Source organism: Microchirus variegatus (genome assembly GCF_963457635.1).
Source record: "Microchirus variegatus genome assembly, chromosome: 12".
In the NCBI taxonomy this organism is placed as follows: Eukaryota; Metazoa; Chordata; class Actinopteri; order Pleuronectiformes; family Soleidae; genus Microchirus; species Microchirus variegatus.
This window is the reverse complement of record NC_139813.1, coordinates 14,787,810-14,848,757: the sequence shown is the minus strand read 5'-3', so window position 1 is coordinate 14,848,757 and position 60,948 is coordinate 14,787,810. Positions and strand designations below refer to the sequence as shown.

The 60,948-nt window shown below is 41.6% G+C and overlaps 4 protein-coding genes and 1 long non-coding RNA gene across 6 annotated transcripts; 1 reads left to right on the top strand and 4 right to left on the bottom strand.

The window, feature by feature from the left end:
• Positions 1-5,811: 5,811 nt before the first annotated feature.
• Positions 5,812-16,809, bottom strand: fez2b (fasciculation and elongation protein zeta 2b). 2 transcript variants are annotated; one of them, XM_083898436.1, is made up of 9 exons: positions 16,469-16,809; positions 14,015-14,123; positions 13,769-13,882; positions 12,217-12,358; positions 11,543-11,670; positions 11,026-11,175; positions 10,171-10,246; positions 9,991-10,056; positions 5,812-8,855 (listed from the first exon to the last, which is right to left on the bottom strand). In XM_083898436.1, exons 1-9 carry the CDS (start codon positions 16,774-16,776, stop codon positions 8,839-8,841), a joined length of 1,110 nt encoding a protein of 369 aa, XP_083754562.1. In that variant the 5' UTR covers positions 16,777-16,809; the 3' UTR covers positions 5,812-8,838. The 2 variants fall into 2 exon arrangements, with proteins under 2 accessions (XP_083754562.1, XP_083754561.1); XM_083898435.1 differs by lacking the exon at positions 5,812-8,855 and having other exon boundaries at positions 9,940-10,056.
• A 1,302-nt stretch (positions 16,810-18,111) lies between these two features.
• LOC310935160 (WD repeat-containing protein 26) lies at positions 18,112-30,618 on the bottom strand. Its single transcript, XM_083899003.1, has 14 exons — positions 29,930-30,618; positions 27,888-27,987; positions 27,106-27,162; positions 24,839-24,975; positions 23,960-24,057; positions 23,703-23,859; positions 23,441-23,579; positions 23,043-23,183; positions 22,555-22,674; positions 22,216-22,361; positions 21,870-21,948; positions 21,629-21,758; positions 21,219-21,413; positions 18,112-21,049 (listed from the first exon to the last, which is right to left on the bottom strand). The coding sequence occupies exons 1-14, from the start codon at positions 30,232-30,234 to the stop codon at positions 21,024-21,026; spliced, it is 1,830 nt and encodes a 609-aa protein (XP_083755129.1). The 5' UTR covers positions 30,235-30,618; the 3' UTR covers positions 18,112-21,023.
• Positions 30,619-31,934: 1,316 nt separating this feature from the next.
• On the bottom strand, positions 31,935-42,565 carry LOC310934942 (adenylate cyclase type 3-like; the record flags this gene model as incomplete). The annotated part of the gene is made up of 20 exons (XM_083898751.1): positions 31,935-32,114; positions 32,209-32,333; positions 32,435-32,561; positions 32,664-32,780; positions 32,879-33,025; positions 33,690-33,848; positions 34,516-34,597; positions 34,729-35,000; positions 36,072-36,188; positions 36,803-36,890; positions 36,999-37,160; positions 37,234-37,307; positions 37,497-37,604; positions 38,352-38,511; positions 38,589-38,747; positions 39,163-39,290; positions 39,411-39,522; positions 39,637-39,773; positions 41,054-41,203; positions 41,885-42,565. The coding sequence occupies 20 exons, from the start codon at positions 42,563-42,565 to the stop codon at positions 31,935-31,937; spliced, it is 3,285 nt and encodes a 1,094-aa protein (XP_083754877.1).
• A 5,654-nt stretch (positions 42,566-48,219) lies between these two features.
• On the top strand, positions 48,220-51,923 carry LOC310934908 (alpha-N-acetylgalactosaminidase-like; the record flags this gene model as incomplete). Its single annotated transcript, XM_083898708.1, has 8 exons — positions 48,220-48,374; positions 49,207-49,347; positions 50,125-50,336; positions 50,435-50,529; positions 50,603-50,764; positions 50,873-51,070; positions 51,172-51,312; positions 51,727-51,923. The coding sequence occupies 8 exons, from the start codon at positions 48,220-48,222 to the stop codon at positions 51,913-51,915; spliced, it is 1,293 nt and encodes a 430-aa protein (XP_083754834.1). The 3' UTR covers positions 51,916-51,923.
• On the bottom strand, positions 50,820-53,943 carry LOC310934909. Its single transcript, XR_014592968.1, has 3 exons — positions 53,818-53,943; positions 53,207-53,340; positions 50,820-51,001 (listed from the first exon to the last, which is right to left on the bottom strand). It is a non-coding gene; the product is annotated as an uncharacterized lncRNA (long non-coding RNA).
• Positions 53,944-60,948: the final 7,005 nt, after the last annotated feature.

Here is a 60,948-nt window from a genome sequence, read left to right as displayed (position 1 = left end):
TGTAGTATGACATTGAGGTCGACGACATAGTATACTATGACGTTTTGGTCACAATTAGGGGTAAAACTATTTTTTTTCCAATTTTGGACGACATAGTATAGTATGACTTTTTGCCAAATTTTGGACCAAAATATATTTTTTCAAAAAAATGGTCAGATATTTTGCGAAATAGTGTAGTATGACATTGAGGTCGACGACATAGTATAATATGACGTTTCGGTCACATTTTGGGGTAAAACATTTTTTTTTTCAATTTTGTACGACATAATATAGTATGATGTTTTTGTCAAAATCTGGACCAATATGTTTTTACAAAAAAATGGTCCGATTTTGGACGACATAGTATAATATGACGTTTTTGCCAAATTTTGGACCAAATAGTTTTTTTCAAACAAATGGTCAGATTTTGAGCAAAATAGTGTAGGTTGACATTGAGGTCGCGACATAGTATAGTATGACGTTTTGGTCACATTTTGGGGTAAAAAAAAAATATTTTTCCAATTTTGGACGACAGTATAGTATGACGTTATTGCCAAATTTTGGAGCAAAATATTTCTTTCAAAAAAATTGTCAGATTTTGGACGAAATAGTGTAGTATGACATTGAGGTCACGACATAGTATAGTATGACGTTTTTGTCAAATTTTGGACCAAAACTTTTTATGAAGCTGGAGGTTGCCTCGCAACAACACAACCAGCAGCTGAAGCAGCTGCCTGGCGCCATCATGTGGTTATACAGCATATGACAAGGAACGCCACAATATAGATAGATAGATAGATAGATAGATAGATAGATAGATAGATAGATAGATAGATAGATAGATAGATAGATAGATAGATAGATAGATAGATAGATAGATAGATAGATAGATAGATAGATAGATAGATAGATAGATAGACTTGTGAGGTTAGATTAGAAGACTAAGACCAAATTAAACACATAAACTCAGACAGATAAAGATGAAAATATTAATTTGGAACACCAAGTTCTAATACAGTTATTTATATCAAGAGACAGAAGTCCTGTGTTGCATTTATTACAATGACAGAATGTAAAAACCGTGACATCAAGAATAGAACACTTTAAATATGCAACTATCTTTAGCCTCCTGGAATAAGTATTGTTCTGATACTGAACAATAAAATGTAAAAAACTATCCTTGTAAATGTGAAATGACGGCACATATACTGTACATAAGAGGTACGTCATCTCATAAGAAAGGACAGACTCACACGGTGCACCTGAGGAGCAGTATGGTGACACATGCCTCTGCAGGCAAAACTGAAACCGGATACCTGGCTGTTTCCATGGCACTGCTGGAGAAGAAGAGCAAAGGTTGATGGGAGTTACAGATGATCAAGTGAGCAAACACACACTGTTAGTTAGTTAGTTTTACTAGACACTTGTTTTTCTTTGTCGTGGGACACAAATAGCCTCAGGGGCAGGAAAGAAGACACGGTGGATATACGTCATCCAGTCTCGTCTCACCTGTGCGGTGCTGAAGAGAGAGCAAGTAAAAGTATCAGGTGTAAAATATTGATGGGCTGACAGGTGTGATCCTAAATGCCTCTGCCTTTCTGATCGATGTATCTCACAGCGAGGGGCTGCCAGAACGCCCGCCACAGGCAGAACCACGGACCTCAGCACTGGTGAGTGTCTGGCCGGACATTCGTCCACGTCAGCGGTTTCTTTCTTTTCTAATATTCCTTTGACAAGTTTTTTTGCTTTCTGGAAATCTATAACAAGAATCTTGGACAGAACGTGGACAGTCTTTCCTGGAAAGAAGCATGAAATAGTCAGAGTTTTTGGCACCCTACTGGGCCTTCGGGGCCAAAAAATATACAGTTTTTATACCAATATATAATATTTACAGTCTTGACATATTTAAGACTACTTATTGATATGTATATATATATAAATAAATGATACAAGTGTTTTTTAAAGTGTTTTAATTAAGGTGTGTGGTGTTATCTGCAAGCTAGAATCTAGGCCATGCAAGCCAGTATGTCTCCAGTTACACTGTTATCTCCTCCACAGTGTACGTGTGATCATCTTTCTTTCTTTCTGTCTTTCTGTTACTTTGTTACTGTACAAAATTCACGTATCTGTACTTTACTTTGTTTTTTTATATTTCTAGCAACTTTTACTTTTTTACTCCAGTACATTTCCTCTAACTATCTTTGTTACTCATTACTGCCAAATAAAATCAGAAGAAGAAGAGTTGGTATTATGGTCTGTATTTATATAGAGTTTTTCTAGTCTTGATGAACTGCTTTACATTATAGTTTTGTCATTCACACGCTGCAACATGGGGTTAAGTGTCTTGCTCAAGAACACATAGACTAGCAAAGCCTGGAATTTAACCTAAATTGGGGGATTAAAAATGGTCAAATTTTCGACGACATACTATTCTATGACTTTTTTTTGTCAAATTTTGGACAAAAAAAGTTGTCTAAATATGGTCACATTTTGGACGACATAATAAAAGTATGACTTTTTTTGTAAAATTTTGGATTTAAAAAATTGTCCAAAAAATGTTCAAATTTTAGACGACATACTAAAGTATGACTTTTTTGTAAAATTTTGGATTTAAAATTTAAAAAAATAAAAATAAAAAAAAGTTCAAATTTTGGACGACATATAATATAATAACTTTTTTGTCAAATTTTGGACAAAAAAAGTGTCAAAAAATTGTCAAATTTTGGACGACATACTGTACTATGACTTTTTTTGTCAAATTTTGGACAAAAGTTTTAACTTGATTGACAAATTTCAGCACATAATTGCTCTATAAAGCATAAAGCAAAATAAAACTAAGATGTTTGAAAAAGATCTGTTTGCTCTGTTTACAAACTTGGGAAATACTTTAAACACAATTACATTTTCATAGGGGGGCTTTAACCATAGTATCTGATTAAAAAACAGCAAATTAAGAAAGAATAATGGAGAAACTTACAAGTTGTGTATGTGCTGCACACTCAAGATTCACAGAGCCTCACTCCTCCTGGAGGAGGAGGAGGAGGAGGAGGAGGAGGAGGAGGAAGTGGTGAGCGGGCCGAGGGAGGTCAGGGAGAGCGGCCGGTCGTTCAGGAGTTGTGGTTCATCGTTCTGATGGCGGCCATCGCCCTGGTGCTGCTGGCTGTTGTGTTGGGCGTCGTGCTTCATAAGGTGAGAGAGCCATCAGTGGAGTGGAATGAGACTTTTTGGAGATTTGGAACATAAATCTGCAAAAGTGTCTCACTTCCTTTAATCAAACCTCAGTTAAGTTCACTGTCATCCTGCACTAGGCCTTGAACAAACCCCCATTCGCCCGGGAGAGGCCCCCTCTAGTGGCCATGCCCATGCAGAAGAGGAGCCCCAGGGCTGTTTACCCACACAGCAACTCTGTTTTGGTGAGTGAATATTTACTAATCACTATTTGGTTTTAAAACTTGGTTTAACATGACATAATATTTGTAATTTAATACACAACATATGGTCCTACATGGATCATTTAAGTGTTTTTGCATACACACCAAATAGTGGCAGTGGATTTGACCTTCGCATTTAACCCATTCTTATTACACACCAGTAGTAAACACAGAGGACTTATCTGTTTATTTTTGCAAAGATTCGATTTCAAATATGAATTGAAGCATACAACATTTTCATTAAACTTTATTTATGCATTTATAAATAGAAAATAAAGCAAATAACTTTATATATTACTAGAAAAAAGCATTCAGAGGGTGCAAACTTCTGCAAAGACTACTGAAACTGGATCATCTTTGGGCCACAGACTACAGTTCATCCGTAGAAATTTCATCCAAATCCATTCTTTAGTTTTTGGATTAGAGTAAATGACTGTATATTGCATTTCACCCTCTCCCTCTTTCTCAGTTTGACACTGTCCCTGACACAACAGGCTTCTCCACCAGCGTAACACTCAAAGGCTTCACCATGAAGATTGAGGTACAACCCTACAACTCATAATCAAAGCACAGACATAGCTGTTAAAGTTGTGCTTGTGTCTAACACGGTTAGGTTTTTTCCCCATACTTACCAGGAAGTGCTGGAGGCTAAATGTGAGCCCTCTGATGAGGCTCTACCGCCGCAGGGTGAGCTGGGAATCCTCAGCGTGAACTCTCTGAGGCGCAGCGTCAGCCAGGTGATGGACGGCAAGTCGCTCACGGGAGACGACGAAGCATGGGACCCCAACATTTCAGGCCATGACAGTGGGATGGTGAGAGACCCCAAACATGTATGCTTACCCTGTTCAAACTACACTGAAAACCAAGCCATCACTACTCGTATTCAAATCTCACATCTGCAAAACATCCAGGTGGAAAAACTATGAATTGTGTGATGTCATCATGCCCTAACAGATCTCTGTTCTTCTCCTTTGCAGTTCATGGAGGATGAAGAGTTTGTGGACACCATTAAAGGATTCAGCACTGTGAGGAAGGAGCACACCATGTTCACCGACACCAACCTGTGACCTCAGGACGATCTTTGAACTTTGTCGGGATTTGCGGCCAAAACACTCACCAGATGAAAGTGTGTCATTGTACAATAGCTGGGTCCAGAGTCATGAAGGTCAACCACAGCTGAGCCGAGGAGAAGTTCCTGGAAGAATAACTGGTCTGACATTTAAACATTTAAAGAGACTTTTCTACTGAGTGGATGAAAGAAAGCATCTGGAGAAACTTTTTCATGAAAAACTGTGATATAAAAATATTGTGTGGTGATCCAGCGTAATTGAGTTTTTTTTACCCCTCTTGGGAATCGATAATTTTTTTATTATTATTCTGCAGACACATTACTTTTTTTTTTTATCAACTTGTGTGGTCTTTTTTCTTTTTGCATATTATGCTTTTTTGTTTTTGGAATAGCAGAACTTGTCCATCTATATTGTGGCTGCAGATTTCATCTACTTTAAAGCTCACATAGAGTGGTCCTGTTGCACATATATGTTAGTTATGGAGGTCTACTTACATACATTAACTTGTTTTTATGGTCAAAAACCTAACTAGGGCTGCAACTAATGATTATTTTCTTGATTAATCGAGTACTTGTTTGGTCCATTAAATGCCAGAAAATGTTGAAAAAAAGTTTATCCGTGTTTCCAAAACCTGGAATTGAGGATATTCCATTAATGTCTTATTTTTCCACAATCCAAAATTATTCCGTTTTAATGATTTCTTTGTCAAATGGATCAAAGAAAATGGAAAATATTCACGTATAACCAACACTACAACCATGTCATAACCTATAAACAAAGTGAGGACCAGCCAAAATGTACTTTAAAGGTGCATTATGTAATAAATCTAAAGCAACTGGCCGTAAAATCCTCCTAATATGTCACAGAGACTCAGGAATAATGTTCATATAACAAACTGAACTCACCAACAACAACAGTACAGACAAAATATTTGCATTAAAAAAAATATTTTGAAGACTGCAAATCATGTTTATGCTTTGAAATCATGTTTTGGCATGTGGCGCCACCTACCGCCGTCTACCAATCATTGCAGTGAGTAGAGTCTCAGCTGCCGAGCAACCACGGGTTGCCAGATACGTCAGAAAACGAAACCTAAAAGACCTCTGTATTTTTAATTTGAGTGTAGTGAGCGTTTTTGGCCACATTCTTACATATGGCACCTTTAAGTGTCCTTTCTACCTAGCGTTTATATGTTTTTCGGGCCTCACAAAGACACACAAACATATACTTTACGGAGACCAAGTTAAAATCTTCACATATTAATTTATTTGAAATGAATCACAAATGCAATGTGGGCACAGACACTTGTACCATTACAGTCATTAACATGGTTAAAAAAAATAAAAATAATGAATGAACGTTACATAATAAATTAATGAACTGCAGTACCACATGTGACAGTAAACATAAAACCCCATCCCGGGGAATTATACTGCATTAAACACATAAGAGTAACTAGTTTAAGTACAAAAAAAAAAGGTTTTCAGGCATTTTACAAAGGCAGCCTCCTTATCTATTGCTTGTTCTGTTGTACTTCTATATAAATATAAATCTCTAAGCTGTAGTTACACTGATATGTCTAAGAAGAGACCAGATCTGGGACGAGATCCTTCACTGACCTCCATGCTGACTGCCACGTTATTATAAAACAGGAGACAACTTCACACAGTCCATGTCAAAGATGATTTGAACTGAAACGTTTGATTTACAGATTAAGAGCTTCTGCATTTGCTATATTTAACTCTGTTCAAATTTAAATTAGTTTGTAGGTTTTTGATATTTCATTGCCACACGCAATTGAGATGTCAGTGTGGCATGACTATATCTGTAAACAACCAAACAAACAAACAAAAATATCGTTCATAAAAATGTGTTTTGCAGCGGTAAAGTGCATGCAGCGCATGCTAGGCTGTGAATGTCGATGTTTTCAAAAGCTGGCAACAGTACATATAAATAATAATTAAAATACGTGAGATTCTCTCAGCATTTGTGAAATCATAAATGGAGCCCTCGGATTTAAGCAACCCTTTGTGCAATCCTCGCCCAACATCCCTAATCTCCATCACGCCCCCTTTTTACTTCCTCTTACACCCGCATTCAAGTTATCGTCACTCTACTGCTGCACCTCCTACAAAACAATGTATAATCAAGATCTGTAATGCTACCCTGATTTAGTCAGGAGGCTACCATGATCACCTCCGTCTGCTCGTCCACGTATTTAGAGTGTGTCAAACAAAACAAAACAAAAAAGTGCAGTAACTCGACGTCTAGCTGTTGTCAGAAACACAGGAAACTCATTATTGCGCGCGTCAGTACCTTTCAAAACAAGATGTTAAACCTCGAACCCAAAAATGGATTGTACCTGAGAGCTGAACTAGACTAGTGTGGTTCATCTGTAGTAGCTGGTGATCTCTATGTGAGTTGAGATGACGAGTGTGGTTCTGGATCAGGACTGCACGAGACACGGTTTAAAAAGTTAGAGTGAAGAGAAGGAGCGGGATACGCACAACGACAACAACGTCATAGAACATGTATTCTGCATCCTACATTTCTACGCTTCATCTAACACTAATGTAATGCAGGTAGAACTACGCTTAAGTTACGACGTGACCCGATCACTGACAGACGAAAGTCCTAGCACGGAAATATTTAGTGCTGGGCACTAGGTTAACGCATGACGTGTTTCCATGACGACTGACCGGTAAAAGACGCGTGTGACGTCATGTTTACCTGCCGTGACACCAAAGTCCAGGCACCGTTAACCAGCACGCCTACAGTCGAACTGGAGCAGTCTGTTTATTAAACGAAAAGAGCAGCGCTATAAATAACCAGCGTACCCGTGTACTGCGTATGTGTGCCTCTGTTTTTAAAGCTTAGCGTTACTTTAGAGCACATTTGTCAAACTCAAGGCCCAGGGGCCAGATGTGGCCCGCCATGTCATTTTATGTGGCCCGCGAGTGATTAATTGGTCTTAAAAATGTGTTCTAAAATAGGTCTATGCTGCTTTAAGGCGTGCGTTGACCATAAACTACATTTCCCACAATGCATGGCAATTGCGTTACCCGCAAAGGGACGACATCACCATCGCGGTCCGGGTTACTATCTATAATGCATCATATTTGTAACTTGAATAAGTAATAAATACAGAAAGTTATTTAGCAAAATGTTACGGAGTAGCTACTTTTATTTTACATTATATTTGGTTACATTTATCCTGTATGACAGTTACATCTGGCCCTTTGAGGGTAACAATTATACTGATGTGGCCCTCAGTGAAAACGAGTTCAACACCCCTGCTTTAGAGACTCATCCGGAGCCACGTAAACACAACGTCACACACGTCTTTTCCCGGTCAGTCGTCATGGAAACGCGTGAACGTTGACGCCGTTAACCGCCGTTATCGCATTAACGCGCCCATCACTAGAAAAATTACGCGCACAATTTACAAACACAATTTTCTAATCTGACATAATCTTAACTAAACTATTAATGCAACAACATAAATCTGCAGTGACGATGATTGTGAAGGAAGTGATACAGTTGTTGGGGCTGGGGGTCACTCACTACCTGAGGGCTCAGAGGTCAATGGACAGCACTTACAAGTGGAAACTAGCAAGTCCCTAATAATCTCATTCAAAAAAAAAAAAAAAGACTCCTTATCCAAAAATATGCTTTACATGTTTGTTCATCTAGCTATTATTACTTAAGTCAATTCCCCTTTTTCCAAGAAGTAAAACATTCCCAAAACTGTGCAAATTCACTTAATCATATCCAAAATATTTTTTTTAATTCTAACATTCAACAAACCGCTAATATAGAGCGTAAAGTTAAAAACTAACATGCAGAGGACAGGTGGAGCTACAATTTAAGATTAAATTAAAGGGTTTGTTCTTAAACTGAAGACGTTAAATGTTCAAGTTTTTAAAAGGAAAATAAAATAAAATAAACACGCAATGACAGTTGATACCAGATAATTAAAATAAAAAACACTGATATACTTCCTTGTTCACAAGCCACTAGCATATCAGGAAGTGAGGTGTTCAGATTAATACTGATTACTGGCATCTGTAGACAAGTCATCATGCAATCAGAATAAAGAAGAGTGGAAAATGATCAGGCAATTAAAAAGTTAAAATATTACAAATTAAAAATTACTATACAGACCAAGGAGGTATATCTAAGAGTTAAAAATCTTCAGAACAACAGTTTGAAGAAGTGAAAGAAACGTTGTGAAAAAGTTCGGAGAAAGGGTTGGATTTAGATCCGTGATCTGAATTCTTCCAGGTTACCAGAACCCTCCCTCCCCTCTGATGGTCCAGCGGAAGGTCCGGGAATCGTGAGGCGACAACGTTGGGATTTTACGTGGGACACAGAACTGTGGAGACAAAAACAAAAAAGCATTATTTTACCAACTGTGTTGTTCTACAGGAGCAGTGAGATCTTCAAGGATGGATGAGCAACTACCACATGGAGAAGCGAGGGGTGGTGAGGAATCTACAGTAGCTACGGGTAAGAGGCAAAAGTGAAGAGCGACTATGGCTACAACCAAGACTGCGGCGAAAGGAAAAACAGAGTGAGTGCAAGTGTGTTTTCGGGGGGGGGGCGGTGCGCTGCAGCCACAAGCGCCGAGCTGCACGGCACGACAGGCGCTACAGCGAAGAGCGGGTGAGGGAGAAAGTGCTGCTACAGAGAGAGAGAAGGTGAAGAAGGTGAAAAGTCTGTTAATGTGTCAGTGCCTCACAAACCTCAAGTTGCCACTGCTCTCATACCAGAGCTACCCAAAGGACAATGCAGCACAGACAAGAGACAAGGAAGGCACATGGTCAACAGTGAAGGGTGGCACGGAAAGCATGACTTTGTCTTTTCCTTTAATTCATGTCTTTGTCATACTCATTTTCTATGTTCATTTTGAACATTTTACTTCCACCTTCAGGTGATGTCAGGTGGAAGTGACTGAATCAATCAGAAGTCACTAATACTAATCTATTTTCCTTTTAAACCACATAAATTCTGTTCCAGATACCCCCCTTCCACGTCCAAACTATCCCAGCATTTTGGAGCCCCCCAAAAACAGAGAGGCTTGAAAACTCTGGGACTGTGTTTTACTTTAGACGAAACAAGCGATGAAAACAATGCAGTGTACCGTCATTCACTTCCTAATTGGTTCTCCTCAGGCATGACTCGACTCTCGGCTGTGAACAGGTTTCCTCAAAATAGTGTCAGTTGTATCACTTTTGTTGTATCCTGTCAGTAATACTCACTGAAGCTAAGCAAACAACTGCAGAGGAAGGAATCAACTTCCTGTTTACACCGGCATGCCCAGTGCAGCTGAATGGTCCCATAAGGTACACTTCTAGATGTATTAATCTACACTTCTGCTGTTTTTAAATGAAAACACGGCAGTTTGGATGTAGTTACAGAAATAAACCTTCACTGTTCCTGCAAAAACTGATAGCTGTCGCCCAGGGTATTTACTTTCTGTGATCAAAACAAAACAAATGGATATTTACCTTTGAGAATGTAGTCTGTGAGCAGGGCTGGTACCTTCTCACTGTCGTCCCTCATGGCATGGAGGACTATCAAGAGAACATTAGAGATTAATTTACAAATAAAAAACAAAGAAATGAATGCCCACAACTTGAGTGTGAATGTCTGATTTTGTCATAATGTGTGTGTTTCTGTTCACGTACTCTTTGTGAGAATCTGAAGATCTTCTACTGATGGTGAGCCTGCTTTCTTCTCATAAGGGATTACTGTGGTCAGGTACTACAGTGAAAGGATCACATACAAGAATATACAATTATTGTCATTAATTACTTTGGTTCTAGTCAGAAATATCCCAAACTCCTTGATATGTGACAGCAAACTTATATTTAACAGTAGGTTGGTTTAGAGCAAAAATCAACACAACAAAAATAATGATAATGATGATAAATAAAGCAGTGATTATGCAACAGTATCTTAAACCAAAGGAACATGAGTGAAAGCGGCAAACATGAAAATGATGAGTCATGCTTTGTTAAAAGAAAGTTAGGAGAAAAGTTCAACAAATGAAACGCGATAAGATATGACACAAAACTCCGTTGGTGGCACAAGTTGGAGAAAACAAATATGCCACAGTGGAAAAAAGAAAGAAAAGTAAAATATTTCATATTTTTTTACTGCAGTGGAAAGAAAGAGCAGGGGCACCTGTTTGTCCCCTCCTGTGTTGCCAAAAGTTTGACGGAGGCCATTTTGAATGACATTGGAGAGTCCCTCCAAAGTGAGGAGCTGGAAGGAGTGAGAAGGAGGAGGGAAAAGAAGAGTACAGAGAGATAAGGAGGTTTCTAGAGACTAAATTAAGAGACAGCCGGAAAAAACCCCCTTGGCACACAAACCTTAGAGTTCTAGAATAAAAGCAGCTTTCTCATGCAAACTGCAAACACGTCACGTTTATCTACAAGTGTGCAGCTGCGTGTACATGTGTCTTTTTCACTCCGTCGTTAGCATCAGCATGCATTCAGTCAGTGTTCGTCTCCGTTCACGCCTCCCACACTTTGACTCACAGTGCCTGGTATGTGCGTGCTGGTCGTCCTCTGGCCGTTGGTCATGGTCGTCGTCATGCTTCGGATTTTCTTCCTCTTGCGCAGCAGCTCGCGGTGCTCCTTCTGCCTGTTCTGCACGTCGATGATCAGCGAGATGAAGCTGTTCTTCACCTGTTTGAACCCAGACGCCGGGGTTTAATCGTTTGTTTTAAAGATGACACCATCATTTACTTTTCACAAAAAGTATTTTCATGTGCTGTTAAAAATAACACTACGGCAGACACCGAGGCAAAACTATACTATTAAAAAAAACGACTCGACATCCTCTCTCATTAGCCTCGAGCACTGCAGTCTGTTCTCACTGCACAACAGATGTCCAATTTGGCTCAGCTTTCAAATAGAAACATCACTTAAGATTTGTGATATCGGCAAAAGGCCGTTATTAATGGAGTCATTTTTATCCTGGTTCTCAGCGTTTCAAAATCTCAACAAACACAGTTCCCGTTAAGGTTTCTGACACTGAGGCAGATTAAAATACCTCCTTTTCATAGTCCAGTTCGTCCCGCAGGGCCAGAGCCTGAATCAGCTCTTCACTGAAGCGGCGAATGGTTGTTTCCACCTCCTCCAAAGTCTCGGTCAATTCAGACACGGACAGCTGACGCAGCCCTAAGGATTGATGTACAGACACACTTACTCACAATGAATATGACAAATACAGACAGTTGTATGTTTGAACTTGATAAAAGTCTATAATTAATGTTCTTATTCTGATCTTTATTTTATAAGGTAAATGGGAATGTGTACTTTGTGCAATACACAACATACTATCGTAAATACACACTAATATCTGGGATAAAAACCTGTGTCCTTAAGGTAAACTGGGTGCAACTGCTCTGTCTACATCATTCTATAATTAGAAATTGTATTCGAGCCAAATACTGTAAATGATGTCAATTACATAACACGCAGTGACAACACTGCTGTCTGTTTGTATTTGTCACACATTACATAACACTGGTATCGCACGTGCGTAGTCGTTTCCTCGTGTACTAGACCGTCTGACCTATCACACTTCATTAAGCGAATTAGAAAACTGTCAAACACACAGAGTCTCTCAAGCAGTAGAGAAATTGAACTCGATGAGATTTGTGATTTTCCTTCTTGCCACTGTGTCACTCTCTCAAAATACCATCATCGCAACGTTATACTCACGGTCGGCGCAGCTGGTGTTGGAGGCGGATCGCTTCAGAGCGTGGAGGTCCTGGGAGAGCATGGACAGGTCGGACTGGGACGGACTCTCGTCGTCCTCTGGGTCTGGAGACTCCTGCATCATCTCTTCAATCTCCTCTATCACCTGTATACAAAAATGACATGTTCATCTACTGGTTCCTTTAACAGGGTTTCATGTTAAGTGTTGTGGTGAGGACTTTGGATGGATCTGTTAAGATGTATCTTCTCATAATATATATATATAATAATTATAATAATAATAATAATGACAATAATATTTTTTGTTTGATGATTCTTGCATGATGGACAAAACACCTGGTGCGAAATCACAATGTCCCTTGACCATCAAATTCTGATCTGTGAACACTACCGTTCAAAAGTTTGGGGTCACTTAGAAAGCACTTTTTTTCAATGGATATAACATTAAATGAATCAGAAATACACTCTATACATTGTTAATGAGGTAAATGACTATTCTAGCTGCAAACGTCTGTTTTTAATGGAATATGTACATAGGTGTATAGAGGCCCATTTCCAGCAAATCTCTCCAGTGTTCTAATGGTACATTGCGTTTACTGATCGCGTTAGAAGGCTATTGGACAATTAGAAACACCCTTGAAAACCCTTGTGCAATGATGTTAGCACAGCTGAAAACTGTTTTGCTGGTTCTTTGACCAAGGCAAAGTTTGAAGGGCCAAATTATTATTCTGACTAAAAATCATTATTTCTAATCTTGCCAATGTCTTGACTATATTTTCTATTCATTTTGCAACTCTTTTGATAATAAAAGTGTGACTTTTAATGGAAAACACGCACAAAAAATGTATAGGTGACCCCAAACTTTTGAATGGCAGTGTAAGTGCATGCAGACAGTTGAAAATGGGGAACAAAAAGCTTTTGTGAGGCCACACCTCATCATAAGGCGTTTCCCATGAACTACCTAGAATGTAGCAGCTTGGACATAGTCCACTTTCTCCTGACAAATTCTTTGAACTAAAAATGTTAACACTTACTCTGTCATATAAAAGAGTGAACATAATTATTTTGTACCATTGTCTCAGATGCACCTGTCACTGCATGTGGCTCTCCCTCTCTCTCTCTCTGCCCAGTTGTTTCTGTCTTTCTCACAAACACGCTGACCAGTCCGAGTCCCCCTGGCCGTCTCGCTGCTGCTTCTGGGGTGCGTCAAAACATCCATAAAGTCTCAACTGTCTTTAGCGGGTAGACCTCTTCTTCTCAGCGGTGCTGGTTTTTGCTTTGGCTGTACGTACAGGCAGCAGACACAGTCATGACACCTTCCCTCTCTGTGCACCTGTCCCTCAGCTCAGATGCAAATGATATTAAACTAACTCATATACAACATAAGGACTAACATCAACGTGACACTGCGGAGGCTGCACACTGTGTGTGTGTGTGTGTGTGTGTGTGTGTGTGTGTGTGTGTGTGTGTGTGTGTGTGTGTGTGTGTGTGTGTGTGTGTGTGTGTGTGTGTGTGTGTGTGTGTGTGTGTGTGTGTGTGTGTGTGAATGCGTCACCTGTTCAGCTGTGAAGAGTGGCTCGTCGTTGATGCAGGAGACGATTATTGAGTGCATATCCATCTGCTCCCTCAGCTCCTCGTCATCCGACAAATCCAGAGACTGGTTATCCAACTTTTGTCCAGTAAGAATGGAGAAGAGGCAGAGGGAGAGAAAACTTTGGGTGAGACAGTGTGCAGATATGGAAATTGGTCTGTGTGCTTCAAAAATGACACTAGAACAGTGCTGTGTTTGTGTGTATTGTACCTCTTGTTCTGTTAGGTTGAGGACAGGCAGGTGTAAGGAGCGTGTGTGCGATGTCTTCCAGTTCACAGGCATCACGTTGCCATAGTTATCTGTCAGAGCGTTCCACACTCTGAGGGAGGAAAAGAAAGTGATGATGTGCGATTTAATCAGGACAGGACAACAACAAATAAAATACAGTTTTAAAACCAAAGAATAGAAGATGGACGATTCATCTTAAGCACACAGTGTATATGACTCAAACCCCGTTTCTTCTCTTTTCGTGGTGACACAACATTACTTGGAGAGTCTCGTCTTATCTGAACACCCCCTCACCACTTCACCGAGTTCCTGCTGCAGCATCACACAGCTGTCGCCTCAACCCACTGACGGGTGTAACAACTCTCTAATCACACGCTTCCCTGGAGAGAAATTTCAACTCATATCTGGTACTTCATCCTTGAAGCTGAAGTCTTTTTTTAACATTTGCAACTTTTAAAAAAAAAAGTTGATTGATATTACAGGGATAATTTACCGTTGTGACATAAATTGGTCAAAAATAAATAAATTTTAAAATATCAAAATCAATCACAATAAGTGTTTGTTACTAGAGTAGGCAGAAACTAACTGTCTACAGTTTATGGTTCTTCCAGGTACTTTCCAGGCATTTTTCCGATTGAAAGGTGAGTCAGTGCAGGATATGAAATTCATTTACAAATGCAAATCACTGTGTGTGTGTGTGTTTTTCTTTCTGGCCCCAACAGCTGAGAGCAGAGGGAGGATGGATGCTGTGAGCCCATGTGTCAGAGTGGCTCTACATCGTCATTCGCTCGCGCACACACACACACAAATGTTTATGTAACTTGCCGGTTTCTCCCTGAAGTGCTCATGCACAGCTTGGCGAGTGAGGGGCAGTTGGGTTATTCTAAATAGAGCAAATGCTGGCAGGAACTATTGTGCCACAGGCCATGACTGTGTCTTAGACACACGAGTGTATGCCAAAAAACAAAACAAAACCCATTAGCTTCAGTTTCACTGAGTCCACTTTTCAAGGCACCAATTTATTTCTCTCCATTTCAACTCTGTCCCAATTTGCCTGAATTACATGCTCGAAAACATTTACGCGCACAACTGTACTTTATTGCATAAACACTCTTCTCTGTCTGCACACACACTAACCAAAAGCAACATCGTCATCCATCACCATCATCGTCAACCTCCGTTGTTCAACTCAACCACGGTCTGACTGGAGAACTTAAGCAACTGGGCACGCCGTGCAAAGGCGCAGCCATCCAGAAAAGACCCTAACTGAGCCTGGCACTGCTCTCTGAGTTTCAGTAGGCTTCTGTCCAATTATTCCACCCTGTCCCTCCACTCTTTTTTTTACCTGCACAGAGGCCTTTCCCCTCCATCTGACAAACAGAACAACATTAACAGTGCAGTGCTGTCACAAGAAGCTCTCCTCAGTATGAACATTTGTTTGTTGCACCAGTTACATCAAAACATGTCCAAAAAGGTAGATGTCCAAGCAATTAAGGTTACTTTATACCCTATGCACCACTCATTACCAGCTTATTGTTCAACAGATAGAAAACTATGGTTATTAAAATAATTTTAAGCAAAAAATACTGTGCATACTCCAGTTTAAGATTCTCACTTAGGACAATTTGCTGTTGACAAAAGTGGCAGTCAAGTGAATATAATGTTGGTTTCTGACAGTTGGTTGAACAGAATACGTAATACAAAATCAGCACCTGAGCCTTTCCTATATGTTTTTTTCACATGTTTTAGCAGTTTAAAAACCATCAAAGAAACTAAATAAGCTTGAGCTTAATAAAAGGGTGTCCAAGGTTACATGTTTAGCTCTTCATCTGACCAGAAGTGCACATTCGTGAATACTTAAATGAAATATATAAACAAAACTAATGAACGTGATTAAACAGCAGTCAATGTGGCATGGAATGAAAATAGACACACAAACAACCACTCAGGTGCAAGCATACAGATACACTAATACAAACACAGAGACAAACGTTGACAAGAAATAAAAACATACATACACTCAGAGGCAGAAAGGAAACAGAGACACAATTAAAAAGTGGAATAAAACATATGCAAAAGTGCATTAAACGGTGTATTTGACATTAGCAGCCTGAGACTACTTCACGGTCCTTAAAGTCAAGCTAAAGTTAAAGGGGACATATCATAGTGAATAGTGTCTATAATAATAGTGAATATAGTGAATACATTCAATACAAAAGGGTGAAATGTGTGGTCTTATAGTACGTGTTCTCTCCTTTAACAAACACACGAGCTAAAGTTTCATTTGACACTGATTTACAGCTGAGCTGCGGTTTCCTGACCCTCACCTGCTAACATCCACAGCAGGTTAGCCCGGTGAAGCTACAGCGGCTAGCCCGCTAAGAGATTAAAAGTTATCGTCAATAAAATCCCACAGGAAAAAAAAATCACACTCACTCGTCGTCTTTCAGGAAGTTGTCCTCCGAGATAGGTTTAATGGGGGCGATGTTTTCCGTCGTCGTGTTGTAGTTTCGGAAGCAAACTGTCAGCTTCTCGTCGAAGTCGTGGACGAGGTCCTCCATCGACTTGAAGCTGCATATCTCCCCCGAGAAACTGTTGTCCAGGTCCGAGAAGTCGTCTAGGCCCGACGACGAGTCGCCCACGTTTGAGTTGAGCTGGTCCAGCTGCTCGGCCGACTCCGAGGACGGCTTGAATTCGTTAAAGTCCTGCCAGTCCTCGTCGAAGTGGGCTAGCGGCGCCGCCATGACTACAGCGGGAGCTGGGTAAACAGCCCGATATTCTCCACGATGGCGCTCCGACACTGGAAGTCACGAACTACGAGAGAGAGGGTTGATGGTTGGCTGTGACGTCAGCGCGGACGCCCCTCCCCTTCCAGATGGAGCAAAACAAAACAAAACAAACATGTCTGACGGGCTTCTACGGTGAAAAATGTCATTCATAAATTATTATGTCTCTAATTATCATATCACATATTGATGGAGTCCTGTTTTCTTGTGAATATTATGCAGGCTTACTCTCTGTTTTCCAATACCAGACATAAAATAAATACAATTAAATTCCTATTTCCTCAGGAAATTGGATTAATGCTGCTCACAAACAGACACAGGCAAAACACAACACGCTTTATGGAGATAATAAAATACAAAAGGGACATTCTCTTGAGACAATGGAAAACTGCTGTAACCTGAAAGACTGGTTATGTGCGTCACTTACTGATTTCAATATGTGATATTACCCTCTTCAATAACATACTATTAATAAAAGAAAACTGGATTTTGAAATATACCACCAGGTGGCGCAAATAGTCTGCTGTATATACAGAAAGAATCACATGACAACAGTTGCAATAATATGTTACCAAGACATAAGGAAAGAAATAGTCATGTTTACTATCTGGAAAAACAATTTAAATCTCCTGAGTTTTGTGTGTTTTCAGATTCATGATTTTATTTCAAATACATGTCTGCATCAATTCATGTGATTTATTCCATAGGTCTTCAAGCGTACACCAGCATCTAGTGTCAATAAACACTTACGGTCAACAACAAGGCTTACATAAAATAATGTTAAGTTTATTGGCAATTGTTTTCATTCCAAATTCTGGCATTGGAGTTCACCTCTAAACCAGCTGCTCTGACAGAGAAATGGTGACTGAAAACAAAGCAGAGGTTTGACACAGATTCAGCACAGTGTTTTCCACCTCAACACATACTTGCTACAACCTGGATCTGCCCACCCATAGTTGTGCAGGGTGGGAGAGATGCTTTTTTTGTTTTCTGATGGGTCACTTTCACCATGTCTTGCCCCATCAAAGTTCCACAGACTGTATTTATTTTTTTTCTATTTAGTTTTTTTCAAAACCCTGAATGTTTTATTGAAAATATGCATACATAACACTTTTTCCTACACAACAATACAAAACAGTACAATCACTTTTGTAAATAACACACTGAACGCAAACCCACACATCACCCCTTCCCACCCGAGAATAAGGAACTTAAAGATGCTACAAGCAGCCCTTAGCATTCCCCACCAAGCCCAACCCACAACCACCACCTTTACCTCAGAGAGAGAAATAGGACATTTAAATCAGACAATCCCTTGGTAAACTCAAAAAAACAGAGAAGACACCCACCAGTTTGCATACAGACATATTATTTGCCATCAGCAGGTGATCGATGGGCTTTAAAGAAACTCTTGTTTGGGTTCATTGAGAGAATGTCACGCCTCAAGTCGTGAAATGATGTGGGGGGAGTGGAAGAGGAGTCAATTCTGCAGTCCAGGAGTTGAGGTTTCCACAGAGTGAATATGTGACCATGACACGAGCTGTGCCGCAACTGATTTGGCTTTGACATGGGTAGCAACTTTCATTCAACATTGGCACACCATTTCAGTCAATTACACAGACATGCGATAAAGGAGATTTTCACATGAAGGAAACTCTTTAAAGGCGAGGGGTGGATAGTTCAAACCTGATTTGATTATAGGTAACACGCTTCCTAAAAGAATCTTCCCGCTCCTATTGGCATGGGTGTTACTGTGCATATTCGTTTGTAAAAGTAATAGGAGATAAAAGTCAACTGAACACAAAGAAGAAAAAAAAAGAAGGTATAAAATTAGATAGGGATTGTAAAGATTACAAAAAAAGTGAGGACTCAAAGTGTCTGGTTATATTTTAATATGATCATACAGGGATAGAGGTCAACCAAAAATGATATATAATGTGAACAAAAAAAAAATTAAGTAACAAAAAGTTCAATAAAAACAGACAGAAAAGCACTGTTTCCTCAAACATTTTCACTGTATATCAGTCTGTAGCAAATAGTCATTACATACCCTGAAAAAGGGAGGAAGAAAGCTTTGAATGGTGCACTGACCACTGAAGAACTTGGCTGGAGAGCAAATGGGGGGGGGGGGGTAATGCTGAATTCTCTCTAAGCTCCAAGAGCAATACCCTCAAGTCAATGCTTCTATTAATGCTTTATTTGCAAGAGGTCGAGTATTATGACATCTACAAGATAATCAGTCACTGCTATTGGGATGCATAGAGAGGGCTCCGTTCCTTTAGCAATCTCCCGTTCAGTTTTAAATCTTACCCAACGCAACCTTTTTCTGCCAAATGAACGGCAAGTGTGGTAGGACATAAGAAGGCTAAAGAAAACCTCCTGGATTTATGCCACTGCAGTAGGTGCAAGAGAGCAAATAAAGACCACTCAAAAGTGCAGTTGGGTGGAGGAAGGGGTGTCATACATACTGAAGGTTTTGTGTGCAACTGTATGAAGAGAAAGGCAGTTTGTGTGTGTGTTTTAGGATTGTAATAACATTCCCCAACACTGGGCTCAGAGAATGGTTCTGATTATTGGTGCCTCTTCCCTCTAGGGCCGTGCTAATCTACTCATCCAGTTATAACAATCGTTTACTTCTCGTATGAAATGACCCTTTGCTAATAACACAACACTTATATTTTTTTTAAACACGCTTTGACCAAATTGCTCTTTCTTAAATTTCCTTTTTCTCTTTCCCCCCAAAAAGATACCAATAACACAGTGCCATTTGAATGCCATGTAGTAAGGAGAAAAAAAAAGTTAAATGTAAAAATCAAAGCCCCAGATTAAAAAAAGTCTTCCTTATACAAAATGGCTCTCAAGTAATTTTTTGTTCCACAGATAGAGGTCCTTATGGGGCTTTGGATAACTTAGAACTGATTTAAAATCCTCTATACACTTTTATTGTGGGTTTTGGAGCATCGGGGAGAGGGAATTATTTTCTGCTGGTGTGAATTTAAGACATACAAAAACACGCACCCACAAATGTCAACTCTCACATTAATGTGTGTATGCATAATTGCTCTCAGCCACTCACACACACATACATACGCACACACACGCACGTGCAGAGGAGGGACAGCAGTCACCGGCCTGCAAACTCAATCACACCAGAACCCTCTCACATTAAAAGCTTGTCTTTAGAGAAGGGTCATCTCCTTTCCATCTCCTCTTAGGCAGATGTAATGGAGTTGTGCCGTAGCTAGCTCGACAGAGGGCGTTCAGGGAAGAGGGGGCTGTCAGTTGGAAAACAATACAGTGACTGTCCTTGTTAGAAGTTAAATTAAGGAATAAAAAATTTGTTTTCCTAATGTCGAGAAACAGAAAGTGGAAGCTTCACACTAAAGCTTTCCACGGGCACTACTCAAGCTAAGATTCACCTCTTAAATGAGAATAAATGCTATGACTATCATAAAAAATTCCAACATTTAGCATAGCCTTGTTTTTGTGTTCTCTTCCAACTGATTGGTCAGGGTTTCTACGGTGGATTTGCAGCCTTTGTCCAACATATCCAATGCAAAGTTTATAGCAAGAAATAGGGGAAGGGAAAAAAAATACATACAGAAGTGTTGCTATATCCCCATACGTATTATCCTCCCCCCAACAACAGCCCACCCATGTCCATGGAGACATATACAGGTAACGTGAAAGACAGAACAGGCAGACAGATGTAGTCCAATAAGTAGACGGCTCGTCTGCCATGTCAGTCTGGTGGCATCACAGGGACTTGATGTGCTCCAAGCTCAAGGTAGAGGTGGGTCTTCCTGGGAAACTCTGCGAGGAACTGGCACGGCTTGCGACCATGCAGCAAGATGGATGGGGAGAAAGGTCAGTTGAAGGAGGAGAACAGCCTGTTACAGCTCACCAGAGGATGGCGGCCACATCCCACTGGCACTGACTGGGTTTCCAGGCCCCTGGGTCAAGATCAGGTTTTGGATGAGGACTTGAATTTTCAGAGTGTCCATCATCACCTCCACCATTTAGTCTAGGCCAGTCTGGAGACAAGTTTTTTTTTCTCACTTTTTGTTTTTCTCTTTTGTCTTGGTGGCTTTTGTTTGTTATTCTTGACTTTGTTTGGATTTTACTTGCCAGCTTAGATTTCATTTTATTGTGGGATTTCTTGGATTGTTGTCAAAGAGAGATGTCATTTGCTCCATTAGTGACCATCAACTGTCCATGTTACTGCAGTTCTCTGAGGACAAAAAGAATACGTCAGGTAAATTAAGCTGTCATAATAATTTTGGTGGTTTAAAACTGAGGAGTAAAAGTACTAATTTTATCTCAGTTTGACAGCTTAACTCAATGCTATCCATGATCATCTCTGAGCCAAACACTATGGTTAAAAGGGACTAGGCAATTACCGTTGAGTCCATCCACCTCTTGCGACTCGAGAAAGGGCGCAGGACCCCAGACGCGTACTGTGCCATCATCTGATGCAGAAGCCATGAGTCCCGGGATGGCTGGGTTCCAGCTCACACAGTTAACTGTGCGCGTGTGGCCTGTTAGCTCAGCAATGGGAAGCTCACCACGCCGGTGCCAGATATACACTTTGTGGTCTGTGGAGAAGAGTATGAAAGGAAAGATGTGTGGGATTTAATTTGAGAGAAGAGGAAAAATGCAACAGATTAAAAGCAAACAAGTGCGTAACAGGGAAACACTTTCTATTTTAACCACAATTTGGACAATGAACAATTCAAGAATGAAAAAAAAACTGTTAAGAATGCAGCGTATTAGCATTATGGTATTAGAACTTCTGAGAGTGTGACTGTACCTTCACTGCCACTTGCAATGAAGTCTTCGTTGTGTCCTCCAAAGCAGGAGTGAATAGTGTAGAAGCCCTGGGTTACACCTTGGTATTTCCTCACCAGCACCCGGTCCTGAAGGTCCCACAGGTGTACTCCCTACAAAAAGGTTAGAGAAGATAAGATTGAAGCTGATAAAATGTCCTGCCACCAAGATTTAGGAACAGGTGAACCTATCATTACTAGGCGGTAAATGGTTAAAGGGCTTACCTGAGTTGCTACATTTAACAAAGCTAATCTTCCATTCTTTGAAACAGTAAAAGACATGACAGGGTGGTCCTCCTGAACTCTGTGAAGCAAATGTAAATCAAACAGTCAGCTAGACCCAGTATAATGTAGCAGAAATGGAAATCCTTGAATCTTGAAGACACACGACTGATAAAATATACAGCATGTTAACATTATAGACTCACTACAGTTCATTTGAATTTACCCCACATCCCTTTTCAATTATAAATACACATTTTAAAAACACATCTCCCATCTATTATATTAAACATTAAATGTCTATCTACATATTGAATCAACAAAGGCGGTAGGGAAGATCGACACGTACATGTTTCTGTCGGTAAGGTCCTCGAAGTTGTAACCCCTGATACGTTGGTGTGTGTCAGAGGCCAGCACTGTTCTACCATCATTCAGGCACCACAGGCACTGCACTCTGACGCCCTCCCAGGAGTCCAACAAGTTACCGTCAAGGTCCTGACAACACAGACAGCAGACTGCTCTCATCTCTTATTTTTGACAGGGGAATTTCATCAACATTTTAAGGATTGCTTGAATTCCATAAATTATACATTACCTTGAGATAGAAACACATACTCAATAATAATAGCATAACATTAAAAGCAACAATCAAGTAAAATTTAGGGGTAGAGGCTTTTTTACAACTTACACACTGATAAAACTGCCCCCTCTGCCCTCCTGTGACAAAGCGTTTGCCGTCTGGGTTCCACGCCACAGTGGTCAGACTGTCTTCATGGGACTGGGACATTTTGGTCCGCAGCTCCCCCGTCTGGTCAACAAGGAGTTTGTCGGAGAGAAAAAAAGTAGGGGGGAAGGGAGACAACAAGAAGAAACATTAGGTAAGTGTGGGGGAGGGTTGTGTTGTAGGAAAAAGAAAGGGGGAGGGGAAGGGGTGTGATGGGATGAAGAGGAGAGGTCATCAAGTTCACACAGTCGATCTATTGAAGACTTGCAGTTTGTTTTTCCTCTTCCACTTGTTTACTGAATTGTGATTACAGAGCTCAAGTTTTTGATATGGTGGGTATGTTCTACTTCTGTATCAAGTAAACAAGAAAAAGGGACTGCCATATCAAAACACGAAGAGGTATCACAAGCGGAAGCTTATACACTTTTAAGCTCAGATCATAACAGTGTTACCTGAACATTCCAGAGCCAGAGCTCAGAGCAGTCGTCAGGTCCACAGGCGATCAAGTAAGTGTCATCTGGACTCCAGGCTAAGTAAGCAACACCGTATGCATGACCCTCGAGGGTTCGCAGCAGCTTTAACTGATGGCTCTCCTGCACAAAGACAGAGGATTAAGGTGATTATGATAAAATGTATCTCGACCAACAGAGAGCTATGCTCTCATGTGCAGCGGTAAGATTACAAGTGTTCAACCGAAAATGAAGCTGCACATTAGTGAAATGTCAAACAGACAAACCGCTACCAGTGTTCATTACCCTTGACAGAACATATGTAATGTTCATACCTTAATTAATGATGCATCTGAAACAATGAAGAGAACATTAGTATATATGGACAATTTTACACTCACCGGGTCCACTTGCCAAATTATGACAGTAGTGTCTTTAGAGCCTGTCGCTAGTTTAGTGCCATCGTTTGAGAATTTGCAGAACCACACCTCATTACAGTGCTCGGTCAGAATCTGCTGTGTGTAACAGGGGAATTGCTTCCTGTGACAAGGAAGGAATAAAAACCAGCACATTAGTTTGGTAACAACATAATAAAACTAAGATGCCGCAGTCTGAGTCCACAGGGACTTGAGGGGCCAGAGCAGCATGCAATACAATACCAACCTGCTGCAGACGTGATCAACCAGGAGAGAGACTGAGTCTAGGCTACTGTCCAGCTTGGTGTTATGATACAGACAGCGGTCTCTCTGCAGCTCCACCGCTTGCCGCAGCAGGGTCTGCAGCCGTCGCGGGGGCAACATCACAGATGGTGGCAGGTATGCTAGAAAAAAAAAAAGATATGAGACTCACTGACAACACGTATTAGTTGTGTGTGTGTGTGTAGCTGTACAAGTGTCAATGAAAACAAGGGCACAGCTTACTTTGTAATTTGTCTAGCAGTCTGCAGCGTGATGCGTTGCCCTTGCCCTCCCACTCTGCTTTGGCCCTTAGATCTTCAGCGTGGCTACACATTAGGTACCTGCACAAATACAACACATTTCAAGCGAAACCATATACACTTCACAGACGCAAAGTCCATTAACTTAGTGGATAAGCATTTATGTTTATATACATAGAATATATATAGAATGGTCCAGAACATTGTAAAATATGGAATCTCAGAACATTGAAGCAGGAATGGAATGACAAACAAGAAGCAGACTGTTAACACCAATAGGCATTTAGATGTTGTCAGTACTCAATTCTCACGAAATAGCTACTCAAGCTCTTGTATTCAGTGTTCAAAGACCATATTGCACAACCAAGTTCATAATAAGGAAAAACTATTGATTCAAACCATTGATTTAATGTCACCAAAGTCAGATTTAGATTAGTGCAGGTTTTGACGAAAAACAAAAGCAATAGGTTAGTGAATAGTAAAATAGTTTTTTTTTCTAAAGACTATTCACCCTTCCAAGGAGACTGGTGGCCCTTTCAAGGATAAAAAAAAAATATGCCTATGAACATTACAGTATTTTTGAGCAGATTTTGAATGTGTAAAAATCATTTCATGGAGGTATATTCCAGCATGCTTTACAGAATCTAGCTATAGAACAACCTAAAAATGCAAAATTTGGAAGAAACTATTCAACAAACAACTCATGTTCAGTAAAAATGTAACTACAGTAGGAGGCTCAACACCAGTGGACATATCATCAGTGATTACAAAGGTAAGGGTACATTGGTATATATAGTAACTGTGTGTAGGCAGGCTGCTTTGGTTGATGATTGAAATGAGATACTGAACTTCAAAAACGTACCCGCTGAGTACGTGGATGCGATCTGTGTTGTACTTGAGAGGCGTCAGCTCTCCCCGGAGCACCTGCAGAGCCTCCAGGACTTTGCCATCCTCCAGATACTCTAGGTACTTCTGCTGCAACAGCAGGAACTTCATACGCTGAGCAGAGGAAGAGAAAAATAAGAACAGATGTTATGTGCCAGTTTCTCTCTTGTCCTCCTCCTCGTCGTTTTCTTCTCCCTCTGAGCAGATACCTGGTGAGCCCTTTGAATATGTAATTGTTGACTGTGTCGGGCCCTTGCCCCGAACAAAGGCTGGTAGCCAATACTTGCTGTAATGTGTACAGCTACTGGGTTTCCTGAGGCAATTCCTTTATGGAAAATCGAGAGCACCCGCAGTCACAAGAGCCAAACGTGTGCAGACGACCAGGGAACCAATATTAAGTATAAAACCTTTAAGCGAACTTGGCAGTGACTGGGTGTGAACCGCTGTATTTCTAGTGCATACCACCCAGGGTCACAAGGTGCATTACAGCATTAGCATCAAACCTTAAATTCAATGTTGCACAAACATTGCTTTGACACAGGAAAATGATGGGATGAGGGGATAGCATTTGGACTTTTTATCATACGGGAGGCTAAGAAGAAGTCCCCTTGGGTTTAGTCCCACTGAACTCGTCTTTGGTCACGATGTGCGGGATCCTTTAAAAGTGTTAAAGGAGCAGTTCCTCTTGGGTTCCTGCGACAAAAAACAATGTGCTGGGTTTTGTCTCGCAGCTTAGAGAGCGGTTGCATCATGCTACCTCACTGGCTATGTCACAGAGTAGCATGAAGGGGGAAGCCATGAGCTTTGTCGTTTCCTAGGAATGGCTGGTTACTACAGATGTTTTTGGTTGCCCCACTAACTGGTAGGTGTAGTTCAAAAGTGACATTTATTCAGAGCGATGAGTCTCTCCCGTTCCAGCTCGATGTTGATGAGAACGTCTCTGGTGCCGATGCAGTGTTGCTGCAAGATGGCGAGGGAGGTGTGACCCATCTGGTGTGCTTCTTTTCTGTGAAGTTCAAGGCTCATCAACTGAACTACTCTGCCATCGAGAAGGAGACGCTTGGCCATGCTCCTCGCCCTCCCACACTTTGAGGTATGTGTTGGTTCAGGTTCACAACTGGTAGTCGTTTACACAGAGCATAATACTCTAGTATTTCTACACAATGTACAATCATTACCAGCGGCTAATGCTCTGGGCTTTGATGGCACAAAAATGAATGGTGGAAATTAGACACAAGGGTTCAGAAAATGTGGTGGCTGACGTTTTGTCTCGGATATAGTTATTTGATTAAGATAGCAACATTTATTTTCTTCAGTTTGTTTTTATGGGTGGGGGCGTTATGTGCCAGTTTCTCTTTTCCCTCTGGGTAGGTACCTGCCTACCTCACCTGTGCTCAGCCCTAATCACTTCTGTCCATTCAGCCGAGTATATAAAGGGTGAAGAAGAACTGCCTCCCCTGAAGCTTAGACTCAACCAGGTTGAAACAACAGAAAATACTTCAAATTATGATTGTAAAGAGAGAGAAGTACGAAAAGAAAAATCAATTTCTAGTGGTAAAGCTGTGCATTGACATCAAATAAAAAGAGAATTCATTTATATAAAATAATTGGTCAAGAAAACATGGTGGAAGTATTTTTGCAGAGGCTGCACCATCTCATTATTAGAGGATATTTATAGATGTGCCCTGGAGACATGGTATTGTCAGCATCACAGTCTTCCTTTACACTGAGAACCTCTGACAAAGTGCTGCTGCTCTTATCACTGGAAATACTGAAACAGCAAACATTTGTCTCTATATGTGTTGTTTTCAAACATATTCTTGCTATTTCAATTTTTCACTGTAGACACAGCACATACTCAAAACTAATGTAGAACTATGGCCTGTTATGACATATTGTTAATTTAGATGTTGATAAATATTTTAATTAAAAAGTTGCTGTAAGACATTACTCCTGCAGTAACATATGAATCATCAGTGTTTCAATTTTCTATTGCTGAGAAAATGTATCAACTGTTTTTCAACTATGTGTCAGCAGACTAACAATCATTCCCTGAATCTGATGTCACATCTATTCCTGTCACTATACTTTGCCAAGCATCATCCAGAACATTTTATTGTTCACTGTTTCATAACAAGAACCTGCAGCTCTGCACTGAAATGGCACATTTCTAGAACATCAAGCTGTGCCTGTTAAACGGACTGTCATATAGCCTGGTTCAGGTTTTTGGCAAAGGGAGCTTACCACAATAGCATTTGGAGAATGCATCAGCGCTCTCAGCTCATTGAGATCATTCTCAGCCTGGACCAAAACAAAGGGAGGTTGGTGGAGGGGAGAGACAGGGAGAGAAAAAGGTTAGTTCAGCGGGTTTCATACGTTCACTGGCAAAAAATATCATCAAGTGTATACAGGTGGTCACATTCATTTTCAATATGAACAAAATTAAGCTTGCTATGGTACACATTTTTTTGCGTTTCCAATAGGAGTAGTACCAAAATAACCGCCCCAATCGCTCTATTTTTCTGTACCCTTCCCTTGGGGACCAGAGTAATGGTATGGTACGGGTGGAGCTAGACACACGACAGTCAGCTGGATGGGCGACAGAAAAGCGTCACTCCTTTGTAACCAGTGTTTCCTCAACACCCGCAGTCTATTCTCATGCAAAGCTTGATGTCTTGTTGAGACAAACAGCCACAAACCAACAAGGACAAAAAACAAGCTGCTCTGTTATTGTCTGTTGTGTCACATTCAATGTTGTTGTCGCACTACGCATCTTGCTGACACGGACTTCTGGCAAAACACGGCTTATGATCTGCCATGTCTGGATGTTACAAACTGTGACCAGATTCCAACGTAATGTACCCTGATTATGCTTTGACAGGATGCTTTCAGTAATCACGATATATTGATAGCTTATATGGGTTGAGTTTGATAGACAAATGTTTTGGTTCCCATATTGCAGTACAATATGGGAGAAGGACTCCAACTATGAAACTATTATGTAACCATAGTAAACCAAGACCAACCTTATCCCATTCCCCCTCCATGACATGGTTGCGAAACTTGGTAGCTGATGGGTGTTCCAGTCTGCAGCCTGACTCCTGCATCAGCAGGTCCACTGTCTGACTGCACAGGCAGATAAAAGAAGGGCAGACAGTTAGGCAGCCATAACAACATAAGACAGGTGTGACAAAACAAAAGACAATCACAATACATCAAAAAACCAAGCCTGATAATTATATTTCAGCTATCAAAGGTCAATCCTTAATCCGAGAATGTGAGCTCAATCAACGTGATATTGAAAGTGTGTTCATATGAAGTGGCACGTCCAGACCAAACATGAATTATAATCATTTAATAATCTATGACGTTTCACCTTGTGGAATACGGTCATGTTTTTATGGATGACAAACTGGTGTCTGCAACAGCAGTTTTCAGGATGGGGACAATGAAAAGGTGCCACAACAGCATTATTTGTGGACAGTGGGAGGTCCACTTCCATGAAGCAGGTTTCCATTGCTGTTAACATTACCCTCTCAGATGTCCTATCAACCATGAACCACATCCATCTGTCCAAACAGCACCTCTTTGCTAGAAAACACACCACCACCACTATCACAAACAGGGCTGCTGAGGTGTGTGATAATGCAAGTGGAATGGGGGGGCTGACACCTTCAGCAGCATGATGACATCATACTCAGGTATCAATGGAGTGGCGCAGCAGCTTTGTATGCAGCCTCTCATCCAGCTGGCTGTTGCTATACTCATTTGATTGCATTTAACCAGCTGAAGTGCAGGGGCTCTGTTTCACAGAAGGCCTTTCACCCCCCCTCTCAACCCACCCTCCTTGTAAACACAGTAATGTTAGGCTGGCTTTTATAATGCCTTATTATGGAAGCTACACTTTCTCTGCTGGAAAGCAGACACCCACATAGGCCTAGACAACAGTGGCTAGTAACACAGACACTAGAGGGTTAGACATACTGTAATTTTTTTCAAAAATCACACTTGGCTGTATTTAAGATACAAACACTGCCTTTCCATCTTTAACAGCTGCTGTAAGGCGCATTCCTCAGTCGCCATGAAAGCAAATGATTCTGCCCAACTCGGGAGCAACTGTCGCCCACGGTATTGACTGCTGCTGTCTTAAAATAAATACATGGCCGTCACTGAAACTGACTGCTGTGACAGTGACACACTAAAGACGCTAATCTAAGAGGGGATCATGTTGGTCATGAAATGGTGCTTACTCTGGTGAATAAAAGAGTTGCTCGGAATGACAGCTCAAAAACGTGCAGAGAGACTGCACTCTGAATACTAAAATAGCCACGACCACTTCTCACAGCCATGCTCGATATTATTAACAGTGTGGCCGATCTATTCATGATCATCGCATGGATGCCAAAGCTGCAAAACTGAGAAAACCAGACGCAAAAACCGACGTTGACAAACCGCACATTATCACCTCCGCAATGGCCCATTAAACGCAAAAACAAAAACACTAATCCTGCTAGTGTACTCAAATGAACGTTAATAATAAAAAGATAAATCAAGTTTTCAATTCTCATTACATTGATGTTATGCTAAAGCCGTCTAGGGATCTCGATTTCCTACATTTACGTTATAAATACTAGATGATGTAATGCATTTGATTCTGTGCTAAATGTATAACGTTTATCAACGCAACATGGCGCTGCTCGCATTAAAGTCATCTTTTGACTCCTCGACGGACAGGCAGAAAATGGACTGTGTTACATGTTTGTGAGAGGGTTTAAATGTCGGGGCTGGACGTATCATCTCAGCGCAGGCTAATGCTGTTAGCAATCAAGCTAACTGCTTTATTGTGCAAGATGGACCCCTTCTTTCAACCAACTGCGGAGCTCACAGGCTAACTAACTGCCCCATCCCCCCATGTTTGTGTCTGTCAGGCACACACAGCGTCTTTACCAGCTGCATTTTCGCAGTCCCACACCAAACACCGTTGACATGGACTGTACCATATATGTTCAAAGCAAATGTTATATACTTTTGAGGCTTTTCTCTCGACTGACACACTGAATAAACTTACTTTAGCCCCAGTCCATGGAGATGTTGCCCTATTAATCGTATGACATCTTCCTCAGCCTGCGTTAGTCGTTTCTTCTTTTTCAGCGAACCGACCTCGGAGGCCGAAGTCGTAGAAGCAGTCGAAGTCCCCGAACCGGGCCCGGTTGAAGACCCGTTACTGGTACCGACAATGTTCCCGTTGTCTGTGCTGGAAAGAAGCCCATTGGAATGGGATCCGCCGGCCGAGGATGACTCCCCGTTCTGTGCGCTGTTCAGACAGGAAAGCTCCGAGGTTTCTTGTCCCTGTCCTGCCCCGTTTGCTTGCATGCTGCCGCTGAGGATATTGACAACACTTCGGTTAAACTGGATGGCAGAGGTGGCCTGAGAGTGTGGAGAGTGCGAAGCAAGTCCTAGAACAACTCCAGAGAGGCCTGTTACAACTGCTGAAGCCCCGGGCTCTCCTGCTCCCTCCGCCGCCGAGGCTCGGTGCTTCTTCCGCGGGGGCGGCGACGCTCCGCCGGTGTCCGAGTCGGAGGAGGAGGAAGCGGAGGCCAGAGTTTCCTCACCGAGAGCGGCCGTGGTTAGAAGCCGGCGGAGCTCTGGGTGGGAAATGAAGGTTACGCTTCCAGATTTGAGGCCTCGTTGTCGGGCTGTGAGCGGACTGTCACTACAGAAGCCCTGACAGTTAGCCCGTTTTTGTTGTTGTTTCTCTCAAAACAGCTGCAGCTCTAATGGAGTCCTCACGCCCTGACGTAACCGGAAATTCCTACACTACCAAGCTTCCGGGTAGAATATAATCCTTGGGTGGCGCATAAGTACTTTGTTAGCATAATAATTATCTGACAACAATAATACATCTCGTAAAAATAAATGTGTACGTCTCTAGAGATTAAACATTACATCCGGAGTTTAACATTAACCTAATGTTGGAATATCTGGGTTCTTCTTGCCATTCACAAATAAGCCCAAAATAATTGTCTGCAAGAATTCTAGTAAGTAAGTTATTTAAAAGTTAGAATTGACCAGCAAATATTTTAATATTAATTGTTCCTGTGTCGATTCAAATGGGGTTCGGGCGAACTAACTGAGGACAGACCCTATGTGCAAATTAATGAATTAATGAATTAATAAATAAGCAGCAACTGAATATAAAATCATCAACAATGTTCATCATCAGATAGTTTTGCACACTATTCTAAATATCTATCTAAATACACTTCATGAATGAAGTAGAGAAAGTACACAAACCTCTGCCAAGGCTCACTTAGCCATCGCGTCATTTGTTTTTAAAAATGAAACAAATGTTGAATCCATAACGCACATCGAATTATTTCCTCTTGGATCATAACCTACATTCCAAGGACCCTGCTTTAACCTATTCCATTTCAATTAATCCTTTGATCTTTGAGTGATGCTTTATGATGCTAATAAATACTGAATACAATTAACATTTAATATTTCCCACCAAAATAAAACTAATTTTACATTTGAGGCTGCTGCCACGGTTTAAAACACAACTTTTTTTTATCGAGACTATCTTATTATTATTATTATTTCTAATGTATATTATAGTATAGTTTATACTTTCCAACCAGACCCCCTTGCAAAACAAACATAGTGCAATTATTTTTTAATACAGAGTGATCAATCTACATTACTTTATAAAAACTGGGCTTCTTGTAAAACAACAAAGGAAAGACACGTTTTGTCCATTCCAAGTTTGCAATTCACATAACACTCTATGAATTAAGTGCAAGTGATAAAATCCTGGATGCAGAAGCTATGTGAAACATTAGCATGTGTTTCTGAATTATAATAAACTACTAAATCAGTTTCTGTGCTTATGCCATATTATTATTATTTTTGTTGAACTGTTTCTATTTCTGTACGCTTTTACACTGCTACAGTATGTATGAACAAGATGTAGGTAAATTAACAGTTTATATGAGAGAAATGGGGGGGGGGGGGGTAATTGTGCCCAGACATGTCCTTGTGTGAATTACATTCTCCCCACATGAGAAAAGTCATCAAAGGTCCCCGACTTGGTGTGGAAGGGTAGTGGTGACTGGACTGTCATTGGGTTTGGGTTTGTCTTTGCCTTTCATAAAGAACGTTAGCAGCTCCCCTTTCCCTTTGACAAATATTGGCCCTCTTCGGACAAAGCGGAAGCCATACTCCTTTAAGATATCATAGCAGTCCTCCACCACCTGAGGGCAGAATAAAGATGAAATAAGAAAAAAAAGTCAGCATTACATGACGATTTTCCAGTTTGTTGTATATCACATTGTGTGCTTGTGCTACCTGGATGTTTCCCATCACTCCCGTGGACTCCATTCTGCTGGCCACATTGACCGTATTGCCCCAGATATCATAGTGAGGTTTACGAGCTCCAATCACCCCAGCGAGAACGGCGCCCTTGTTCAGACCTGAAGGGCATTGTCATAGAAACGTGAACATACAAGCATGCAATTGTGCACACAGACAGACAGACAGACAGACAGACAGACAGACAGACAGGTACACTGACCAATTCGTAGCATAAAGTTGTTGAAAGACTGTTTGTTGAGATTGGTGAGGGTGACTTTCATAGCTAAGGCGAAGTCTGCCAGATCAGAAAGGTGCTGCCAGCGCTCGATCATTAACTGGTCCTCTGGCTGTACAATAACAACAACATATATGTTTCATTATGACGTTATTAACAATACAAGCACTTGTGAGAATATCATAGATAGATAGAAGCTGTGGAAGTGTCACACCTTGCGGTTGCCGTATCCGTTTGTGTTGCTCTCTGGTGTGAGTCCTGACGCTGCCATGTAAGTGCTTCCTATTGTCTTGATCTTAGTGATGCAGCGGAACTCTTCCCTGTCTAGAAGCTGTTGGAGACAGTGAGTCGTGAGTCTAGTTATTGTTATTAACAAGGTTAAATCTCGACATGTGCAAACTGCTATGGGATTAACTGTGTGGGACTCACGCTGTCAAAGTCAGAGATAATCTCATTGAGAATCCTGAGGCACTCGAGGCCTCCGTTGTTAATGCTTTCTTCAGTGTAGAAGTCAGAGAAGTTGGGGATGGAAGCAAACATCACACCTGTCTCATCATAAGACTGGCTGTACAGCTCCTGTGAGTGATGAATGACGATATAAGTTCAGATTTTATGATTTCTTTTCTTTTGCAGGAATGAACATCAAAAAAAACAACTGAGCAGTAACACATGTAATTATACAATACACCACAAGATGGCACTAATATGCCACAGTTTGCATTGTGGTATGAAATCATTATTTTTTATAACATAACAACAGTAATTGCTGTTGCAGTAATAGTGACTTTGGTAAATAGCGAAGACACTTCTGTGGTTCTGTTGGTGACTACTTCTGAAATTGGTGGTTTAATCCCTAATCCCTAACGAAGGACACATATGAGAGTATTTGACTTTGAAGCTTAATAATTATGTGAGGTGGCAGGCTTGTGTTTTACTTCTTCAGAAAAAGAAAAGAAAAGGCCTTAATTTCTCTCTCTGCATAAAGCATGTTAGTTCTGGCATGTAATATTTTGCTCATTGACCATAAACCAACAAACATACGGCCAGCAGGGGCCATTTAAGTCTACTTTATGTTTTCTTTTATTACAATAAAGGGCTGTCAAGTAAATATTCAGTGTTACTGACTACTCTTGTGGGTTGGCTTAAACTGTCACATATGTGATGTTCTCCACCCAAGGTGTACAAAACAAATCAGTAATGTTTGACCACATATTTAAATCCTACTGTGACTCATATGTACCTCATCTCTTTTCTTAGTGCCCAGGAAGTGTTTGGCCACGTGTTCAGGCAGCATGTTAATGACCAGTGCTTCATTCCAGCGTCTCATCTCAAACACTTTCTCCTTCTGGTCATGGATGCCGATCTTCCACAGAAAGAGCTGTCTGGACTGATGCTCCAGCTGTGCACACAGACAAGACAACAATGATTAATCAAAGACATGAGTGAGTGTCCGTCCACCCGGTGTTCCACATCTGTCATTTATCCAGGTCATGGTTGCAGTAGGTCAAACAAAGTAGGACCAGCTTCTTCTGGGGTATCCCTAGGCATTCACAGGTCAGATGACACACATGATTTCTGGAGCATTCTCTGGGTCAATGCCTTCTACCACTTCAGCGTGCCTGGAAGACGTCTAACGGAATGTGCCCAGGAGGCATTCGAATCAAATGTCTGAACCCCCTCAACTGACTACACTATTCTGAGCTCCCCTTGGATATTGGAGCTCCTTAACCTCTCTCTCTGGAGCGGAGCACAGCTATCCATGTGGAGGAAACTCATTTATCCACCAGTATCTGCAATCTGTCTTTCTTTCCCCCCCACAAATCTCATGGGCAGAGGTAAATGGTCGGAAAGAAGATACACTGTTAAACTGAGAGCTTTCCCATTCCAGCTCAGGTTCCCGATCGCCACAACGGTCCAATACATCATCTGCTTTGCTGACTCCAATTCTCAGTCATTCTTACTCCAGAGAAACACTCTCCAAGAAACTGAATCGCCATCCCAAAAGTAAGGTTTTTGCGTCAACAAAAAGTGACACTGTGTAGGTGTGTAGGACAGAAATGACTCACATGACGGGCATAGAAGTAGAAGCCAATCATCATGATGATTATCATAATGGTCATGAGGTACTTAGACGGCACTATTGATGTTCTGTAAAAAAAAAAAAGGCATTAACCAGTTTAGCCAGAGCACGTAGGTCTTATTATACTGATTCCATGACACAAAAACATAGCAGAGGCGTTATAAACTACCCTATACTCGTTAAAAAATCTATTTCTCACCTGTAGGAGCCAAACTGTATAAAGTCATACAGGTCGTAAATGTCCCGCCAGCTGTAGATATTGACAGCTCCAGTTGCCGTCACCACCAGCACCATGAGGCCCAGTTTCGTCAGCTGGCTGACTTGCACCAACATGGCGGTCGCGATGAGTGACATCACGGCCATGAAGCTGTAGTGTTTTGGATTTTCTATACAGGTTTGGTCACCAAATGACTCCAAAATGGCGCCGGAGCTGCTGTTGAAGACGCGAAGGGACGGCGGGCCACAGCTTAGCTGCAAACATGGAAAATGGAAAGAGAGTATGTATCAGAAGTGGTGAATTTATCCGTTTACTGACAATCTGTCATGTTTGTAGCAAGATGGGGAAAAAATCCCCAAACATTTAGTCTTAAAGGTGCCATATGTAAGAATGTGGCCAAAAACGGTTACTGCATTCAAATTCAAAATACAGAGGTCTTTTAGGTTTCGTTTTCTGACGTAACTGGCAACCTGTGGTTGCTCGGTAGCTGAGACTCTACTGACTGCAATGATTGGTACACGGCGGTAGGTGGCACCACATGCCAAAACATGATTTGCAGTCTGCAAAAGTTTTTTTTTAAATGCAAATATTTTGGCTGTACTGTTGTTGTTGGTGAGTTCAGTTTGTTATATGAACATTATTCCTGAGTCTCTGTGACATATTAGGAGGATTTTATTTATTTTTATACTTTAGATTTATTACACAAAGCACCTTTAAATTAAAAGGGCACTGCATTTTTGAAATGTACTGTTAATTTGTGTATTTATCCATAAACCTGGCACAAATGTTTATATAGAAACTGTTGCAATGGCAAAATAGAAAACGGCAAAAACTATTTTTTTCCATTTTCCATTTTCCACAGTGTCACCTCAACATGACAGCTCTAACACAGAATAATGAATGCTCATGTTGGTGTCCTCTGTTCCTGTCAGACCTTGAAGGCAGCAGTGTGTGTGCAACACGCTGCTCCTGTGGGGCCGTGCCTCATGAACCAGCGTGTAGCAAGACAGACAACTAATGGACCCCACTGGGAACATGCACTCAGACACATAAAAGGCAGCGATAGTTTGATGTGGAAAGAAGTAGAAACACACAAACGGAAAGACGCACACTGGGGATGGGTGATGTGATGTGATGACATACGGTGTGGTAGCACACGAATGCCAATATTTTGGCATATGTCTAGTTTGTTTATTTTTTCTTTTTCTATGACAATATTGTATTGCATTTTATTTTGTAACCCAGCCACACTGTGTACATTTCTGAAACATGGATACACACACACACATTCACTGTTTTAGAATCTAGTAATCTAGTAGTTTTACCATGTCAGCGATCACAGCCATGGTAAGAACAAATATGGCCGCCATGGCCCATATGTTTCTTGCCCACCGCGTGCGATCAATCCACAAAGAGAAAGACACCAACCTCTTGGAGAACATCTGTGAGAACATGATTGAAATTTAAGCATTTAAGCATTTGGCAACATCAAAAAAACAATAATAATCATGGCTTACTATTAAAACATGACTCGTTTCAGTTTGCTACACTCTTAGAAATAAGGGTTCCAAAAGGGTCCTTCTACAAGGGCTGAGGTTCTACCTGGAAACATTTGCTTCAGAAAAACCCAAGGGTTCTTGGTAACACTAATAGTTCCAGTAAGAACTTTTTGATCCAGAGAACCCTTTAAAACCCCTTCCCCGAATAAAGGGTTTTAAAAGGGTGAAGTGGAACCTTTATATAAAAAAAAAGGTTCTACCTGGTGCCAAAAAGGGTTCTCCTATGAGGACAAGCCGAAGAACCTTATATGGTTCTACTTAGCTCTTTTTTGTCTAAGAGTGTACTGATTGAATTGCACCATGGATATACTTGCACATTATAACTACATTTAAATGCACCATGTTTTTAAGGCAAACAAAATTTCTAATTTTCACATCCATGTAAGTACATGGAAATGAAGGAATCTTGAACAAATTAAGTGAGCGTACAATCACACAGATCACAGATCTGAATACTGTGTGATTATGAGTTGACATCAATTAAACATTAAACTCACCCTGGGGAAGATGGCAGCCAAGGAGCACACTGTGAGGATTAACAACAGCAGCTCTCCTATTACGAAAGTGACATAGTTTACAGCCAACCTAGAACAAGAAAAAACATTTTCACTCAGTTTCTGTTGAATAATGTTTGCAGGTATTTACGCATTAAAGTAATATTATAAACGCCGTACAGCTTGCGGACAAACTCACATCGGGTCTATGAACACCTGCATCGCTGAGATGAAAAGGAGCACAATCATGCAGCAGCAGAAAGCTGCTCCACTTCGTTTCTCCTTCTCCGAGGAGTAATGCTCCTCTAACTTTCCATCCACAAAAAACAACGTTACAGGGTTGATGTGATGATCCTTCATTCTGCGAGAAACACAGTTTGACAGTTTTATTTTCCCCCAGAACCAAGTACACCATTACAATGCCATGATCTTACATTTGTTGACTTTCTCTGTCGAGCAGCTCCTGCTGCAGTCGTCTGTTGATCACTCGCTCCTCGATCACCTTATTCCTCTGAGACTACGGGAAAAACAGGTCAAGCAAGGCCACAATTATCAAGGGCTTAAATGTTATTTACAAACCATATCTGCAATATGTAATATTTACATTTGGATTTTTCAATTTTCATCCACTGACATTTGCTTTGAACACAGATTTAATGAGTGTTATCTGTTATAAAGGCAATTCACTGTCGATCACCTCTTGTCTCGACTCGGTGGGCGTGGACTGGGGTGAGGCCGCGTTTCCATTGGTCACTGTGGTGTTGATCAACTGGTTTGAATTTCTGTTGGACAGTCTGCTGGGCGTCTGAGGGAGGAGACGCGGGACAATCAAAAGCTGTTGATGCTGAGTCAATAAAGATTAGTAAGACTGGAGATCTTCTCGTCGAAATGTATTTTTTTTGTATAGGATTTTAGCAAAACAACGTTAAATTCATTATTAATCAAATAGCATTTATCCTTTCAAACTGCTGGTTTTTTAGCTGTAGGAGTAATTTCTAAAACCTCATGGATGCTTCTTGTTGTTTTCAGTCACCTTTACTACACTCTTAGAAATAAAAGTGCTAAGTAGAACCATATAAGGTTCTTCGGCTTGTCCTCATAGGAGAACCCTTTTTGGCTCCAGGTGGATCATTTTGTATAGGTTCCACCTGGAACCATTTTGGAACCCTTTATTCAGGAAAGAGGTTTTAAAGGGTTCTCTGGATGAAAATGGTTCTTACTGGAACCATTAGTGTTACCAAGAACCCTTGAAAAACCCTTCGGGAAAAGGGTTTTTCAGAAGCAAATGGTTCCAGGTAGAACCTCAGCCCTTGTAGAAGAACCCTTTTGGAACCCTTATTTCTAAGAGTATAGTGCAATGTTGCTGTTGCCTTCATTTTTCTTAACGTTAAGAATATCATTTTCTGTGTGCAAGGTGGTAATGGCACCTTACCCTATAACCCTAGGCCTTTTCCGCATTGTATGAACTAATTTGACACTGGTTCGAATATAAACAGGAGTGTGTTAATATTCAAACATTACTCCATACAGTTTTACATAAAAAGAACAGCACTGAGAACATACTCACATTCGCCACCTGTTTGGGGTCTAGCACCAAGTAAGTGTCGATGCCTTTCTCCAAAAGGTACTCGCACCTCTCTCCACCGTTTCCCGCTTCCAGTTCAAATTCTCCGTGCAGGCTGTCCATGGTGCTCTGGGATATATGCACTCTCCTGTGTAGCAGACGCGCCATTTACATAAAAAACTACATAAAAGGAACTTGACTGTTCTGCATGTTCTTCTCTCTTACCCAGGAATCCCTCCGGACTCCATCTTATTAGCCACAGTGACATCTGTGGACCAAACGTCAAACTGCCATCGCTTCTGCCCCAGCACTCCTCCCAACACTGTACCCGTGTGGACGCCCACACGCATGTCCACCTCTGTTTTTGTTTTCTCTCGCACGTAACTGGAACAAGAAAGAACGCCAAAGGTAAAAAGGTGTAAAGATCCATATTTGTACATTTGTAGAAATCCATTTTAATCCACTGACATTGCTATATTTGCATCCACATTTAAGTAGAAACACAAATACAAAGGGGATGGGTGTTGTGATGACATACAGTGTGGTAGCATAGTCTGATTTTGGCATTCATTTCCTTTAAAATTCAGATTCTAGTTAGTTTACTTTGTTTTTCTAGTTCCAGCTGTGTCACAATGACCATTTTCTATGACAATATTGGTGTATCCTATCCTTGCTTCCACATTGAAGTATCCGATTATTGTCTTTTTTTCAGAGCTCCGTAATTTACTCAGGAATATAAAGTAACTGTGTCCAATTATAATTGATTTGTAGCTACCCTATAAGAAAAGCCCCTACTTACGATATGGCTTCCACCATCGCAAGGCCCATCATTATGGAGCAGGCTGCATGGTCGTCTCTGAAGTCAGGAAGTCCACAGATGCAGTAGTAGCAGTCGCCAAGAATCTTTATCCTCAGTTGGTGATGTCGCTGTAAAAAGAAAGGCCAGAAATGCTAAATTAAATTGAATTTATGACTCAAATAGTGTGCAGATCGGTCATTAAAACAATAAAGTCACGATTTTCTAGATCAAGTCAGACTGATACTCACTGCTGCCAGTTTATCAAAGCTTGCAAACAGCTCATTGAGCAGTTTCACCAGCTCCTGGGCACTGCAGGACGAGGACAGCTGTGTGAAGCCCACGATGTCAGCAAACAGGATGCTGCAAAAAGAGAGATCGTATGTTGCAAAGTCACGCTCAACAAAAACCTATTCATTACATCTTAAATATTTTATTTATAAAAAAAATAAAAAAAGATGCTTTTATGAACCTGACCTGACGTTTTCATGGCGGTACATGTACATGGTGTTGAACTGTTGCTGCTGAACCTCTTTCTGATCGGCCTGGTTCTTCATGCCCTGCAGCATCTCATCAGCGATGTGTTTGGGCAGGATGGACAGCAGTAACTCCTCCTACACAGGTCAAGGGAAGTGTGAGTGTGTCATGTTCGGAAATGACAGGAAGCATAAACTGTCCCGCGTGTGTGTATACACAGCATATAATCCTCACAGGAGATCCTGTCAACTGTTAAACTGTCTTCTGGTTGGCTGGTCGTATCTGTCTCTTTTCCCAGTAAAAAAAAAAGAAAAAGGCAGCAGTCTGGGAATTCTACCTCCACTCTTTCTTTTGTGTCTCTCCATCACACCACTGAAACAGCTCTCACGGGTCTGCAACTCATCTTTCCTCAAATTGTGAACCAAGTGAGCGAATATGAATTAAAGGAACATAATCAAGGTTGGAGACAGTGTAGATTACACTGTCTATGACTTAATTAATTAAATAAATAAATAAATAAATAAAGCAATAGATCAGTTTTCAAATAGCAGCACCACTGGGGAATGAGAATATTTAGCGTAGAATGGCCGTGAAAGAAAAACTGTATAATTTCCAGTTAATTCACTATTTGATTTCTCTCGAAGTGCCGAATGTGTCTTCAGTCTTTCTTCTGAAGAAAAATGGCAGCCTGCATCTATAGCAGTCAAGTAATGAGCAGAATTTTCAAGCATTTTACTTAAAGGCGCCATATGTAAGAATGTGGCCTAAAACGGTTACTACATTCAAATTCAAAATACCGAGGTCTTTTAGGTTTCGTTTTCTGACGTAACTGGCAACCCGTGGTTGCTCGGCAGCTGAGACTCTACTGACAAAACATAAACATGATTTGCAGTCTGCAAAATATTTTTTAATGCAAATATTTTGGCTGTACTGTTGTTGTTAGTGAGTTCAGTTATATGAACATTATTCCTGAGTCTCTGTGACATATTAGGAGGATTTTATGGCCAGTTGCTTTAGATTTATTACATAATGCACCTTTAAGAATTATTAAATAAAACATCCATATTCACTCAGAAATGACTGGTTTATTCAAAAAGTTACAGACATCTTTAAATAGTCAGTGCCCGAGATCTAAAGTTTGGCAAACACTGCTTTACAACATCAAATCATCCTGAAGGATACACTCCGTGTCACGTGACTAAACTGTGCACAGTGTCAGGTCCCTGACGGTGTCTCTGCCGGAGAAAACAAGTGTCTCTCTAATCAACCCATTAGTCTTACACTGAGCAAAACACACCATAATTAGGGCAGCACGGAGTGTTCTACCTGCAGGAGTATTTGTGTGCCTGTGCGTATGTGCACCACATATACAGTTGATCCAAATTAAGACAATGTCACCGATGTTTGTCCCGCTCACCTGCTCGGTACTCTGCTCCTCCAGGGTAACTTTGACCTCTAATGACTGACGCGCTTCCAGGAACGCTGTCCTGTATTTCCTGTCCGCCATGTAGTATGATATCACGCCCACAGCGGCTGCACACAGGTACAGCATGATGTTGGCTAAAAGCTGAAGGACGAAGAATAAGAGAGGATGCATGTTCAGGTGGGTTCACTGTCACTTAAACTATCTATGATATGTGGAAACACTTGTTATCAATCGTGTTCCAATGTTGTAAGTATATGAGAATAAAGTAATGTGTACAACTTTATGCTGACATGTTGTAGTTAATGAATTTATAATGTATTTGTCCCATAAACATTACAACAAGCAGATTAACTGGGTTATTTAAGTGTAACCAAGATGCCACAAAAACATGGTTGGAATAAAGGCACAATATCGCCATTTCTGTATTTTAAACAAATAAAGAAAAGGCAGTTTCTTTATCTTTTTTCATAATGGGATAGCTTTGGGTAGGAGGTCATCTTCCAACAAGAAGGTTGGGGGTTTGTTTCCTGGTTCTTCTATTCTATACATGTCAAACGTCTGGGGTTCAATACCCTTGACAAGACCGTACCCCAAGTTGCTGGCATGTGCATGGGAGAACTTTGATGTAAAGTGCTTTGAGGGGTCACCAAGACTGAAAAGAGATTATACGTTTATGTTTATTTTTTACTTGATTAAGTGTGGTCCAAAATGCTTTATGTAATATACAGTCAAATGTTGAACTCTGTGTCTTGAACTCAATAAAACTAATTCTAAAGTTCTGAAGATGTTGGTGTAATGATGACACATTTTTCGGTTATTTACCTGTCTCACCAGCATGGGGCCCTGCAGGTTGGCATCAAACCTTTGAGCAACGGTCACCCCTAAAACCAGGGTGTGTATCCCAGAGGAGAGGGCGGTGAGCAACAGGAGGGACAGCAGGTTCAGTGGAAGGGTCAGAAACATGGTGAAACAGAAGAAGGCCTGCCAGCCCACCGAGTCACTGGCATGAGAGAAGCGCTCATAGTTCAGTCCCATATAACACAAGACGTGGACGGTGACCATGAGCCACAGCACGTATGGCACAGCTCCGCGGGGCACAGGCGACGTGGGCAGCTTCTGGAACCGGCACAGCGCGTACACGACAACGTCCGCGGCCAGACCCACGACCGCCACCACCACCATCGCCAGCTTGTCGTCGGTGTACACCACCGCGCACATGATGATGATGAAGCTGTTGAAAAGAGCAGCAAAAATCGCCAACACCAGCAGGTTCTCCTGTCTCTGGCGGCGGAAGTAGTTCTGGTAAAGCCTCTCCAGAGAGTCGGGCGTAAAGGTGAGGCGCACCGCGCGCGGCAGGCACCTGCAGCAGCGCGACTGCACCACGGTCAACTCCCGCGTCCGACCCGCTCCATGACCCGGGTCAGTGGTCACCTGCACCGGATACTCGACAGAGCATTCCGTGGACTGGTCCGTCTCCGTTGCGGGAACCCGGCTCAGTGACATTTTGGGATAATTAATGGTAATCCTCTTGATGCATGTAATACTGCGTTATTGATCCTGAAGTGCACAGAACGCACACGTTCATGGGAAAGTTGTGAGGCGATCCATGTCAGTGTTTACACATGGAGTGAACTACATGATCAAAATGTTTAATGGTGCAATTACAGGAGTAATTTCAGTGCAGAAAATCAGAGAAAGCATCCAGGGAGCGTAAACCTGCGCCAAGGCCAGGTTTCAGTCTCCCACATTGTCAACACACTGAAGCAGCACTCAGATCAAATCATTTCATCCATATCATCCATCTTCAGAAATCTTGATCCATCCTTTACTTCTTTGAGATATGATGCTCACAGACTCACAGATACAGCCAAAACCATAACCTCCTTGGTTACTTCCAACATAGCGCATTTGAAAAGTTTCTTACCTTTTCACTTACATTCCATGTTCCTTCATGTAATTACTTTGCCATTTGACTTTTTTAACATACACAATGTCGTTTGTTTTAGTAGAAAAAAAAAAACGGTTTGCAGCCTCTTCTCACAGTTCAAGTTCCACTTCCAGGAAAAACACGATCCACAGGTGGTGAATGTCCATTCCATGTCTTCAGACCGGTTTCGAATGACTCCATACTCTGGTGAACAAAGTCATGTTTCTTTCAATCACATGCGAGCGCTCCACAAAAACAAACATCTATTCTAAGATGTTCTAAGATGATTGTCTTCTGAATTCACTCTTTGCGTCTCTCTCTCTCTCCTCCCACTCCTCCCCTCCCTTTTGCTATCCAGCAAATCCTCTGTTACTGTTGCTAAGATGAAACCAAAGTAACTGCTGGTCTGTAATCATGTCTTGGGAAATGTAGCAGCGATGTGAGAAGAAGTGTGAAGAAGTGAGGGAAAAGACATAATCACAGCACTAACATGGTAATCGATGTGTCTGTGCTGTTTATTCAACACATTAACACATATTTATGACACAAACTGTGGATTGTGAGTAATAAATGCATCAGATAATTGGCTAAATCGAATCTCATTGTGTAGAAATATAGTGATTTATTAATTGTCTGTTTCCCAGGTTTCCCAGTGTTCATCAGGGGGGAAGTCAGAAGCATGAAGGAAGGATTTGAATGATGAAAACAACAGTTTTGATGATAATATACCGGACACATTACTGTGTTTAATGAACATGAACCATACGTTATTGTATTGGGGAATTCAGCAAAATAGTTTTACTCTTTTTTTGGAAGAAGAAGAAGAATCATATTATATCAGAAAAATAACAAAATGTTTCTTAAGAAATTAAAACTTGTGGTGTTTTGTGGCAGCAAAAATTAAATAAAACATGGTTTTGTCTGTGACCAGCAGAGAAGGATGTAAAAATGTCAGTCAGTCTCTATGAGCACTCGCTGTCGGTGGCGATTTTCCTACCATGCCACTCACAGTACTTCCACACGCCAACAGTACAGCCACCAGAACTCCCACAGTCCCCAGCCTCCCCAGGGCCGCGGTGCCTAACGCTGCAGCCCCAAGTGCCCCGGCTCCAATAGGTGCTGCTGCTGCGGTGACCGTCTCCATGCCGATCGCTTTTATTAGATCAGGCCCCGTGAGAAGACCCCGTTGAAGATTCACACGAGTGTGGAATGGGCTCTTCGGTGCGCCCAGAACAAACGTCCCTACTGCAACAAAAGTGACGGTCAGAAGTTCAGATGTTGTCAGCGCAGTTGCCTTCAGTGCTACGCCTTGCGCGGCCAGTACCACACCAACAACGACAGCACCTAAAACGGCTAACGTCGATCGCCTTGACCCAAACGACTGTTTTGCTGCGACACTTGCAGCTCCGAGTGACACCCCCGCTGCTGCCGCTGCTCCCAAAATTGCCCCGATGTTGCCACGGGCCTCAAGGGTAGAGCTCGATTGCAGGATAATTCTCAAGGACACGGATGATATTATAGCAGCTCCCACGGCAACCTTTCCAGCCACTTCTGTTCCCACTCCAACCATGGCCACTGTTCCCAGTCCGCCTCCTAGTAGCCCTGCAGAGAGGAATACCACCCAGAGGACCGACTGCAGCATCAATACCACCTCTGCTTCTGACCCGTCTTTTGCCTCACCTGCTACTAAACCCACTGAAAATCCCAGTATCCCCACAAAAACACAGTAGAAGACTATCCTCTCTGACAGTTGGCACCTCGTTTCAGTTTTTGGTCTATGTGCCATCCTCTCTGTCAGGGCTTTCCGTAGGGCACAGAGGGCACTGATAGTCAATCCCATGAAAAAGAGTCCAACTAAAACACCCATCCTTCCGTATGCGACACTGAGATACAGAGTGGTGAAGATGATTAACAGAGCTGTGGTCATGTCGTTAATATTAGAGTACGAGTAGACGGCAAGGACGAGAATAGCTTGGCCTGCAAAGTAGATCCACGGTGGAAGGACGCCCACTAACACTCCTGTAGTGACAGCGCCCACCACAACAGAGGCTCCTGCTGTGGCCTCTGCGAACCACGGCAACCTCCCTCCGACTTTGGTCGACAGCTTCATCACCGCCGCGGCGAAGAGGAAACCGCTTCCGAGGGAAATTAGCACAGAGGTGAACGCGAGGCACGAGGTCACAACGCCGACACCCGTGGAACTGGCTCGACCAGCAGCCCGAGCTGCAGCATTCAGCAGCGCCTCATCTTCGATCAGTGCAGGCTTAAGCGTGAACAACGCGGCCTCTCCAAACGCAAAACCTGCAACGGCACTTTTGAGGAGTGTTGACGCCACACTATAGACACCTGTGAGGGATAAAGACATGAGGATTAAAGTCAAGTATTTCTATTCAAGGCTGGTTGAAAGCAACTATCACAATAATACAGTTCACTTTACTCAGTTATACGTTTATCGGTGCGTTAAGAAGAGACAAAGAAGAAACCACAGAGGTTGTTGCTCATGGTTGGCGTTTTATGCCTAAACCACATGTGTCAAACTCAAGGCCCGGGGGCCACATGTGGCCCGTCACGTTATTTTATGTGGCCAGTGAGTGATTAATTGGTCTTAAAAATCTGTGTTAAAATAGGTTTATGCTGCTTTAAGGCATGCGTTGACCATAAACTACATTTCCCACAATGCATGGCGATTGTGTTACCCGCAAAGTGACAGCACCGCCACTACATTGTATATTTGTATATGCATCATAATGCGATGAGTGAAATTGAATAAATGATAAATACAGAAAGTTATTTAGCAATATGTTACGGAGTAGTTACCTTTATTTTACATTCTATTTGGTTACATTTAGTTACATTTATTCTGTATGACAGTTACATGTGGCCCTTTGAGGGTATTATTATGTTGATGTGGCCCTCAGTGAAAATGGACAGGACACACAACAACTGAGGTTTGCATCTATTGTCATTCTTCATAAGGAGTACTATTACACAGTTGAATAGAACTCTAGTAAGGATATACATTTGTATATTTACATAATACATATGTAGTGCAGGTCTTTTTAATGGTGGGCTTTAGCTAGGTTCAAGAAAATGATCTGAAAGAAATCTGTCCACCACTCATATGACGTGACTGTTTCCTGTAGCTGTCACTTTAACAAAAAAGTGAAACTTCCTGATGACTGTATCAGGAAGTTTGGTGTAAACTGAAACCTATTACCAGAAAGTCTGTCTGTGTTACAAAAAGTGCCGCAAACACACCAGGATACAGTCTCTCTACTAACAATAGACATGTTTGTTCAACAGTTAAATACCAAATCTGTCTGAGGTGATCTTACCTAGGCTTGTTTCTGCCATGGCTCTCAGTGCATGTGCTGCTCGAAGCTCCACCTTTTCCTGGTTGATGTCATATATTACACCTGCAGAGGGCAAAGACAACATTATGGAGAGGAGTGCCACATATAAACCCTGACTACTGTCCGTGTTAGTGTGTTTATTAAAGCACAGCATTGCTTTATTACACTCAAAGAGAATTTGTTTGCATGAAAAATTAAAAACATTGCGGTTCCATGATATGTTTAAAGGCCATTTTACTGACTGGAAGGTAAATATGACTGATTGACAACTTTACAGATGAGTTTTAAGCCAAAACAAAAACACTTATTTTGTTGCCAGGTTGTGAAAAATATCACCTCCAACACAACTCTTTCTGCCATAGAGTCATTCGGTGTAGTATACCTGGCAACCCTTGCTAAGTGATATTATAAATGGATAATACCCGCTAAATAAAGTATTATTATTACTCTGTAAACTGCACTGAAGGAAGTTCGAAACGGTTCACAGCAGCATGGGACTTTCCTCCTCCTCAGCTTCCTGGTCTGAGGTCAGCTGATCGAAACGCACGCGCACATGACGGTTACTTCCGGCTTCACAGATTTTCTGTATTTGTTTTGTTCAGTTCATGCGGTTTATTCAAAGTAGCGAACAGAACAACAGGGGTTTGACGAGCAGGACGCGACCTCCTGCTTCTGTCCTCGTTTAGCTTCGCATTTGTGCCGTTGAATTTCAGTAAGTTTGACTTTTCACGCCGTTTATTGTTTGAATATTGACCGGTTTTTTAAAGGTCAGTTTACGTAGCAAGTTGCTTATGGTATGGAATGACGCCGGTCTATGTCTATCTACTGACTTCTATGAACCTGACTGTGATTGTTTTTAATAGGAAATGCATGGTTCTTCCACAGGTTGCCATGTTGTGGAAACATTATCATTCATACATGTGTAACTAACATTACTCTTACAAGTTTATAAGACCAGACACAATATAACAAACAATAAGAGGAAAACGAGAATATAGAGTTCAACAACAACAACAACAACAACCACTGAGTAGATGTTTACAACTTAAAATAATTTCCAAAAGAGGTGATATGGGTTTTCCCCCTGGAGCACAGCTGGAGCTATACTGATATTCAGGCATTCAAATGTGATAATGTGTGTTCTTAGATATTAAATATTGATTAGAAATGCACAGAATTCGACATTGGATTTTAAGCCTGATCATTTATGTTACAGCAGAATTTCGTGTCCTATCAGTAGCCTTAGCAATACACCTGATCTCATGTCAAATTTGATCACGAACAGCTACAATGCAGAAATTACCTTTTATTGTGAAGAAAAGTTAAAAAAAAATTCTCCTGGGGTTTCTTTTTTGATTTTATGCATGTGAAACGTAGTAATAATAATAGTACAAATCACTGCTGTGTGAGAAGAAGAAATGCACAATACACAAAATACGTTTAGCCCCTTTTCAGCAGATAAGAGAAACCACTGTGTTTACATGCAGCAAGCTCGATATTTCTGTCAGCCAGGACTTGTACAAAGACATTTTAGCGACAATCATGACGGTGTAATTATACAGTTGTGTACTTCTCTTACTCTCACTATCCTTTTATAAGCACTGTTTGGATTTAGACACAACAGGGACACGACAGCACTGTTTGCTGCCGCAGTCACACCCAGTCATGTGAGACTCAGGAGGTTTCACCTGACTCACCCTGTCACATGTACACAAGGTGGCTTTTTAAAAATACCCGGCGCACATTGCAGTACAGTGCAGTACAATATCCCAGGAGGTGGTTGGCTGAACTTGCTGCAGGTGATGTAGTACAGCGCATAGGGTATAACCTTGATGTAGTGCAACAAACGTCTGATTTACGTTGTCTCCTCAGCAGGTATGCATTTGGCGGTGCTTCTGTTTGCGTCGGCGCTCCCGTTGACCACCGTGGCCCTCGACAATGGACTGATGAAGACCCCTCCCATGGGCTGGTTGGCATGGGAACGATTTCGCTGTGATATTGACTGTGACAATGACCCCAAGAACTGCATCAGGTAAGGCATAACATAATATTAATATTAGACAATCTCACTCAAGCTTAAGTTATACAAATATAATCTTAGGGAACACATATTCACCATTAACTATGTGCTTAATAACATGCAAACAAGTAGCATACGAGCTCTTTATTAATATGAAGCGCATATTAGCACTTCATGTAGGAACAATCTTAATTCATGTCTAATACAGGTAGAATAAGGTTATGTAGAATAAGGTGTTAATAATACGTGCTTAATGATTACTATAAAGTGCTAGTATGCCACTTATATATGTTAGTAAGCACCTAGTAAATGGTGAATATGTGTTCCCTTATCTAAAGTGTTACCAAATAGTATAGAAAAATTATGCATATACATATTCAGAGTAGTTTTTCCATTTCAAGGTGTGGATTAAGTTCTACTATGTTAGAAGTAATCTTAAAATATGTGAATTAGCATTGTACTCCTAATTAAAAGTTAAAAAATAACAAATGTTGTCACTGTATTTTCTGCAATAGTGTAAAGCGGGTGTGGAGCTCTTACAGGCAAACCAGTTGTGTGGCAACAACAGAAAGCATATTATACATCAGTGCACACTTAACAATGTGAAGTTGTCAGTTGACATCAGATTCCTCTTTGAAAAAAATCTAATTTTGAATCATTTAGATATGTTTATGTCTACTGTATCTAATCCCATACCATTGTCCAATCTAAAAAGTGAGTTTAATCTAACGATCGTCATTTATTTTAAGCCAAACACCACATTAGCGTGTCATAATTGAAGAAGAAACATGTTACCAATGAGAATATTATGGCCACTAATGAGACGTTTCTGTCTTTCTTCCAGTGAGAATCTGTTCAGTGACATGGCAGACAGACTCGCAGAGGACGGCTGGAAGGAACTTGGCTACGTCTACGTGAACATAGATGACTGCTGGTCCTCCATGGACAGAGATAAGGACGGACGGCTGCAGTCTGACCCGAAAAGGTACATGGTACTGTATATGCATACGTACATACCTACGCCCTTACATGCACACACACTCAGAAGACTCTTGCTCCTCTGTGCAAACATTCCTATAATTGTCAGTCAATAAAACAGTTAAAGGTGAGACTGTCCTGCGATCATATGACCGACACAAAAACATTTACTCGTCGATGAACACGTGTCTCGGCCTGCGTTCAATGCAGCATCAGCATAAGCATGATCAAACCAAGTGGAAGTGAAAATATGTGATCAGCAAATCTAGTCACCGCAATCATAATCACACAGTTGTTATTTTCATAAATAAACAACTGTAGGCTTTCAGGAACTAGAGCTTCACTTCTTGACTGAATACCAGGACAGTGTGACAGTGAACCAGGATGCGTCCTGAAATTGAGAAAGTTAAACATTAATTTGATTATTTTCACCTTTGATTTTGCTACTGTGACCTGTCAACATATGCTACTGTGGGCAGAGGGCACCGTCTCTGTCTGGTAATCGCATAACTGTCCAATGGTTCACTTGCGAGACTTCAACCATGGCAGGTGACTTAATGACGGTACCGGTGTGTTAAGTGGCTTCTTTGGCAGTGTTTGGATAAGAAATGCATGAGATATCGGTAGAAATGCAACAGATATATCCCGAAAAGAGCCTCTTCCACTCTCACGTACACACACGTTTGTGCAAACAAACATTGAAATATTAAAATAATAAACAGGTACTTGTTGCACCTCCATAACTCTGATATAACATTTTAACATGTCGTCATGCTTACCTCAGATTCCCGGGAGGCATCCACAAGCTGGCGCGCTACATGCACGACAGAGGACTCAAGCTGGGTATCTACGGGGACATGGGCACGCACACCTGTGGGGGCTACCCGGGCACCCCGCTGGACAAGATCAAGATAGACGCTCAGACCTTCGCAGACTGGGAGGTGGATATGTTGAAATATGACGGCTGTTATTCTAACGTCACAGAGCAGGAGCAGGGTAAGAGCACAAGTGATTATACATTATCATTGTTGTTACGGAGACTTCTTTTTTTATTTGAGTTGATTACATCTGATACTCAATTCTCTCATGGACAGGTTACCCTCTTATGTCAGCGGCTTTGAATGCGACAGGTCGCCCCATTGGCTACTCCTGCAGCTGGCCCGCCTACCAAGGAGGTCTGCCCCCGAAGGTATGATCTGGATATGAATTTTAAAGTGAAACCCATTTCCTTGTTTTTTTTTATTTTACTTTATCCATTCCAGGTAAACTACACGCGATTGGGTGAGATCTGCAACCTGTGGCGTAACTATGGCGACATCCAGGACTCCTGGGGCAGTGTCCTGAACGTTATTGACTGGTTCTTTAATAACCAGGAAGTCCTCGTACCCGCAGCAGGACCTGGAAGATGGAACGACCCCGACATGGTCTGTTTAACCAACTCCACATTTATGTGTTTATAACTGTTTATGGTCCGTTGGAATCAACCAGTGTTAGAATTCGAACTGAGATTCTATCATTTGTTGTCTGATAAGCTGGTAATAGGCGACTTTGGCCTCAGCATGGACCAGTCTCGTGCTCAGATGGCTCTGTGGGCAATCATGGCTGCTCCGCTTTTCATGTCCAATGACCTCCGCACCATCAGCAGCGGCGCCCGCAACATCCTGCAAAACAAAATGGTCATCAGCGTCAACCAGGACCCAATGGGCATTCAGGGGAAACGAATTGTAAAGGTAATGCACTTAAGCATCTTCTTCCAACTGCTCAAGGGTAAAACTCCAGATTTTTTAAAATCATTATTGACATTGTCTGGTCCTTTGTTTTGTCCTGCCAGGAGAAAAATGACATTGAGGTGTTCTGGCGCCCCCTGTCAAACAACGCCAGCGCTCTGGTGTTCTTCAGTCGTCGAAGTGACATGCCCTACCGCTACCAGACGTCCCTCAGCAAACTCAACTACACGACTGGCAGCTACAAGGTTTGGCCTCAAAGAAAATATAGATTATACCTTACTTAATCTGCTGTACTGGGGCTCCTCAGTGATTATTTACAAAGCATATATGAACATTTCACAGGTAAACGGATGAAGACCTTCGTTAAACAAGCTTTAACTACTGTTTACTTTATAATACATACATCACCCTTGCTGACTCATACAAATAAGTTTAAATCAGAGCTCTCTCTGAAATTAAAGGCCAGTTACAGGTACTGAAATTTTTAATGGGATTAAATATCCTTTTATTGTTTAAAAGCTTTGCTTTCTGATGTTTTCTGGCTATCGTTAGTAGTAGTTTTCATTTATTTGGTCGTCTCAGTCCTGATCAAATCCTAATCAACTAAAGCTCATCTAATACATTTTATTTCTCCTCCTCCTCCTCCTCCTCCTCCTCAGGCCTTTGATGTCTTCACTGAGAAGACTGTGACGCTGAAAGACTCCACTGAGTTTGTGGTGTCGGTGAACCCCTCAGGTGTGGTCATGTGGTATCTCTCCGCTCCGGCCAAACTTCATCTCCGCCAGTTCTACAAAGGCGGACGGAGCCGCGACGACGGTGGAAACGCTATTCCTTCTGTCATCCTCTGACCTCACACTGTCTTAACTTCATCTTATGTTTTTCTTTGATCCTGGTCCTGGAAGGATGTGTGACAAACATGCGTTATAAACTGAAATGGTCAGTGATTCCTCCTCGCTCTAATTCTGCACTGCAACAATAATCAAATGAAGAAGTTGAAAGTACTTGAAATGTGGTGACATGGGACACATGTCGTAATTGTACTCGGGTACAAAGGCCAATGGATGCATTTTTTTTTTAAAGAACAATATTTTATTTGTGTTTTATTCTGTCAAGATTGTGACATTGCACTGCTCAGGGTAATTTTAATGTGTGTGTTTAGGAAATCGGTCAATGAATATCTTTAATGGAATAAATTTGGGATTGTTTTTTTTTAAGTCAAGAAACACTCTTGATGTGTTTTGAAGCATTTCAGTGCCCTTAAAACATAATTAGACAATAAATGTTTTCAAAAACCACCAGTGTGCTGCTCTAGCAGTAATTATATGCAACATGAAGGATCCTACTATGAAAACAAAATGATATTATAATTATCATAATTCATTGGAGATATGGGTTAAGCTAAAGACCAGATGAAAATCAGTAACACATTCAGCTGAAGTGTTGTATATCAATGTATTAGTATAAAGAGGTTTAAGTTCTGCTTTTAAAAAACAAAGACTGTTATAGGATGTTATTCAATTCATGGTTTCACTTCTCACTTGCTAAGTCACTCTCTCACACTGTGTGGGGGAATTAGAGTTGCCAGCTACTACTTTACTAAGGTAAATCAGTGATTAACCTTAACTTAAAATGGCTTAGTGTTGTTTGAGGAATGATTAAAATATGAAGATCATGTTTTGTTAATGAGAAATAACCTGCATCACCTATTGCGTCATAGATTATATAACTTTATTGTCTTTGTGGTAGCCCAACAATATTATGAAAGTGTGAAATAAAGATTAGCAACTACTGATAAATATTATGGAAGCCCATTTCTGCCAGTAAAAAAAAAAGACCCCACTATCTCAAAATAATAAGACAGTATCTCGAAATAATGAGATACTATCTTAAAATAATGAGATAGTATCTCATTATATTGACTTAGTATCTCATTATATTGAGATAGTATCTCATTATATTGAGATAGTATCTCGAAATAATGAGATACTAAGTCATTATTTTGAGATAGTATCTAATTTTTTTGAGATATCATCTCATTATTTTGAGATAGTGGGATCTTTTTTTTTTTTACACTGGAGGAAATGGGCTTCCATACGATATATAAATAGTACAGAAAAAAAAAAAAGATTTTAAACTTACTACTTTGGTGATATGAGGACAGGCTCGCCTCACAGACACATGCTGCCAGTAGAGGTCAGCACTGCTCTTCTGTTTGTACGGACGTGGGCGACGCAGGCCTTCCTGTCCCGAACCCCTGCCAAAAAATGCACCTGCTGAAGAGCACAAGGACAGTCAGCCGGTTTGTATCACTCCTTTATCTCTGTTATGATTTTGTCTCCTCTGTCATTATCCTCTCCCATTTTTCCCCCACACGTACAACAGAATGCGTAAACTCATGTTCTTGTTTCCCATCATTTATTTTCTCATGTTTCATTGTTTTATTCAGGCTCCCCTCTCATCTTCACTCCTCCTTTCATTCTAATGAATCTTGTGCTTAATAGTAGCACCTCTGACCTTGGCCTGGTTGCCCTGTGTTTGCACTCACTATCAATATAGTCACATGAGTGTATGTTGGCACGATAATGGGTGTGCGTATGACACAGTAAACTGTGCTCTTAGTGGCAAGCACACCCAAGCAGGTCATTTTGGGCCAGACTGGCTCTATGTGTGTGTGTGTGTGTGTGTGTGTGTGTGTGTGTGTGTGTGTGTGTGTGTGTGTGTGTGTGTGTGTGTGTGGGAAAATACATCACCGTCTTTCCCTTTCGGTTGTCTCAGATATCTGTTGCCTGCGCGAACACGACGCATCTCTCTCAATGTCAAGGTCAACGCCATTTGGTAACACGATGAAGGAGAGAAGAGGGAGTTGCGATAGAGACGAGGCCGATTTCACCAATGGAGGAGGGGGGGGAGAAAGGGAGACGAGAGAGAGAGGGGTGAGGGAACAAATCAGGGAGGGCTTGAGACGATGAGCGGAGAGCGTTCCTGCAAATGCTCACATACGCCTGCAGCTGCAGAGACAACAGTCACCACGCTCGTCTTTGTACCACTGGCCAACCGCGGGCCCCCCACACCACCAAAATCAACACCTCTAAATCAGTTCGGTTGATTCCTCTCCCTCACTTTTGGAACCAACAGAGACGTTGCTGTCACGCTGGTATAAGTCACACTTTGTGCCTTTAAATCCAATTCACATGAATTGGGGATTGAACACATGCAGCTGCACTGACGGGGGGGGGGGGTTAAGATACAAACAGGGCTTTTGCATATAGGTCAGAATATTATGTGCATATTCTCTAAGGAGGCCACGCACTTTAAAAAAAACCCTTGCTGATACAGAAAGAGAAAAGTCATTGAGCTGCGTTTCTTCTGCGTCTTTCCGGAATATGTCACATCGCCGCATCATCACCAAAACTGCAGTTTTCAACACAAAGAAGAAGAAGAAAAAAAGCCTACGAACACATTCTCTTATGCACTGCCAACACTGGCACTGTTGTGCTCCCTTGTGCATGATCTGGTGACATCATCCTGGTGGCACCTGGTGTTGTCTGTCTGCACGGCTGCTGACTCATAACGTGACTAAAAGGTTTGAAGCTCCAGTCGACAGGTAGCTTATAAGGCGTGATCGCTTCATTGACGCCTTTATGGCCATTATTTTACATAGAATTGACGGGGAAAGAAAACCACTATGATATTATATATAGCTTGTTTCATAAAATGTCCTTAAAGTTGACATGTTTATGTGAAGTAAACATGAATTTCCCTATTTCTGACTTAGCAACCTTTATAAAGCTAAAAGTCCACCTTAAACTTCTGGTCTAAACTTTCCAGTTTAAGCCACTGGTTTAGTAATTGGACAGTTTTTATTTTATGCAAACATGGAAAAGTCTGCATGATATTACTTAATAGGGATTCTTCTGTTTCCACTGAACTCTTGCGGCGCATCATTGACGTCTTTTTGTCTCAGACTCATGCATTTTGGTAAAGACTAATACGCCCTCTTTGGCCACATTGCCTTGCATTTCTTCTTCTTCATGACTCACTTGGACTCGATAACCCATTCAGGAAAGGACAGCAGTATACTTTAATACTGGGGCATTAAATTTGATTTTTGACTTTCTGACACCTTGTGGAGGTTGTTCTGTCCTTTTCTGCCCTGGATGCTATTACAGCAGAGGATGTCCTGCTGGCCGTGTGGAGATGCTGTTATTATTTCAGCTGGAGTGAGTACATGTGCATAATACAGCACACACTGGTGCAGACAGGCATATGGCAAAAGGGATGGATGATGGCAACACTGCGCTGTATAAACTTCATTTTATGAACTTCACATGGCATCAGTGCAAAAAAGACTCTCCCAGAGAGAGAGAGAGCAGTTTATTCCTCCAGACTTTGATGCCCCTCACACTAAATTTTTATGACACCTCATCTAGCGGTTACAGCTTTTATGAATGAATGTCTGGGTCTGTCCACCAGTGGCTGCTGTTGACTCAGTGAAACAGACGTGCCTGGTAACTGTTTCCACGACGCTGCTGTGTACGAGGCAGCCTGCACGTTGCCGAGGCGTTTGGGTTCGCATGGCAACAGGCCAGGCTGTCAGCTGCCTGCTTACTGGCAGCTAGTGTGGGTCAAAGGCAGATTGCAGCCAACTCTCTCTCTATGTCTTTCTTTCTTTCTTTCTTTCTCTCTCTCTCACTTTGACCACACATACATACACTCCTGTCATGATCTCATTCTTTCCCTTCAACTCTGTATCTCCCCTGACTTTTGTGCACACACACACATTTGCACCATAAAGAGATTCACACATGCTGGATCCTTTTCTTGTCTTTGCAATTCGCTCTCTGCTTCCCCGCCCGTGTACATCCTGGATCCCATGGGTCACTGTGACCACGTTATACCGTCCTGTAGGACTACTTTCATCTGTGTGTGTGTGTGTGTGTGTGTGTGTGTGTGTGTGTGTGTGTGTGAGAGAGAGAGACTGGAAGAGAAAGTGAGAGCTCATTGTTGCTGCCAATTTAGGACCTTTTCTGTCATTAACACTGACCTTGTCAGGGCCAGTAGTCCTCATTGGGAACAAAGCCCTAATGAGGTGGAACCTCATGTCTGAGGCCCTGGTTAAGGTTAGCGGTCATGTAAATGTGTGGTTATGGTTAAGGTTAGGGTTAATGCTTTGTTTAGGCTGTCCAAATGAATGGAAGTCAATGCTACACTCAAATAAAAGTGCTAAGTAGAACCATATAAGGTTCTTCAGCTTGTCCTCATAGGAGAACCCTTTTTGGTTCCAGGTAAAACCTTTTTATAAAGGTTCCACCTGGAACCCTTAGTGTTACCAAGAACCCCTTTAAAACCCTTTATTCAGGAAAGGGGTTTTAAAGGGTTCTCTGGATCACAATAGTTCTTACTGGAACCATTAGTGTTACCAAGAACCCTTGAAAAACAAACGGTTCCAGGTAGAACCACAGCCCTCGTAGAAGAACACTTTTGGAACCCTTATTTCTAAGAGTGTATGTCCCGCACAAACCTGTGTGTGTGTGTCTGTCTGTACACTCTTAGAAATAAAAGTTCTAAGTAGAACCATATAAGGTTCTTCGGCTTGTCGTCATAGGAGAACCCTTTTTGGCTTCAGGTAGAACCTTTTTAGAAAGGTTCCACCTGGAACCCTTTTGGAGGGTTCCACCAAGAACCCTTTTAAAATCCTTTATTCAGGAAAGGGGTTTCAAAGGGTTCTCTGAATCAACACTTTCTTCAGTAAAGGGTTTTTCAGAAGCAAATGGTTCCAGGTAGAACCTCAGCCCCTGTAGAAGAACACTTTTGGAACCCTTATTGTGTAGTGAGGTAGTGAGGACATATTTTGATTCAACTACATCTTTGTAAGGACATTATTACCTTGTGAGGACTTTTTTTGGTGGTCCTCACAACTTTAAAAGAGTCTTTGAAGGGTTAAGAGTTAAATTAAGGGTTAAGCATTAATTGTGATGGTTAAGTTTGGGAACGCTATGAGTGTCCCCACAAAGAATGCTGCACAAGAATGTGTATGTGTGTGTGTGTGTGTGTGTGTGTGTGTGTGTGTGTGTGTGTGTGTGTGTGTGTGTGTGTGTGTGTGTGTGTGTGTGTGTGTGTGTGTGTGTATGTGGTCACCCTATTCCCTCACTGTGTTTTTTTTTTTTTTTTGATCCACCCTATTCCTCGCCTGAGGTTTCCTCGTCACAAGTCTTTCTGGGCAACAGAACAAAACCTCATCTTCCCTTTCACTGTGCTGGGCCAGAGCAGAGCCAGCGCATCAGCAGGATCTGCTCTGAATTGGCTTCGGGAAGAATGGTTGGAAAAGGACCGGGAAGAGCAGGTGTAGTTCTCTGGCAAGTGTGTGTGTTTGTCTGTGTGTGTGTATGCGTGTGTGTGTGGTGGGAGTCGCACTGTTAGAGGCATGCTGGATTTCCAGCAGATATTTGATACGTGTTCACACCGCAACAACTTGTTAGGTGCCATTCGAGCCGCTGCTGATAGCGCATCTATTTTTGGTGAAACGCTCATAATGAAGCGCAGCATGATGCTGGAGAAACTCACGACAGACGAGATTAGTCTGCAAAATGGGGTTAATGTGTGGGGGCAGCCAACCTAAATAGAGACGTGATCGGTCAACGATTCTTCTCGTAACCTTGACTGTGAATATATCCATGTGCAGGATTTTTCTGTTCTATTTTTGTTTGCGTCTGTCAGCATTTGGGCTTTTCCGTCTGTGCCGCTGCGCTCATTGTTGCCCGCGGACATTCAAAGTTGTCATCTCATCCCTCTCGGCATGCTAGGCTGTCATTAAGACCACTTTAGTCTCACTTTCCATCAATCTGTCACTTGTTTGTACAGTAGCACTGTGATTAAGTGGTCTCCTGAGGGAAAGGTCATTGTTTATCACACATGTTGATTCACTATTAGCCAGTGCTAGGCTAATTCATTTTGTTCAGACGCTCATTTGGTTCCCAGATAATTCATTAATTTACTGACTTTTCCTTTAGGGCCTCACAGTGTCATTAAAACGGCAGAGAACATGCCACAAACAAGCACAAAGATTTAAAGTCTTTGTCAGAATGTGTCATTTTGCCTGAAAAGGTTATGAGCTGGGAGTTTTGGGGATTTTGAAAGGCCAGAGTGGAAAGGGACTAATTCCACCTGACGTAGATGCCCAATTATGGCTTATACCCACAGTGTAAATCTGCTGCATTGGCTAATCCTTATTACCCCCAGCTGTACTTTTTGTTTTGTGCAAATTAGCAAATGTCAGCATGTTAACACGCCAAAGGAAGATGGTGAGCATGGTACCACCAGCTACTGTGTGCTATAATGCCGGCATCTAGGAGACAAAATGTGAGTGTTTTGCAGTTTGTTCACTTCTAGTGAGATTCATCCATATTACATACACTCAACAAAAATATAAACGCACAAAGAAAAACTTGTAGTTATTGTTATGTGACAAAACAGAGTAACTATCCAAAAATAACAGTACAACTTTATCAATGAAGTGGCTTTAATTTGCGAGCATTAGGATCCATTTCAAAACAAAAGTCCTGGAGTAATGGCAGGAAGAGCACAATGGAGGTCGATGATCCAAGTTCACAAACTTCAATAACGTGTGTGTGTGTCCACCATTAGCCTCACGCAGAGCGCTACACCGGCGACGCATGGACATCACCAGAACATCCCAAAGGTGTTCGATAGGTGACATGTCTGGTGAATACGGCGCCATTCAGTTGTGTTGCCACAGCTGTAACGCTCAACCCAGCACTCAGCATGACAATGTCACGCTCCCTCATGATTTGTGACATCTGTGGCATATTGACAAAAAGTGACAAAAGTCCACATTTTGGTGTGCCCTTTTATTGACCAGACCATAAGTAGTGTCTGTGTACTGGTCACACATATTGACCACCACTCTGCCATGCTCCATGACTCTGGTGAGTTGAAATACTCAATCTGAGATTGTAGTCAACAGGAGTGGCTAAGTGACACTGGACTACTGAGTTTGAGCAAAACAAATCATTCCATAAACAAATGCATCAAGAATCTGAGCAAATGTCATGACATTCTGTTTTTGTTCACCATTTCAAGTTTGTGCGTTTATATTATTGTTGAGTATACGAACATGTTGCATTTATCTCCAAAGTAAGATAAGATAAGATAGTCCTTAATTAAAATAATAAACATGCATTTCCAAGAATATACAATATACTAGAAAGCATCACTGTGTCAATGCACACGCTCACAATCTGCTATAATGAGCAACAACTCTCATTTTCTTTAAAAAAATGTTTCTGTGTCAATAAAAGGACTGCAGCTACAATAAAAATAAATAGATTTTATGACAGACTGTTGATATGAAATGACAAACTCCAACATGTGCCACAATCAATAGTATTTTCATTTCTTTATTGTATTTTCTTTTTAATCCCAATAACAAAAACATCCCTACAGGAACACCTGGGTATTATGAAGCGGATTGGAAACAATGAAGCGCTCTTGTTTATTTAGTTGATACGTTGTTAACAACAATAAAGATGTCTTTATTACTCTGCTGCTTGGCAACAGTTCTTGTGAAAGTGAATGGAAAATAGCACACACTCACACACACACAAACACACCGACACAGCTATTCTTCTGAGGACACTGCATGGACTTAAATTAATTTCAACAGCCTTAAACAAAGACTTAAGCCTAAACACACTTCAAAACTTAACCCAGTTCCTCAGAAATGAGGTTCTGCCTCCAGGTTTTGATCTCCATGTGGAGGACCGGTCCTGACAGGGTCAGTGTTTATGCCAGAAAAGGTCGTAAAAAAAACCGGAACAAACACAAGTACACACACGTTTGCACACACCTGAATATTCCATATCTGTTGATACATCCCAACCTGTTATCACTTTGTCTCTTTCTTGTCGACTTTCCCCCCCCGAAGTGATTGTGTCTCCTTTTACGTAAAAACCCTCACCCGTCCCAATCACAAAAAAAAACAAACCCACCCACCCCCGTGGGTCCTTAAATCCATATTATTTGGCTCGCCGTGGACTGGAAAAGATCAAACAGCACATGTGGGGCTGACCTTCAGCCCTGCACCCCCCCCACCCTCCCACCCCAGGGCTCGCTGCGTATCTCAGCAGGCATGGAGCGTCTAAACATTAACTCTAAGGGACTGGGCACAGTTGAGTCTAATGGAAAAGGCCTGACTTTGAGTGTTCATGGTTTGTGTACTCAGTGCGCGTGCATGAGTGTGCGGTCACAGTTGCGTGCTTATTTAACACATCTTAAAGATGTGAGACAGATGCAGGAAGAGCACTCTGCTGCTTGTAATCTGTAATCTTGGTCATAATTGCTTACTCGCAGTGCAAGTGAGAAACAGAGTTCAGGGTGCAGGAAGCAGCTGCTGCACTGGCACAGCCCGATCAGAGTCCTTCCAGCTCTCCCGGGGGCTGGTGTGTGTGCACCTGCACTTGGGAATCCACCTGTGCCTCTTCTAGGCCGCATCCACTGCACCACCACCTGCCACGCAGGGGGGGGGGGCCTTTCCACCAAGTCAGCGTGGCTTCACAGTCTTGGAGCTGACATGTGAGCAGCTGCTCGATCAGTCCATTATGAGCACAGTCGAAGCTTTGTGTGTGGCTGAAGAAAAGAGCTGCTTGTCAAAAAAAAAAAAAAAAAAAATATGTGACGCAAAAGTCCCCCCCCCCCACTGCTCTGCGTCACCACGTCAGGAGAGATTTTTCGGGATCAAGTCGTCGTTCTCTTTTGTGAACGCAGTCACGTACGACACAGAGTGTGACTTATGGCACCGTTATGTCACACAGGTACACAATCAGATTTGCCGCAGCCTGCTCCTCGGCTGAAGAGTGTGAGCA

What these genes read in the sequence shown, in the direction of transcription:
- LOC310935160 (XM_083899003.1), bottom strand. Translation starts at nt 30,234, where the DNA reads ATGCAAGCAAACGGGGCAGGACAGGGACAAGAAACCTCGGAGCTTTCC. An exon ending in CTCCATGGACTGGGGCTAAA is followed by an intron (nt 27,988 to 29,929) that starts GTAAGTTTATTC and finishes CTGCCTGTGCAG; the next exon opens with TCAGACAGTGGACCTGCTGA. An exon ending in ATTCTCCAAATGCTATTGTG is followed by an intron (nt 24,976 to 27,105) that starts GTAAGCTCCCTT and finishes TCCTCTGCTCAG; the next exon opens with CGTATGAAGTTCCTGCTGTT.
- fez2b (XM_083898435.1), bottom strand. Translation starts at nt 16,776, where the DNA reads ATGGCGGCGCCGCTAGCCCACTTCGACGAGGACTGGCAGGACTTTAAC. An exon ending in AACTTCCTGAAAGACGACGA is followed by an intron (nt 14,124 to 16,468) that starts GTGAGTGTGATT and finishes TTCCTCCCTCAG; the next exon opens with AGTGTGGAACGCTCTGACAG. An exon ending in CAACACCAGCTGCGCCGACC is followed by an intron (nt 11,671 to 12,216) that starts GTGAGTATAACG and finishes ATCAATCCTTAG; the next exon opens with GGCTGCGTCAGCTGTCCGTG.